General features: G+C 48.3%; 1 long non-coding RNA gene across 2 annotated transcripts; it reads left to right on the top strand.

Annotated features, from left to right (window-relative positions):
- Nucleotides 1-25,966: 25,966 nt before the first annotated feature.
- LOC127487457 (uncharacterized) lies at nucleotides 25,967-69,912 on the top strand. Of its 2 annotated transcripts, none has more exons than XR_007914283.2 (3): nucleotides 25,967-26,066; nucleotides 54,239-54,379; nucleotides 69,676-69,912. It is a non-coding gene; the product is annotated as an uncharacterized lncRNA (long non-coding RNA). The 2 variants fall into 2 exon arrangements; XR_007914284.2 differs by lacking the exon at nucleotides 25,967-26,066 and adding an exon at nucleotides 47,857-48,738.
- The last annotated feature ends 1,573 nt before the right edge of the window (nucleotides 69,913-71,485 follow it).

The raw sequence follows: 71,485 nt of genomic DNA, 5'->3' as shown, positions 1-71,485 counted from the left end.
TTCTGGGTCTTTCCACATGGGTGCAGGGGCCCAAGGACTTGGGCCATCTTCTACTGCTTTCCCAGGCCATAGCAGGGAGCTGGATCAGAAGTGGAGCAGGTGGGACTTGAACAGGCACCCATATGGGATGCCAGCACTGCAGGCAGTGGTTTTACCCGCTACGCCATAGCGCTGGCCCCATCATTCTTGCTTTTATAGTGAGAACATTTAAGATCTACATGTATTAAATTTCAAGCACACAACACAGTATTGTTAACTGTGGCCACCGTGCCATAGAATGCATCCATCATATAATGAGTATCAACACTTTGGTGAGGTTTGGGTATATTCTTGAAACCATTGCATGCAAAGGCATGGAGTAGCAGAAAATTGAGTTTTGAGAGCAAACTAGTATTTCCTGACAATTTGCCTCCCAGCAGAGACAGGTACCCTGGTGCTTCATCTTGCTTATTCAGCCAGTGAACAGCGCTGCCTGCCCACTGTGTGCGGCACGGGTGGTAGAACAGAAACAGACCTGATCCCAGGTTGCCTGCTATTTTGAATGCAGTTGGAATTCATCTATGGAATTACATCCTCTCCTGGATGGAGACATGGTTCTATGAAACAAAGACCCTCGTGAAGGCCTGGAGAAATTTGAATGTTCTTACTTATACTTTGAAAAGACAGGAAACTAAACAATAGGACATTTTATTTTTAATGAGTGAATTTTTATAAGCTCCACATTGTAAGTGCAATTCTCGTTTGCCATGTCAGCATCAGGGAAGACATCCGTCCTTTCTCTGGCCCCGGCAGATAACACAGATCCTCCTCCTCCAGGGAGCGGAAACCAACTCCCAGACTGATGCAACTTTGAAATACCCCACGGCTCTCCGGGCCCGTACTCCTCCCTGGGGCCCTGCCCATTGAGGTCAGTCTCCAGCAATTTCTGAACCAGGACCAGGTGCCACATGCCGAACACAGGCCCCTGCTCTGTTCCTACGAGGTGCCCACAGGGAGCGGGAGGAAGAGCTAGAGCAGTGCTGACAGCTGTCTCGAGAAGGGTTAGAATACAGTCCTCCATGCAAGGGTTTCAGAGAGACGGCACAAGCCAGCTGCAGCCAGAGGTAACTTCACCACCGGCTACAGGGAGGCAGGCAGGTGCCCATTATTTCAGAGTGCGTTTAGAGCAGAGAGAAGCACAGGATGTCCACTGCATTCCACCAACACTGCAAGCATTTATCACTGCCCAAGGGTTACACCCAGTTTTTAAGGTTCAATCTAAATCTTTCAACATTTGAGATACTCTGCAGGTATTTCTACGGATGTAAATCCACAGACACAGAGAAGTTTAGAGCAGAAGGGAAGTTGGAGGTTAGTTCATCTGCTAGTTAACAGTTTTGCGTTTCACAGACTAATAAAATTTCCTCCAAAAAGGTTCTGGGAGACTTCTATGGAGTTGCTGACTTTTTATCTACTCAAATAAAGTCTTCAAAACTCTTATCCACCACCACAGCCGTGATACAATTCACGTCTAAAGCGAACTATAACAAAATAGAACTTAGCGGTGTTTTAATAGAAATTAATTAGCTTTCGGGGAGCTCATTACATCGTTGCTGTTTTGTTCTTTCTGTGCTAACCTATGAATAATGAAAACCTCTCTGCAGCCCAGCACCAGCTCTTGCACCAGGATTTAGAAGCAGTGATTAAAGTCATGCCCTCTCCCTGCTTTATTAGTGAGGACCCTGAGCTGAAGTGATCAAAGGCGCTGCGCAATCAAAGGTTCCACAAACGCACAGCTGGGGGACCTGTCTGGGACCAAGGCGTCAGAATCTGCAAGCCACACACCTGCTCTCTGCCCTGATTCTATGAGTCCCTCCAGGGGTCCACAGGGCCCCCTGCTCTGTTGATCTGCTGGGCAATAGACTGTGGTGAATGAAGAGGGAGAGTGGATGAGGGGCAGAAAGAGAAACGGGAAACCACGTGCTGCGGTCTGGACTTGGCCATGGACTCTTCCTCGTGTCTGGTACTCCCTGACTTTCCAGCATCCTCAGTGGGTGTGGCACCCTCCTTCTTGCAGGCACAGGGAAATGTTTTGTGCATGACTAATTCTTATCCCATCCCTCCCTCTGCCTCCCTTCTCTTCCTTCAAGACTGTGCTTCCATGGTTGTGGCCATGACTGCTTATACTTTCAGTGAATTGAATATAACTTCAAAATTATCCCAGCCCTTGGCACCAGCAAATGGTACAGTGGGTTAAGCTGCTGCCTAAGCTGCTAGCATCCCATATGAGCACCCGTTCAAGTCCCAGCTGCTTCCCTTCCAATCCAGCTCCCCGTTAGTGCACCTGGGAGGGCAGTGGAGGATGGCCCAAGTGCTTGGAACCCTGCATCCACAAGGGAGACCTGGATGGAGTTCCAGGCTCCTGGCTTTGGCCTGGCCCAGTCCCAGGCATTGCGGCCATGTGTGGAGTGAACCAATGGGTGGAAGAACTATATGTATATTTCTCCCCCTCTTTCTCTCTCTGTCACTCTTCCTTTCAAATAATAAAATAAATAAACCTTAACAAAATTATTACCCTAGTCTATTCAAGGTTTCATTGCGACATCAAGGTTTTAATCTAAAATAAAATAAAGATTCTCTTGTAAACAGTTCTAGTAAAATATCACACTTGAGAATTTTAGGTTGTTTTTAATTAATTAATTAATTTGAAAGGCAGAGTTTACAGAGAGAGACAGAGAGAGAACTTCCATCCACTGATTCACTCCCCAAATGGCCACAACAGCTGGAGCTGGACCATCTGAAGCCAGGAGCCAGGAGCCAGGAGCTTCATCCAGATCTCTCACGTGGGTGGCAGGGGCCCAAGCACTTGGGCCATCCTCTACTGCTTTCTCATGTGCGTTAGTTAGCAGGGAGCTGGATCAGAAGTGGAGCAGCCAAGTCTCAAACCAGCATGCATGTAGGATGCCGGCATCCCAGGTAGCTGCACCCCATTACCAACTGGACAATTTAGTTTTAAGCAATAGTCTCTGACTTTGTTTTGTTTGAACAGAAAAGGGCCATATTTAAAAATGTCAAATAAACATCCCATGAGCCTGCGATCTGGGACTAAGCTCCTGCACTGAGCCCCAACAGAGCAGACTAAAAGTCAAATGGAAGTCGCCTGTGCTAACGCCTCACGTCCCGAAACTAGGTTGTCACCGGACCTCCCAGGAGATCAGGAGAGAACAGGCGCGTTGTCCAGGGCAGCATAGGTGTTCAGCCATTTGGGATGCCAGGTGTCTCGTCCTGTGGACTGTGTGCGTTTGAGCCCCACAGCTTTCTGGGAACAGGCACAGGGAGGCAGCAGGTGAAGGCTCAGGTGGCTGCGTTCCTGCCACCCACTTGGGAGACTCGGCTCGAGCTCCTGGCTTCTGCCTGGCTCAGCCCCAGCTATTGTGGGCAACTGGGGCGTGAACCAGTGGGCAGAAGAACTGTCCGCCTCTGTGTGTGTGTGTGTGTGTGTGTCCCTGTGTGTCTCTCTGACTTTCAAATAAAAGGAAAATAAATAAATAAAAATCTTAAAGTGTTTCAATTGGCCCCAAAATGAAGTTCCCTCTGTCTTACTCCTTATGCAAAACAAAGTAACCAAATGTTACTATCAGTAATTTTTCTAGCGTCTATCGGCCTGCCCCTGCCCTACAAGGAAAGCAACTTTGAAATGCCCATTCTTTGCTTCTGCTTCTTTCAGCCTTTCTGTGCCTGTAACCCCAAGTTCATTGGAACACTTTTTCTATTTTATGGAATGAGGTGTTGTCTTTTTCTGTAATTGGAAATAAAGCCAATTAAGATCTGTAAGCTAAGTTGTCATAATTTTATCTGTTGACAAAAGGACATTGGAGAATTGACAGTGCCTCCAGAAGAGCCGGAGAAGCAGGTTTGGAGACTGTGTCACTAAGAACACCTGCCAAGGTCACACCTCAAAACCTCTGGGCCGGGGTTTGCGCTGCAAAGGAGTCTGGGAAGGCAAGTCTCTGACACGTGCATCCTCCACTGTGCCGGGCAAGCTCTGCCTCCACGAGGTGGGCTATCCCGAAATGGAGATGTGCAGATGCTGGGTAGCCAGAAAGACTCACAGAAATAATAATAACTTCCTTCCAAATTAACTTCTCTGAAAGTTGCAGAGGCAAAACAATTGTTGATGAGAGTGAGTGAGCGAGAGCGAGAGCACTCCTATCCTTCGGTTCACTCCCAAAACGTGCACCACGACTAGGACTAGGCCCAGTCAAAGCCAGGAGCCGTGAACTCAATCCAAGCCTCATGTGGGTGGTAGGGGCCCAATTACTTGAAATGTAACTGCTGCTTCCCAGGTAGCACCTTGCTCCAGAGAATCCTATCCTGACAGTGACCCCATACCTGCTGATGACTGTCTCATGGTAATCCTTCCACACTTGCTGGAACTCCCCTTGTCTCAGTAGAGCGAGTTGAATGCAGAGACCCAGCAGGCCTGCTGAGCTTTGACGGGGAACCTGGCACCCACAGGCCAAGCAGGGCTGTGCCAGGCAGGCTGTCCCAGGGTGGGGCGTGTCCCCGGCTTAACAACTTTCCTGGAGCATTCTCTCTCTGTGACTTCATGGCAGCACACAATATCCTTCCTTTTCCTCCCCTTATTTGATGTCCCTTCTGATCCATGGTAAGCAAAGTCCTTGCAAGCAGAGAATACGAAGCTGGCCAACAGCGTGCATGTCGGGTTTCTGAGCAGGACCCCTAGCCGGGAGGAATTCAGTCTGAGCCTCTGCTAAGGCAGGAAATGCCAGCAGAAGTGGACGCTGGATCAGACTCCCAAACCTTTCCACTAAAATACTCTTGGAGGCTGAAAGTGAGAGAATAAAGCACCCCAAAGAGGGGGGGTGGGGTGTAACCAGAAGGAAGGCTGCCGTTTCTTTGACGTCAAGTTCATCTTTGAAATTCAAGCCGATTTTCGTGGTGCACCCACTTCTGTGCCTGCACACAAAGCTGTTCAGGGCACCTGGGTGGTTTCCACTTTGCAGCCTGAACAATGCTATGTAAAGTCCTTAGCCGTTTCTGCCCTGGTAGTGGGTGCTCTACATACCCTCGGAAAACTTTTTGTTTAAGGAAATCTACTGGGCAGGGTCTTTGGGTGACGAGTGTGTGAAGGTAGCTCATGCCCATTGTTTTTAGAAAGACCCTGGCTCGCCTGCGGGCAGCCGTCAGTACCAGCTGAGCTGCACCCCTGCACTTGGAGGAAACATTTTGCTTTTCTTTCCCAAGTGCAGATTTGGCCTGAGGAGCAAATGATGTGGCTCTTGGGAAGCGTTTGTGTGTCCTTAGCCGGAGCTCGCCCACAGGGCATTGGCTGCCACGGCTGGCCTCTGCCCGAGGATCTGGTTTCTTTCTCACCTCACCCTGCAGCGAGATGGTGACAAGCACCAGCCCAGAGATGGCATTGTGCAACCTGGACTGTTTTTGTTTTTTGATTGTGATGAAATACATGCGACGTAAGCCATCCTTTTATCTGTTTTTAAAAAATGTATTAATATAAAGGAACAGATGTCACATCTTTCATAAGATGTCACATTTTCACAATTCTAAGAAGTTAACCATAGTTGCCTCCCTTAAGCGTATGGTTCTATGGCATTGAGTACATCCACATGCTGTATACCCATGACCATGATCTCTCTCCAGGGTGTCTGCATCCTCACCACTGAAATATTCTCTCATTAAACACTTACTCCCCATCCTCCACTCCCGCATTCTGCTTCCTGTCTCGTGGCTCTGACAGTTCTGAGAAAGGGATCATACAGTACTTGTCCTCTTGGACTGAGTCTTGGTGGTCCCCAGCCTGACTGGGCTGCATTTTATGAAATGCATTGTCCATGACCCCATGACTGGTACTGGCTGGTGGTGGCCAGTCCCTGTAGATAGGGGTGGAGGATTTCCTGTGAACAAATGCATGCTTTCACCATTAGTCATGGAAAGGAGTTCAGTCCCGGAGTAGGAGGAGAGGGGACTGAGCCAGGAAACACAGGAGTTTTCTATCTGGGACTTAGCTGGCCTTCGTTCCAAGGTCTGGAGCTGCCTGGTGGTTCTCACTGGTGGAGCACAGGGTGGTAGTGTGGGGCTCTGCACCCATGGGAGGCAGCCTGCTGAGGGCAGCACGGTGTCTGTGAGGACAGCTAAGCCCTCTTTGACAGACAGCTGTTACTTCCGTGAGATCTTTTAGCTAGCCCCAAGTCTTAGCAATGCCTGGTGTACTATCAGTCACCATGTCATTTGAGCTGTGGGACATGAGCGAGAATGTCTCTTCCATGAGGCTGAGTGTGGAAGCCAATGGTGGTCGTGAGCCAAGGATGTGGGGCCCTGTGCGATCGATTTGTCACAAAGGTGTAGAGATCAGAGTCTCCTTCATAGGAAGTAGACAGAAGAAAGTGAAAGCAGACTGAGATGTGCCAGGGTTTGGTGCACAACACCCTTAGGAATTCTTAGAAACCCCAACAAGCAGCCTGGTGTGTTTGTGACACCATAATATTGATCTTACAAGAAAATTATTGGTAGAGGCCATTGTGGTACCATGGGTTAAGTAGCTGCTTGGGACACACACATCCTATATATCTGGCAGAGTGCCTGAGTTTGAGTTCCACCTCTGCTTCCAATCCAGTTTTTGCTACTGTGGACTCTGGGAGGCAAAAGATGGTCACTCAAGCAGTTGTGTCCCTGCCACCCATGTGGGTGACCCGGATAGAGTTCTTGGCTCCTGGCTTCCATCTGGCCTGTTGCAAACACTTGGGGAGTCAACCAGCACATGGAAGGTCTCTATCTGTATCTCTCTGTCTCTCTGCTTTTCAAATAAAAGTAAATACACTTTAAAAAAAGGAGAGAGAGAGAGAGAGAGAGAGAGAGAGAATGAATTATTGGGGTAAGCATTTGACCTAGCAGTTAAGATGCTCTTTGGGACACCTGCATCCAATATTGGAGTCCCTGGATTCAGGTCCTGGCTCTGCTTTCCATTCCAACTTCCAATTAATGCACACCCTGGAAGGCAGCAGGTGATGGTTCCAGTGGTTAAGTCCTTGACACTCCTGAGTGACGCCGAGACTGAATTAGCAGCTCCCAGCCCCAGCCAATGCAGACATTTGGAGAGTGAACCAGAGGATGAGAGCATTTTTCTCTCTGCCTCTAAAATTTCTAAGAATTTTTGAAAAAGGAGAACTGTAATTTACTTTTGAGACAGAGGTTTGTGAGACTAGAGCCACTGAATTAAGCACGTTTGACTCAATGTAATAACCTTGGAGAGTGTTTTTCATTCACTGATGATGGCACTCAAGGAAGACTGGCCACGCAGCCTCACACTCATCCCGGCCCAGTGCACTCCCCCTGGAGAGACAGAATCCCCAAATACAATTTGATCTTGTGCTCAAAACGTGAGAGCTAGATTTCAAAGCATGCCGCATTTTTCATTTTTAGGTAGCTCAGGTGAGAGCAGATATCTTGGGGGCTGATTGAACGCTGTGCCTAAGCCACCTCCAGTGGTAAGTCAGGGGCCCCACGGAAGGAGACACAGGGATTGAAGCCTGTAGTAATGATAAAAGCAACAGCAGAGAATAGAGCCATGAAGACTGGGTTTTAGCACCTATAAAATTAGATGGGTTTGAAGACAGAGTGCTCCCAGGGAATTTATAGCCTGAAGACTTCCCAGCACAGTTATCCAGAGATGTCCAATCATAAGCTGTGAAACCACAAAGATCACACTTAATAGTAGTCTGTTTCCTATTACCCTTTATTATCCCGACCATGTTCCCAGCTATTGTCTCCTTCCTCCCCTTCCCCTTTCCCCATGGGACAGGTTGACATAAATGATGATTCCTCTTTTATGGGTGAAGAATTAAAGCTCAGAGAGATTATATGATGTGCCCAGGGCTCTACAATAAATGTGGCTGTGGCAAGGTGAGAGTCAGCCGTCCTCCAAGGTTAAGCTGCTGTTGATCACTCTAGACACCAAGCCTCTCCCCACCTGCTTGTCTGTGTCCCCATCGTTAACAACCAGGAAGTCGTCGGAAAGCCGGCCCGGGTCTGCAGGTGGGCCTGTGCCCAGCTCCCACTAACGGGTCTTTAGAGCATGTCCTTGACCTCCTCCCAGATGTCTTGGTCCTTTAGCCCAGGATGATCCCCTGGGAGACTTCAGCCACACACCTAGAATCAGCAGCACGCCACAGGGCAGGTAATTACACATCTTCTGAAATTACTGCTCCCTGCTGAGCAATTACAGGGTGAGCTTTCTGAGGAGTAGGTGTCCAGCTGCATCCCACACGTCTCTGGTATCCCTCGCAGCTTCTAGAAGCCAGAGAGGCCAAGCCAGGTAGCCCAGCCAAAACAAGCTGCTGGGTGAGGTGGAGGAGTCTGCGGTAGGCAAGTGCCGGGCGAGCCCAGCTGCCTTGGAAGGCCCTGCTGCCTGTTCAAGCCCCACCTGTCCTCATTCTCTGCATCACTGTCTGCACAGTCGTTACTGTGAGCCCTGTGCTGTTTCTTTATTGGTTCACATGACTAGGATACTTGTTCCCACCAGAGTACGAAAACTCTAGGAGGTCAAGGCCCTTCTTGCTCCTCCAGATGCTAGGACGTACAGCAGGTGCTCAATAAATGCTTGTTGAATGAATGGTTGAATGAATGAATGAATGAATGAAGGTCTAAACCAGTGCTGCACTGAGTGAGGTCATAGCCTGTGTGCATCAGAATCACTTAAAAGCACAGGGTCTTGGGCTTCATCACAGTGCCATCATTTTCTTTTAAAGATTTTATTTATTTATTTGAGAGGTAGAGTTACAGACAGTGAGAGGGAGAGACAGAGAGAAAGGTCTTCCTTCTGTTGATTCACTCCCCAAATGGCCGCAACGGCCGGAGCTATGCCAATCCGAAGTCCGGAGCCAGGCGCTTCTTTCTGGTCTCCCATGTGGTGCAGGGGCCCAAGGACTTGGGCCATCTTCTACTGCTTTCCCAGGTCAGTGGCTCATGCTCCTCTTTGAGCTGCCACGGGGTTCCACAGTGTCACAAAGCACTCTGCATTGCAGCCATTTTGCTTTCTTGTGGTCTCTTCTCCTAGAATGGAGATTCTTTAAGGCTGGGGATTGTGTCTTGATCAAATTTGTGTCCTGGAACACAGCACAGAAGCTGTCACTCAGTAGGCCCTGAATTCATGAGAAGGAGAAGTATTTCCTGATTGACATGTTGGTTTTGTCTCCCCCGCTAGACTGGTAGCTCCTCAAAGTCAAGGGTGGTGTCTTTCTGTCTCATGAATCTCAGTTCCCTTGAGGGTCGCGATGTTTGTGCTGTCCATGGCTTCTTCCTCCACCAGTCTTTTAAAGGAAGGAGCCTACATTTGCCTGGTAAGTTGTCATGGCCAGTGTCACAACTGTGGTGTGAGACAAAATTGCCCCTCCAATCACAGCTGATTCGGCCAGGGATTGGTACCTGAGCCAGAGGCACACACGTGAGGAGACAGACCCAAGGAGGCCTAGCTACTCCCTTGAGCAGTTCTCGGCTTCTCGTGGTGTAATAGCTTCTTGTCATGATACTGAGCTGTCATAGAAGGCAGACTACTTCTGAAGAATAGGGGTTTGTTGAGCTTACACTTGTGGAGGTTCAGGAGCATGGAGCTGCTGCTGGCTCAGCTCCGGGGAGAGGCCTCCTGGCTGTGTCGCACCATGGCAGGTGGCAATGCGGGAGCACATGTGGAAGCCAGGATCACATCGCAAACAGGAAGCCAGAAAGAGACGCTGGATGGGGCTGGGCCCCGGCTTTTATGGTAGTCCTCTCAGTGAGAGCTACTTTAATCCCTTCCCAGACCAGGGCCTCCAATGACCCAAGGTCTTCCCACCAGGCCCTGTCTCTCAAAGCTTCACACCATGTCCACACCACAACACTGAGGACCAAGCCTACAACATGTGGACCCTTGGAGGGACAAACCGCATCCAAACCATAGACCCTGGGAAGGTGGCAAATGAGCATGAAAAGATGATCACTTTTGGGTGATCCAAACGATGGGTGGACAAAGATCACGCAGACCACTTGAGCTGAATTTTCATTTGCAAATGGTGCTGAACTAATAAAACACATTAGCAGCCAATGTTTGCCATGCACTTACTATGTGTACTTTGCTAAGTACCTTATATTCTTGATAATGTATTCTCACACTTCTCATTTTTCAGAAGGGCTGATGTTCAGAGAGGTTTAAAATCAAGTTCATACCCAAGATGGGGCCAGGGCCTTGAGCATCTGCTACACTGCAGCTCTGTGAAGTTGGTTGCATGTGCCCTGCTTGGAAATCCTACAACCTGCAGCAACTGTGTAGCTTGCCCCAGAGTCCTGAAGGTCTTGGCCTTCTTTTCCCAAAGGGGATTATGACCACTAAATCTGCCCTTCCCTCAAACAGCCTGCCCTATGGGAAGGCCAGGCAGGTACCCACCTGGTCTTAGCTTAGGGCCACTGGAAGGGCCTATATGCTAAACGTTTCTCCACTGCTTGCCACAATCGCCTGCTTCACCGTAGAGATTTCGTTGCTTTGAGTTTAGGATGTGGGAGGAGGAAGCACGGCACTTGGGGGTCACCTTAAGCAGGGTCCAGCCTCACACCCACTCCTTCTCCTCCATCCCCTCTTTTTTTTTTTTTTTTAATTTTTGACAGGCAGAGTGGATAGTGAGAGAGAGAGAGACAGAGAGAAAGGTCTTCCTTTTGCCGTTGGTTCACCCTCCAATGGCCGCCGCGGCCGGCGCGCTGCGGCCAGCGCACTGCGCTGATCCGATGGCAGGAGCCAGGAGCCAGGTGCTTTTCCTGGTCTCCCATGCGGGTGCAGGGCCCAAGCACTTGGGCCATCCTCCACTGCCTTCCCGGGCCATAGCAGAGAGCTGGCCTGGAAGAGGGGCAACCGGGACAGAATCTGGCGCCCTGACGGGGACTAGAACCCGGTGTGCCGGCGCCGCAAGGCAGAGGATTAGCCTATTGAGCCACGGCGCCGGCCCATCCCCTCTTCAAAGAAGGAACTTCTCTTTCTTCCCCATTCCACAGCCCATTTCCTCACTCCTGACACTTTGACTAGAGAAAATAGTTTACTGCTGTGTAGTATAATTTAATGTGTGTCATAATCTAATCCAGAATCCCAGCAATGTGTGAAAACTGTCTCTAACAGCAGAGATCCTTCCGTTTTTCCTTAAAAACAAAAGATTTATTTATTTGAAAGGCGGAGTTGCAGAGAGAGAGAGAGAGAGATCTTCCATCCACTGGTTCACTTCCCAAATGACTGCAATGGCTGGGTCTGGACCAGGTCGAAGCCAGGAGCCAGACTTCTTCCAGGTCTCCCATGTGAATGAAGGAGCCCAATCACTTGGGCCATCTTCCATTACTTTCCAAGGCTATTAGCAGGGAGCTGATCAGAAGTGGAGTAGCCAGGACTCAAACTGGTGCCCATATGGGATGACGGCACAGCAGGCTGTGGCTCTAACCGACTGCTCCACAGCACCGGCCCAGAGGTCCTTCCATTTCTGGTACAACATCACAAAAATGAAAAGGGCACTCATTTCAGCGATCTGTTAACTGCAAACATTCTTAGCAGGGATAGTGCATTAGAAATGTATAGTTCAACTGGGGCCAGTGCTGTGGTGTAGCAGGTAAAGACGCCATCTACAGTGCCAGCATCCCATATGAGCGCTAGTTTGAGTCCCGGCTGTTCCACTTCCGATCCAGCTCTCTGCTATGGCCTGGGAAAGCAGTAGAAGATGGCCCAGGTCCTTGGGCTCCTGCACCCACGTGGGAGACCCAGAAGAAGCTCCTGGCTTCAGATCGGCACAACTCTGGCTGTTGCAGCCATTTAGGGAATGAACCAGTGGATGGAAGACCTCTCTCTCTCTCTCTGCCTCTCTGTGTAACTCTGACTTTCAAATAAATAAATAAATCTTTTTAAAAATGTATAATTCAAGTATAAATGCGTTCACAGGTCCCTTTCCAGATGGCCATTAGCTAAGAGTCTGAGTTCAGAGTGAGGCAGGGATAAGAGGCATGCTTGGAAGGTAATATATGAAGAAAGCTCCACTTTAGGCACAACACAGCATAATTGTAAGACAGTAATCGAGTCTTAACCTGACCTTGTAAGGACTGAGGAGAACCAGGGTGGAAGAATAGGAAGTTTGGCGGGGAGTAGGCTGGGGAAGCTGGCTGGGTGGGGACAATGAAAGGGGAGGTGGGGGCAATTTAGGGCCAGAACCAGGGCCAGCTGCCTGGAGGGCCCTGCTATGGAGCTCCACCGAGAGCCTGTGGCTTCCCTTTCCACCACCCTCCTGTCTTCATTCTGTGAGAGTAAGGATAGATGGGCAGCGAGAGGGGAAGGAAGCAAATAAGACTAGCAACACCCACAGTAGCAAAACAAGCTTTAACTTACAAATTGCCTACAAGTGATCTCACAAGTGTTTCCGAGCAGATGTAAATCCTGGTAGAGCTGTTGACAGACCACATGCAAATCAGACACAGATACAGCTGGGGTTCATCTCTGTGTCACTACACCCTGAACAATACTTGGGGAAATCCTAGCGGGACTTGTGTCTGTAGTTCAACATTGATGCCAGCTGGGGCGAAATGGAACTGAACCAAGAGCTCTGGAAACTGACAACTGAAATAGACTTCCTCCCTTCCTCCCTCCTCTCCCTCCATTTCCTTTTTCAATTTTTTATTTTGAAATAATTCTAAACCCATGGAAAGGTTGTGCAAAGAACTCTTGCCTGCCCTTTAGTTACTAATGTCTAACATTTTCCTACATTTATCTTAAAATGTTCCCTTTTCATGGCTATTTTTCTGAGCTGTTTGAGAGTAGTAGTAAAGAGAGCCTACTTCTCTCCACACACACACACACACATACATACATATATATATATTCTACTATATGTATAGCCTATATATACTATATAATATATGGTGTATACTATTATATATACTAAACATGTATTATGTGCTATATATAGCTCATATATGTAGTCTTCTTTCTCTCTATATATATCCTATTTTTAAATATAGCTTACTATATATAGCCTATATATAATATATACTATAATATACTATAGTATATATATATACACTATATATAGCCTACTCTGTAAGTGTGTGTACATATATATGTGTATATCCTACTACTCTCTATCTATTACCCCTTGATCTTCTGTGTATTTCTAAAGAAATGGCAAGGATGCAGAGAAACCGGAACTTTTCACACACTGTTGGTGGAAATATAAATATTACAATCACTTTGGAAAATAGTTCCACATTCCTTAAAAAGTTAAACATATGCCTGCCCTATGATCCAGGCATTTGTCAAGAAATGAAAGCTTTATGTCCGTAGAAAATCTTGGATACTCTCGGCAACTCTGTTTTCTCCTGTTTAGCAGTAAACGTGCTAGCCAAGGTTAATGAAGAGAATACACCTGAGGAGGAGGCAGGCATCTCAGGAACGAGCCGAGAGCCCTGTTTGCATTCAGACTGGAGTCTTCATGGACGTGGGGATGGGCTCTCTGTTTTTCCTCCCTCCTCCCTTTGTGGGATATTGTTGGATGGAGGGTTTTCTGGATATGGAATTCCTGAAATCCCTCCCAGAACTTTATAATGGACCTACTAGCCCAAGTGAGGTAGGATGGGGAGGATTCCCCTAAGCTGCCCCAGGGAGAGGGCTGAAGCCTGCCTAACTAGGCTGTGAACAAGGGCAAGATTTCTGATGTGTAAATGCTGGTCTGCTCCAAGTCTTCTACGCTTCTCTCAAAAATTCTCATTTTTCTTTAACCCTTCTCACACACATAGACTAAATATCTACCTACCTACCTACCTTAACAGTCCCCCCTCAAGAAAAGTAACCCATAATCTTCAGGGGTAACATGGGCAGAGTTCCATCTTTTGTATTTCTTTGAGCTGGCATATGGGTATAGAGCGGGTTATGGGTATTCTTCTCTTGCTATGTCCTATGATGTTTGAGGGTGGCCTTGGAAAAGACTGTCCTGCAGGGTGCAGAGGGCTGATCATGTCATCTGATGGGACAGGCTGAAAGCCCTGTCTCACAACCATCTGGGGCTGGACAGCTTTTACTCTATTAGAGTCAAAGTGAACACGTGTGTTAAAGACACATAGTATGAAAAGAAGCAGTTAAGAGTATGAGAGCTATAGGGCCAAGGACAGGCAACAACCAGGATTTCCACAGCCTGGGCCAGAAATTCCACCTTGTTGGGCTTAGTCCTGGAGTTGTCTAGCCTCATCCGAGATACAGTGAATGTGGTTTTGTCCCTGTCTCGTTTGACGAGAACATTCTTGGAGCACGGCATAGATGCTGCCTCGGGCAGCAGTCAGCACGTCTCACTGCCTCTCGTTTTGAAGGACTCGGTTTAGCAGCCCTAGCATGGGGGTCCTCATCACAGCAGCTTTTCTCTGGATGGAGGCTGCTTTGTTTTCTTTCCCAAAGCAAAGTTCCCTGCCCTGGCTTGCCCTTGAGAGCCCGATTTAGGAGTTGTGCTGCTTCCCCATACCTAGGGATTCGAAACCTGCAATATCCTATCAGTCTGATAATCAGTATTACAGAAAAATATTGATTATCCCTTTTTAAAGGTCTGGGGATCAAACCATACATAGGCAGATAATGCCAACTCCTGTTTGACTCAGTTCTCCCAAACCATCAAGGCTCAATGACAACAGAAAAACACAAGAGACCCTTTCACAAGACTCAAAAAATTCTTGTTAGGTCAGTTACAAAAACACAGAAAAGCCTTAATTTAAAGCATTAGCATGTGACGTCAGCATGTGAACACATTACTTGTGACAGTTAAATTCACCATGGAACAAATCAGGTAATCCTGTTATCTGGACTTCTGCAGTACAGGAGCTAACTTTAAAATAATCTTTCTAATCTCATCCAACATTCGACTTCCGCACACCTTCTGCAATATACTTATTCCTTTAGTTCCTCCTTCTATCATAAACATTTTTTTCTTAATCTTCCTCACAAGAAGCTTACAGCTTCATCAACAACTTTCTTTCCTACCTGATTCCTTCAATTAACTTCTTGGAACAGCCCTCTAATACCTCTAAATTGCGAGAAAAGCATCTTTTAAAAGAACATACAGAATTTTACTTTAAATTAGGTTTTGAATTTGGGGGGAATTATGTAGGAAACAGGTAAATGGTTTTTACACAATTATACTTTACCAAAGTGTTATCAACCCTAGAAATACCAGGAAAATTTTCAAACCTCAAGGACAAAATGTTTAAGTATAGAACCAGCAACATTTTGTTAAAAGACACAGCTCCATGAATGTAATTTGTAGGTATTTTCTGAGAATCACAACTGTGGATGACAAAAGATTTCAAATGTCCCATTGTCATAATTACTTGGCAATTTGTGGCATTTTAGAAAGTACAGCAGGATTTCACAGACTGTTCTATCCTTTCTGGTCAGGAGCTACCGTGGAGATGGTGGTGTGATCCATAGCTGTATGAGTTTAACAAGGCCTTTGTTGGCCCCAACCATAGAACAGAAGGATCTGAAATAGGTGGACAGAGAAATTTTCATGATTGAGCAACCGTTTGGGTCAGAGGGACCATGAGGCCCACTCTTGCTAGCCTGGGAAAAATACTTAAGAGGGAGTTGGAGCACATTACCCTGCAGTGGTGGTGGTGGGTGGTAGAAATAGCTGTCTAAGAGAAAGCATCTGAAGACCAGTCCTTGCCAGTGCTTTTTAAAATGGTGGGAAGGGAAGTTGGGGAAATGAGGCGCCTGGTATCCTTCAGGTGGGACGGCTGCCTGAGCCCAGGCGTGGGGCCTCCGCTGCAGAACAGATGCGACATTCTCCCCGCCTCCTGTCACTTGAGATGGAAGAGAGAGGGCAGTGAACACAGCCTGGGCAGGGCAGGCAAGACAGGGAGGGCCATGAGGGCTTCAGTAGAGAGTTTGGAAGAGAGTAAGTTGCCCTCAGTCTCTGCAAGACACTCCCCCTCCATGAGTGTGGCAAGGAGACTTCGGCTGAGAGACAGAGCAGGGAAAGGCCAAGGTGGTTAGGGTCACAGATAGTGGGCAAGCCCCTGTCTCCAGGAAACAGTGGCAGAGAGACTTTGGGTGTCACCAGACAAGGCAGGAGAAAGGACAGAAGGAGGCTAGACATGGAGCATTCCTCAGGATGAGGTTGCTCAGGGCTTAACCACTGATCTCACTCTCTCCTGTCTGGCTTGCCAAATGTGTTAGCGGAGGAAGCCGATCAGAGCTCCTTGTCTTCATTCAAGAAAGAATTCAGACGTGAGACAGAGAGTAGCAGTAGGCATGCTGGCCAAGTGTAATGAAGAGAATGCACCTGACAGACCAGTGGGGTATCTCAGGAAAGAACTACGAGTCACAACAACTTTATTTGTTACAGCCCCAGACTGGAAACTGAAATGTCCACCAAAAGGTGAATGTATAAACACACTGCGATACAGCCATCCAATGGAGTACTTCTCAGCCACAAAAGGGAATGAACTATTGATACTTGTACCACCACAGGTGAATCCCAAAACAGTAGAGTGAAAGAGGTTGTCCAAAAAAAGTAAATTTATTGTATTTATCCATTTATTTGAAGTTCTAGGAAAGCTAATATAAAGTGATTGGAGACCAGTGGTTGCTGGTGGTAAGACATGGGTAGAAGAAAGGATCACAAATGTGTAGGAGAAAATTCTTGGGGGTGATGGGTATGTCTATTACCTTGATTTTCAATATGGTTGTACTGAGATATGGAGATATAAATATATATTGTATAACTCCAAAACTTATTATACACTGCCCACAGTTCATGGTATATTGATTGAATCTAAGTACCTTTTAAAAAAAAGCCTGTTATGATGCACATGACAGTAGTTTGTATGCTCACAATAGTGTGCACTCCTTGACTTGACCGCTGTACTTCCTGCCTGCTACAAAACCTTTTCTCAACCCTGCCAACCCCATTAAACAGGCATCCTCATTGTATTCTCTCCTGTACCTACAACCTCTGGAAAAGCTATGCTCCCTGGTTAATCCACTCAGACTTAACCCCTTGCTAAATCAGCTTACAGATCACCAGCGATTTCCTCACCGTCAAACCCTCAGCCCCGATCCTCCTCAGAGTCCCTGAGGCATGTGCAATTGCTGGAATGGTTGTTGGGTTCAAGTTTTATTCACAGATTTGTATTGTGTCTCATCCTATGCTCTGAGTCTAGTGTCAGCACACAAGATTAGCAATAGATTACCCTCTATAAAGTGGGAGATTTAATTGTTTTTAGTACAAATCTTTATTATGACAAGCTCCTCACACTTGACTCTGACATGTGTGTGTTTCGCTATTTAAGAACAACACCAAAGTTTTATGAATGTAGTCACTTGGCTGACAGATCTGAATGGCAGTATTGTGAGGCCCAGATATGAGAATGAGTCACACAGCCGAGGGGTGGTGCCGAGCGGCTGCCCAGCTCCCACATCTTCACAACACTTGGCAAGGATTCCTCCTCCACTTTTCATAGGGCAAGTTGTGCTCTGTGGTACTCTGTACAACTCGGGAAATGCTGGAAGCTCCCAAGATGCATTTCAAGTAGGGTTTGCTGCTCTTAACGTCGGTGGGAGCTTGCCCCTTTCAGTACAGTATGCAGCATAGCCAAGCACTGTGACTGTTCTACATCAAGGCTCTCCCCAGTCCCTGTGGTCTTTTCTCCCTACTGACTTGCTCTGTTGGAGGTGCAGGTTCACATTCCTTTCACCTGGAGAGGGGAGGTGTCCCTGGCTCCTCATCTGAACCTACAGGGCTTTGCACTTTTGCACTGAGCAACAGGTCTTGTGCTGGAAACCTGCTGGTTTCCTGTTGTGATTATATGTTGGAACTTACAGAGAAGGACTCTGGATATTATAGAGTGCATGGCTCTGCTCTTGGGAGCCATGATGGCTCCAACCTTACCCCTCAACTCAGATAGCAGAGCCTCTGCCGTGAATTCAAGACCAGATAGAGGCACAAGGACATCCTCTTAGATTCTTTATTTTTATAAAGATTTATTTATTTATTTATTTGAAAGGCAGAGTTAGAGAGAGAGAAAGAGAGAAAGAGAGACAGAGAGACAAAGATCTTCCATCTGCTGGTTCTCTCCCCAGGCTGCAATGGCCAGAGTTGGGCCAGGCCAAAGCCAGGAGCCAGGAGCTTCTTCCAGGTCTCCTAGGCAGGTACAGGGGCCCAAGCATTTGGGCCATGTTCCACTGCTTCTCCAGGCCATGAGCAGGGAGCTGGATTGGAAGTGGAGTAGCCGGGACATGAACCAGTGCCCATATGGGATGCCAGAACTGCAGGCGGCAGCTTTACCTGCTCCACCACAGCACCAGCCCCTTATTAGACTTCCATACTAGAGGATGGACTTGTTGGTGAGGAGGAGGGAAGAAAACAAGCTGGAAGTCTAAGCCAGGTCCTCTGACATGGGACACAGGCATCTTAACTGTTAACTAAGGCTGTCCCCTTTACATCTTGTAAAGTTTTGAATTGGATTCAGTTTACATCCCACCTAAACTGAACTTTAGTTTTCCTGCATCAGGGCTCTGTATTGTGTTATTTCTGTGTTCTTTCTTTTGCTAAGCAACTACCTTTAGTGGCCTAACTGTGGGCAAGCCTGTAAGCCCTGGATCTCGGGTGTCACACCCACACAGTGCAGGCAGCATGAAAGGGTACAATGGACAGGCAAAGGTGTACACCTGCCATTAATTTGCTATGTGATTTGGATTTGTGGATACTTTTAGTGCAAAGGACATTATCTTTGGCTCTCTCCTGGGAATAAACCTCCAGCATGCCACAATCCTCCCACCTTAGGTCTTCATTTCTTCTCTGTCACATCAAGAGCCAGAAATGGACAGTTTCGAAGGTTTCCTCAGCTGTCTCATCACCTCCTGAACGGTGTCTTTTGCACATACACTGGGCGAGCTCCCACAAACACACAGGTGCACAGACGCAACACTCACTCCTTCACTGCCCCCTGAACGAGCGAGGCCAGGCAGGTGTGTGGAGAAGCAGCGTCCGTGTTCCCCATCGTGAGCTTTCGGGTCCTACCTGCTGGAATCCTCACAGGTGTGTTCCAGAATCGGCTCCAGCCCCGATGGCAGCACCTCCTGGGAAGGCCTGGCAGGGCTTCCTGTGGCGTTGGGCCGCATATTATCAACAGAAACATGCAGACCCCTCCCCCCATTAGGACTCCAGCATGATTCCTATCGTGAGCATGCATCTAATCTCCCCTCTCCTGAAATCCCTCTAAAAGATTTCTAATGGTGTGGGAGGAACAGGAGAGGAGAAAACCACACACACTCCTGGCGGCTGGAACGTGAGTGCATACGGATGTGGCAGGCGTCTGGAAGCTGGGTCTTCAATGAGCAGCGTGGAAAGCTGCTGTGTGCCACAGAGTGCCGACATGGCTGTGAATTAGTAGCATTGAGTGCCTCTTGGAGTGGGGACCAAGGGAGAGGTCCATGTGAGGATTTGTTGAAAGCTTTGTTGCTGCTGTTGTTTGTTGCAAGCTTTTTTTTTCCCCAAAAGAAACCTTTAATTTAAGGAATACAAATTTCATGCATTTCATAAATACAACTTTAGGAATATAGTGATTCTTCCCACCATACCCGGCCTCCCTTCCTCCCTCCTCCTCCCTCTCCCATTCCCAGTCCCCTTCTCCACTAAGATCCATTTTTGATTAACTTTATACACAGAAGACCAACTCTATACTAAGAGTTCAACAATTTGTTGCAAGCTTCTAAGAAGCAATTTGAAAAGCAGACCAGGGTGCCCAGTAGGACAGGGGCTCTTTCCCCACACTCACAGAATATTAGAAGAGTGTTCTTCCTATAGAGAAAACAGAGTCTCTGGATTGGGAGACAGTAGGTAGACGGGAGTGGGCACTGCATTGGAGACAGGGAGATGAAATAAATACACCCATAGGAGATTGTGAGACCCATGCCCCCACCCCAGTCCTCCTCAGCTCCCAGAACACTGGCAGCCCAGCCAGCCCATTGCTGTACACGCAGGAGACTGGGGATCTAACCTGCCCAAGAAAAGAGTCTCAAAGACACTGCTTGTAAGTTTTGTAATGAAACAGGGCAGCCTGAGTACCCTAAGCCCCAGCCAAATATTCAGTTGGCATTCACTGAGGAGCAGGTAATTGAGGATTACCAGATGTGGGAAAACCTTAATGAGAATGATCTAGACCAAGGTGCACCAACACGAACAAAACAGAGCTATTCAAAGAAAAGAAGATAAAAAAATTAAATTTTTAAAAACTTAAAAAAAAACCCTGTTGGTGATATTAAGCAGAGCTTCTTGACTCACTTGCAAATAGAAGGGGGCAACACGGGGCTGGCACTGTGGCATAGTGGGTAAAGCTGCTGCCTGTGGCACTGGCATCCCATATGGGCTCTAGTTCAAGTCCTGGCTGCTCCACCTCTGATTCAGCTCCTGGCTGATGCACCTGAGAAAGCAGCAGAGGATGGCCCAAGTGCTTGGGTCCCTGCACCCACGTGGGAGACTGGGATGAAGCTCCTGGCTCCTGGCTTCAGCTTGGTCCAGCTCCAGCCATTGCAACCATCTGGGGAGTGAACCAGCAGATAGAAGACCTCTCTCTTTCTGTATCTCCCCCCACCTCTCTGTCTGTAACTTTGCCTTTCAAGTAAATAAATAAATCTTTAAGAAAAAGAAATTGGACAGCTTTCCAGAACTGAATGATGTAAATTTCCAGATGGATACAACTCAAGGCGTGCCATTATGAAACCTCAGAACCCTTGAAATAAAGAAAGGCTTTTAGAAGATTAAGGGCTACAAAGGACCAGACTAGGATGTCATCAGGCTTCTCAGCTCCAATACTGGAGGCTACGGGACAAGGCCCTCAGGACCTTGAGGGAAACAACTCCTAGCTTAGAATTCTATACGCAATCAAAATATCAAGTCTGAGGATGAAATCGAGGCATTTTTGAAGGATGATGCTTTAAATATTTATTTATGTTGACTTAAAAGGCAGAGAGATGAGACAGAGATCCTCCGTCTGCTGGCTCGCTCCCCAAATGCCTGCAACAGCTAGGCTGTTCAGCCCAAAGCCAGGAGCCCAGAACTCAACCTGGGACTCCCACATAGGTGACAGGGTCCCAAATATTTTAGCCAGCACCTGATGCCTCCCAGCATGTGTGTTACCAGTCCTGGAATCAGAAGTAGAGCCAGAACTCAAGTGCTCTGAGCATCATTTTTTTTTTTTTTTTTTTGACAGGCAGAGTGCACAGTGAGAGAGAGAGAGAGACAGAGAGAAAGGTCTTCCTTTGCCGTTGGTTCACCCTCCAATGGCCGCCGCGGCCAGTGTGCTGCAGCTGGCACACCGTGCTGATCTGATGGCAGGAGCCAGGTGCTTCTGGTCTCCCATGGGGTGCAGGGCCCAAGCACCTGGGCCATCCTCCACTGCACTCCCTGGCCACAGCAGAGAGCTGGCCTGGAAGAGGGGCAACCGGGACAGAATCCGTTGCCCCGACCGGGACTAGAACCCGGTGTGCCGACACTGCTAGGCGGAGGATTAGCCTAGTGAGCCACAGCGCCAGCCCCGTGAGCATCAACTTAACCGCTGCCCAAAATGCCTGCTCTCCAAAGGCGAGATTTTAAAGACTGCATTTTCCATGTGCCTTTATCATGAAGCTACTGAAGGATGTGCTTCACCAAGGTAAGGGACTTGCTAAGCAAGAAGATGTAGGATACAGCAAATAGGAGATCCAGCACCAGAGAGATGCGGAAGTGACCCCCAAGTGCTGTGGGTGGCTGCATCCAGATTCTTGTCTCCAACCTCAGCATTTGAGGACAATGTAGGCGAGCATCTGCAAGGAAGCAAGATTTAATTACATGCAAAGAAAAAGCATAGGCCGGTGCCACAGCTCACTAGGCTAATCCTCCGCCTGCGGCACCGGCACCCGGGGTTCTTGTCCCGGTCAGGGCGCCGGATTCTGTCCCGGTTGCCCCTCTTCCAGGCCAGCTGTCTGCTGTGGCCTGGGAGTGCAGTGGAGGATGGCCCAGGTCCTTGGGCCCTGCACCCGCATGGGAGACCAGGAGAAGCACCTGGCTCCTGGCTTCAGATCGGTGCAGCACACCGGCCATAGTGGCCATTTCGGGGGTGAACCAACAGAAGGAAAATCTCTGTCTCTCTCTCTCTCTCACTGTCTATAACTCTGTCTCTCTCTCTCTCACTGTCTAACTCTGCCTGGCAAAAAAAAAAAAAAAAAAAAAAAGGAGGAAGCATAGACTTGGGAAGGAGTGCAAGCTGCTGCTCCGTAGCTTTGGGGCATCCTTTTCTATGACTGAGGGGCAGGGACATAGTGTCTGGGAGGGCGGGCTTAAGTGAATATTGAAAGGGGGTGGAGTTTGGGGTGGGACTTGAGTACCCTGCCTGTTTTTGGACATCTCAGAAGGGTCATGGCGTCATGAGGGAAGCGTCTATGTGTCAGCCTTGGTAATTTTATTAGAATAAAACTTTGAATTCCCTAAAGGCCATGAAGGGATGCAGCTGCCTGCCACCTGGGGTGTTTTTAGCCTGCACCCGTTGCAAGCCACGAAACCACAGAATCTGTGGTTTTCTGGTGCTGGAAGCAGGGTTGGGGGAGTGATGGGGAGAAGCCACAGAGAGGTGCTGGGGAGCTTAGTTCCTCCTTGTTAGCCACGCCCCCTGCCCACATCACAGGAAGATGGTGAAAGAAATCCCAGGAAGAACATTCTGCACAGCTGGTGAGAGAAAATAGTCCAAATGCAGCATGACAGAGACTCGGGAGAGGCTTCAGGTGACCAAATGGGTTTGCTGAGTGAGGCTCGGAATGTCTTGAGAGGTTATGTGATTGAACGAGTCTGTGTTTGGATCAGTGATCAGCGTGGTATCACCATACAGGTAATACTAATAGTAAAATTATTATGCAGGGAAACAAAGCGTTGTTCAGCATTGGAGGCCATCATAGCTTCCTTCATGGCTTAGTTCAGAGTGGCGTCTACACAGTCCTACGTAGTCATAGTGATACACACACCAAGTAAATGTCCAGCAACAATTAGTGTATCATCATATCGGAAAGATAGCAGGGTAGGAAGAGTGCGTGTGGTTCGTGGCAGCTAGGGAGAAGAGAGAGCCAGATTCTTACCTTACCAAGTGGAATGTCAATCGGCGATGCCTAAAAATGAGGAATCAAGGGAAGCAATGGGGGTATCCTATTTGGGTTGTTGAAGTCATCATCAAAAGCGTCAGCTGAGACTTGACAGTGGCTCTGGAGAGGAGGCAGTGAGGGAACTCCTGCTGTCTTGACAACCACTGTGGAAGTAATTGACTTCAAAATTCATGCTTGTGTTACTATAACAAAAATTAAATATAAATACACAGCAAAAAGTCTACATGGTACGCCGATGAATTGGTAAACAAAACTAAATAATGAATATTTTATAGCATGGGATTCTAACCAGCACCTTTTGAACGACTTTGAGCTTCAAGCCAGCAAGCGCAGATTTTAAATTGTAAGCAAATCTCAGCTGTGAAAAGCAAAAGGCGGAAGCGGAAAGCAGCTCATTCCCAGCTGGGCGAAGGCACGAGCCAGATACAGGGATCCGTCCTGATTTGTGATCAGACGCTGGTTGTAACCCGCAGCTTCGCTGTGACGTGGTTGCATGCTGCGAGAACACAGTTTGCCTTGCAACGTTGCTTATCTGGAGACTGAAAAGTACTATGAAAAGATAATTAAGGCCGGCGCCTCGGCTCACTAGGCTAATCCTCCGCCTTGCAGCGCCGGCACACCAGGTTCTAGTCCTGGTCGGGGCACCGGATTCTGTCCCAGTTGCCCCTCTTCCAGGCCAGCTCTCTGCTGTGGCCCGGGAGTGCAGTGGAGGATGGCCCAAGTGCTTGGGCCCTGCACCCCATGGGAGACCAGGAGAAGCACCTGGCTACTGCCTTCGGATCAGTGCAGCGCGCCGGCTGGGGCGGCCATAGGAGGGTGAAACAACGGCAAAGGAAGACCTTTCTCTCTGTCTCTCTCTCTCACTGTCCACTCTGCCTGTCCAAAAAAAAAAAAAAAAAAAAAAAAAGATAATTAAATGATTAAATGAATATCCAAAGATGAGCTGCTTTAGAAAACAACAACAACAACACTGTATTCACAGCCTCAGCGTTTAAACAAGCCAAAAGGAATATAAAGAGCATAATGCACGTGAGAGTGAGGAGTTGCCAAACTCAGTATGGTTCACCAGTCCCCACTGATTTTGGTTCAAGAGTATATAGATTCTAACCTCATATGCTTGCCGGTATACCCAGGTGAGAAAACATTTAGTAGATGTTGAGTGAATCAATAAACCTGCTAAAGAGACTCCTGGGAGTGGAATGAGGTGGAGAACAAGCATTGCATTCCCAAACTCCCAATGAGTCCCTAGAATCTGTTGTTAAATGAAGCCTGTGCACCTGTGAGACCTAATGGAAAACATTTCCAAGGAAACAAGAAATGAATTCCAGTAACGCAATTAATTTCTAAGCCGCCCCCAAAACCTGCATTCTGGCTTCAAGCTGCCTTTCCCATCGCTTGTTCAGACTTTAATTCCATGGTATAATCATTTCAGTCCTGACAGCTACCCAGGTGGTTAATAAACCAAACATCATCAAAGCTTCTCATTTGTATTGCTAACATCTGAGGTTTAAATGTAAAGATAATCCTTTACAGATCACACAATCTTGGAGAATTTTCCCACCTATACGTGGTGTCACTATATAAAGTTTTAAGCTGTGAAAAGCCAAACGAGTAATTATCCAGAAGTAATCATAGTAGTTTCTCACAATAAAAGCGAGGTGTTCTGTGTATGAGTGACAATCCATTGTTTTAGTTTCTTTTTAGAAAGCAGGTGTTTAGCCTAGTGGACGCCTGTGTCTACAGTGCAGTACCGGGATCCCGTACCTGGCTGTGGCTCCTGACTCCAGCTGCGTGCCAGCGCGTAACCTGGGAGGCAGCAGGTGGTGGCTCATGGAACTGAGTCCCTGCCACCCATGTGGGAGCCCCGGACTGAGTTCCCCATCACCACCTTTGGCCTGGCCCAGCCCTGGCTTTTGTGGGCATTCGAGGAGTAGACCCGCAGATGGGAGCTCTCTTTGTCTCTCAATGAATGTTTTTATTTTCAAATTTATGTATGACATAATACACTATGTTGGGTGTACAGTTCTTTGAGTAGTAACACATGTGTAGACTTCTCAGCAGAACAAGGCTGGTGCCCCAAACTCCCTCATGCAGCACCCCTGGAATCCCTGGAAACACTGCTCTGGTCTCTGTCCCCATAGGTTCACCTTTTCCAGAATGTCATGTGAATGAACTCATCCAGAATTAGCTTGTGTGCCTAGCTTCTTTCCCTTTGCATCATATATGTGAGATCCATTCACGTTATTGTGTGTGTCATATGAAGAGCACCTCACAAAGTCTGTGGAAGATGGAGTTAAAAAGTAATCTTATTTTGGTGCCAAAACAATCTGAAACCCATGCATAAAAGGGAGTCTTCAAAACTTTACCGAAAATGCAACTATTACAAAACCGTGCATGGATTTCAAAGAACTTTTACACCAAAGGAGACTTGTCTTTGAATTCCATTTTCCACAAACTCTTTGATGTACCCTCTTGTATGTGTGTGTATGCATGTGTGTTTGATTATGTGCATGTACATCTATGCCACATGTCATTTATGATATATATAAAATGTTACTTTTTGAAGTAATTAGAGTGACAGAAAGTTGCAAAGATAGTAGCAAGTGGTCCCTTGCACCCTGCAGCCCGTTCCCTCCAACGGTTGTGTCTTACATAATAGTGTGACATCAAAAGCAGGATGTTGACCTTGCTGTCATGGTTGCCACTGGAGCACACATAAAGATTCACAGAATCCTAGCTTCAACGGTTCAATAGAGAAAGATTCCGTGACCACAGGATCTGCTTGGCATGCCCCTGACAGTCACCCCCACCTCCTCCCCTCCAGTCCTAACACCTGACAGCACTGAACTTGATCTCCGCAGTCCAGTCCGTTTCAGAATGTTATGTAAGTGGAATCGCACAGTACGTGACCTTTGAGACGCATTGTTCTCACCTGGGGCGATGCCCTTGAGAAGGTGTTGTGTGTACCCACGGCTCATTCCTCAGCGGGGTGCGTCCTGCTGTAGGCTCCAAGCCGGCTTTCACACTCCCCTGCGTGGACATGCTGGTGGTTTCCCACGTGTGGCAGTCACGAATGGGGCGCTAATGTTTATATACAGGTTTTTCGGTGGAGGTGAAGTTTTCATTTCTCTTGGGCAACACCTGGGAGAGGGCTGGCTGCGTCATAAGTAAATATTTATCTCTGAAAGAAGCTGTGGAGCTCTGTTCCAAAGCGGCTGCACCTCTTGTTCCCCTTCAGCAGTGGTGAGCAGTTTTTGGTTTTTTTTTTTTTTTTTGACAGGCAGAGTGGACAGTGAGAGAGAGAGAGACAGAGAGAAAGGTCTTCTTTTGCCGTTGGTTCACCCTCCAATGGCCGCCGCGGCTGGCGCGCTGCGGCCGGCACACCGCGCTGATCCGGTGGCAGGAGCCAGGAGCCAGGTGCTTTTCCTGGTCTCCCATGGGGTGCAGGGCCCAAGCACCTGGGCCATCCTCCACTGCACTCCCTGGCCACAGCAGAGAGCTGGCCTGGAAGAGGGGCAACCGGGACAGAATCCGGCGCCCCAACTTGGACTAGAACCCAGTGTGCCGGCACTGCAAGACGGAGGATTAGCCTAGTGAGCCGCGGCACCGGCCGTGAGCAGTGCTTTGTAAGGTCAGTGTTTCTGTTTCAAGGCGTGGTGATAGGTGTGAAGCTGTAGCTTACTGTTTTAACTTGCGTTTATCCTGATGGATTTGAAAGAAGAAACAAGAAAATGCTACTGGAAGAGGCATTGTTTTGATGTCTCTGCTTCGCATTTGCGTTATCAATAACCAACACATCGAAAAGAGGCTGCAAAGGGTCAGCGGGCCCCACCGCTGCTACAGGAGTCTGGCAACAGCTCATCTAGGTGGTGGTGCGCTCGTGCCTGACAGTTAAGTTAAAAGCAGGTCTTCATCTCTCTTCATGCAGAATGAACATCCCGGAAGCATCGTGTGAATATAATTTTCAGCGCTTAAATTTAATTTCAGGAGCACGGGATGCTTGATGTTTTGAGGAATTTCTGGAGGCATTCATTTGTTAAAAAAAAAAAAAAAAGGAATCCACAGGGTTTAGTGGGAAGAGCGCTGGAGTAGGAACTGGAAGTGCGGTTCTGGATGTGGTTCTGCCCGCGGTGAGCTGGGCGACCTCGAGCTGGGCTCTCTGCCCGCTCAAGGCTTGTGTTTCCTCCGATGGAAAACCAAAGTCTGGACTGCCTTCGGCCGCATTTCCTGGAGTTCAGCCACAGAGTCGTGGATCTACAGGACTGGGCGGCATGGAAGAAGAGAAGCGATCTGTTTAAAGTAGCCTGGGGAATGTTGAGTTGAAGTTCAAGAGGGGATATTTCCCAGAGCCCTTACTTTGCTAACCTATATTATTAATCCCCATGGAAGGGGTTATCATAGCTAGTGTTTTCCAGATTCATTTGTCCACAGAGCTCTTTTTTAAAAAAATTATTATTTATTTGAAAGTCAGTTCCAGATAGAGAGGAAGAGAGGGAGAATGAGAGGGAGAGAGAAAGAGAGATCTTCCTTCCATTGGTTCACTCTCCAGATGGCAGCAACAGCCAGGGTTGGGCCAGGCTGAAGCCAGGAATCTGAAGCTTCATCCGGGTCTCCTATGTGGGTGCCAGGAGCCCAAATACTTGGATGGTCTTCTGTTGCCTTCCCCAGGCCGTTAGCAGAGAGCTGGATTGGAAGTGGAGCTGCCAGGACACAAACTGGCGCCCGCATGGGATGTCAGCAATGCATGTGGCAGCTTTACCGGCTATGCCACAGAGCCAGCCCTATAGAACACTTTGTCACTGATGAATACATGGGGCCTGGATTATTCTTCCCAGTCTTACTTCCAGCATTGCTGGAAGCATTTTTTTTTTTTTTGACAGGCAGAGTTAGACAGTGAGAGAGAGAGAGAGAGAGAGAGAGAGAGAGAGAAAGGTCTTCCTTCTGTTGGTTCACCCCCCAAATGGCTGCTGCAGCCGGCGTACTGCGCCAATCTGAAGCCAGGAGCCAGGTGCTTCTCCTGGTCTCCCGTGCAGGTGCAGGGCCCAAGGACTTGGGCCATCCTCCACTGCCTTCCAAGGCCACAGCAGAGAACTGGACTGGAAGAGGAGCAACCACGGCAGAATCCAGCACCCCAATCGGGACAAGAACCCCGGGTGCCAGTGCTGCAGGTGGAGGATTTAGCCTAGTGAGCTGCGGTGCCGGCCAACTGGAAGTATTTTTAATATCCCTTCCCCACATAACTTTTACCTCTTTGCAGTCTTTTTGTAATAAGCTCCAACATTTCCTTGTTTGGAAAGTATGTATTTCGTACATCAAATATTGGGCAAGCTGACTTTCATAGAGGCATGTATCTGTAGCCAAAATAGTGACAAGCTTGCTTCCAGGCCTCAGTATTTGTGATCAGGCTGGTGTAAACCCATGGAGGGGATTAGCCAGGTCTCAGGAACGTGGTGGGGCAGGGAGAGCTGTGAGGAATGGGGACCCCGGGAGAGGAGCCGGACACAGAAGGTGGCAGTCAGAGCATAAGCGAGGACCGAGGTCCGCAGGAGGAATGAGTGATCCGAAGGTCACAGGCGCTGTCCTGCTGAGCAATCAGGAAGCACACGGCAGATGAATGCAAGTTCTAAGGGCCACATGCCAGATGAGGAATCAGGAACTAAAAACTTTGTAAAAACTAAAGGGTACGCTGGTAATTCCCCCAAGAAGCAGATACCAGACACCACTAACAAAGATCCCTTAATGCTGGAGTAATCCTCTCACTCAGCTACGAGGCCTCCACTTCCTGCTGGGCCAGCAGCCAATCCCTGGGCAAGGCTCCCAGGCCTGCAGGTCGGGGCTAGTAGGCATGAGGTTGCTGTAGGAGCTGTGCTCAGGCACGGGGACAGAGGCGAGAGCTGTCGTGGGTCAGCACCAGGTGGGAACAGTCTCCTCTTGGCCTTGCTGCTACTTCCTCCTCTTCCCGAGTACTGATTGCAAGGGTGTCCTCCCTCCTGGAGTTTTTGCTCTGCTCGTCCAACCTAAAGAGTACGGAATGAAGAGACTGGTTCACTAGAGATGAAACATTGCAGGCAGCCGATGCACTGGAGAGAGAGAGTGGATCAAATGTCAAGAGCTCTAGAATCAGCCCTTAGGGCATTTGGATCTGGCTGAAAAGCCCATAAGAGCATTTCAGGTGTGGAAAGCCAAGATACTGTGGCAAAAAATGACCTACATGAAAGATCTCTGTGAGTGAGATCCCGGTGGGAAGAAGGGGCCATCAAAGAAGGAGGTCCCTTTCTCTGAAGGGAGGAGAGAACTTCCACTTTGATTATGGCCTTGTCTAAATGAGATCGGAGTTGGTGAACTCAAGAGGCTTCCATAGCCTTGGCAGCTCATGACAAGAGCCTCAAGTGATTACTGACATCATAAATAAGAGTGTCAATTGTTAAATCAACATCAGGAGTCACTGTGCACCTGCTCCCCATGTGGGATCTCTGTCCTTAATATGTTGTACCATGAGAATTAACAGTAAAAATAGTCTTCAAACAGTACTTTATAGTTTGTGTGGCTGTGTGGGTGCAATCTGTTGAAATATTTACTTTAGTATATACTAAGTTGATCTTCTGTATATAAAGATAATTAAAAATGAGTCTTAATGAAGAATGGGAAGGGAAAGGGAGTAGAAGGTGCGATGGTTTGGGGATGGGAGGGCAGTATAGGGGAAAGAACCACTATAATCCAAAAGCTGTACCTATGAAATTTATATTTACTAAATAAAACCTTTCTAAAAAAAAGTGTCAAGAGGTCAGGGCTGGCATTTTTATATAGCTAGTTAAGCTGTTGCCTCCAATGCTGGCATCCCATATGGATGCTGGTTCAAGACTCGGCTGCTTCACTTCCTATCCAGCTCCCTGCTAATCTCCTGGGAAAGTAGCAGAGGATGGCTCAAGTGTTTGGGCCCCTGAACCTGTGTGGGAGACCTGGATGAAGCTCCTGGCTTTGGCTGGGCCCAGGCCTGGCCATTGAAGCCATTTGGGGGAATAAAGTAGTAGATGGAAGACCTCTCTCTCTTTCTCTCTTTGTAACTCTGCCTTTCAGAAAATTAAATAAATCTTTTTTTAAAAAAATTATTTATGTTTATTTTTGAAAGAGTTACACAGCGAGAGAAAGACAGGCAGAAAGAGAGAGAGGTCTTCCATCCACTGGTTCAGTCCCTAATTGGCCACAATAGCCAGAGCTGCGCTGATCTGAAGCCAGGAGCCAGGAGCCAGGAGCTTCCCCCAGGTCTTCCCATGTGGGTGCAGAAGCCCAAGCACTTGGGCCACCTTCTACTGCTTTCCCAGGCCATAGCAGAGAGCGGGATCGGAAGTGGAGCAGCCAGGACTTGAACCGGTGCCCATATGGGATGCTGGCACTTCAGGCAGCAGCTCAATCCACTATACCACAGCGCTGGCCCCCAAATAAATCTTTAAAAAAAAAAAAAAAGAGCCAAGAGGTCAAGTTCAACTCTTCGACCTCAGCTGTAAATTTTGGGTTCTTTTTTTGTTATTTTATTTCCTTAAAAATTAAAACAAAAAATTTAATTAAAATATAATAATTACACATATTCATGGAGTACAGTGTGATATTTCAGCACAAGTAAAAACATGCTGTGATTGAATCAGGTGATTAGCAGATCAGTTCCTTATCCTCAAATCAAAAATGTCTTGCAGCTCACAAGCACCAGGATTCTAGTCCCTTCTTCTGGGTTTGGGATGGGATAACCAGACTCCATCCTGAATGAGACAACAGGACGCCTCCCCTCTTCCCCAGTTCAAGGCCGCTGCTGCCTTTCCCTGCCCTTGCCCACATCTGGGAACTTGCACAGTGCAAGGCTTGCAGCCTCCTCCTTGAGTCTGGCAGAGCTGCCAGCGCTCACCAGGGAAGAACCTGGGCAGAGGCAGAGGCAGAGCCGGGGCCAGGCCTGGGGCAGCAGTCTGAGGCCAAGCAGCTCCAAGCTCTGGAGGCAGGGCAGACCAGGCGGCACCGTCAAGAAACCTAGAAATAAGGGTAGAGAGAGTGAACTGAATATGAATAATGGAGAGAGAGAGAGAGAGAGAGAGAGAGAGAAGAAAGAAAAGAGCGGGGAAAAAAGAAAAATAGAGAAAAGAAGGACCTGGGAGCCAGGCAAGGCAGCAGACACAAACAGAAAGGTCCGAGTGAAGTGGTATAAATGCAGACTCCTCGCCCTGCGAAAAGAAAAACTGAGCAAATGAAATGTGAGAGAGATTCTCTGAGCAGAGGACAGCGTGTCAGCCCAGCCGAGCACAGGCGGCAGAAGGGAGGCGCACCTGCAGCTTGGTGGCTGGCAAGGAGCCTTTGCTCTCACTTAAAGAGGATCTGATCAGTTGGCAGCCTGTGATTGGCTGACGCTGGGCTGTTGTGATTGGCTTAGACGCTGCTAGTTGATACAAGACAGACAGGTTTGGTGTTTGCTGATGTCCCACGTTAGAAGGGGAGTCACTGTAAGGAGATTCTCCAACCACTGGGAGGAGGAGAGGGTATTTTGAAATGAAGCTTATACCCAGCCAGAGCAGGTACAGGTCCCATTAACTAGAGGGGTGAACCAGGCTCGTGTTCAGGGTAAGGTCTGAGGAGAACTTATGCGTGGGTAAATTCCAGCCTCCCTGGTTGTGGCAGGGAGTCTGGTTTGAGATGAGACACCACTCTCTTAGCTCTCCTCTCACAGGAGCTGAGCTCTTCCCAGAGCCCTCAGAACCAGCAGAGGCCCCAGGGAAGCACATCAACACGTGGTCAGGGGCCAGCATTGTGGTATGATGGCTTAAGCTGCAGCCTGCAGTGCCGGCATCCCAGATGGCTCTGGTTCAAATCCTGGCTGCTCCACTTCCAATCCAGCTCCCTGTTGATGCACCTTGGAAGGCAGCAAAGGATGTCCCAAATGCTTGGGCCCCTGCACTCACATGGGAGACCAGGAGGAAGCTCCTGGTTCCTGGCTTCAACCAGGCCCAGCCCTGGCTGTTGTGGCCATTTAGGGGGTGAACCAGCAGAAGGAAGACCTTCCTCTATGTATCTTTCCTTCTCTCTCTCTGTAATTCTGCCTTTCAGATAAAGAAAATAAATCTTAAAACAAACACACGGCCCAAGCCCCAAGCTGCAGAATTGGCCTCACTTTGGAAGGCATGGAAGGCAGAGACTCCTTGGGCATCAGAGAAGGGTCTCGAAGCCCCATGAACCTGAGGGCAGAGAGAAGGGTAGAACTGTGGGTAGAGATTCCTCTAGGAGAGGCCAAAGTTCCTTGAAAATGCTGTACTGAATGAGCCAATTTTGGGGTTACTCTAACAAAATCCTAGAAGCAGATTAACTTTATAAGGAAATGAGGTGTCTTTGGGCTCACAGTTCTGGAGAGGTAAACTCCAAGGATCTCATGTAGTGATGGCAGAGGCTTGAGGCTGCACAGAGTATTACATGGCAAGAGACAGGAAGCATCTCTCTCTCTCTCTCTCTCTCTCTCTCTCTCTCTCCTCCCCCCCCCCCATGAAGCTAACAGGCTTCAATCAGCGGGATCCACCCTAGAGACCTAGTGTAATCGAATCACTTCCCTAAGGCCTGACATCTCAGCACCATGATTAGATTACAATTCCACCTGTTAGTGCCATGAGCATAAGGCTCTGGGAACTGAACTCCAGCATGAGCTCCGGCGGACAGATGTCCAAACCGTAGCATGATGACATCACCCGAAGTCAGCAGTCTGTGGTGGCTGATGCTGCATTCGAGGTTTGTCTTTCTCCTCTGGGATGTGAACACTTTTGAATGTTCCTCAATCAATTTCCAACCTGGCATTTCTTTTTCCTTTTTTACTAGTGAGAGAGAGAGAGATTGATTCCCATTCATTGGTTTACTCCCTAAATGCCGGCAATGGCTGGGGCTAGGGCTGGGGCTGGGGCCAGGCCCACAGCCCGGAGTTGGGAACAGAATGGGTGGCAAGAACCAACGACTTGAACCACTTCCTCTGCCTCCCAGAGTGCATGAGCAGGAAGCTGGGGTCCGGAGTCTGAGCCAGAAGTCAAACTCAGGTATTCTGAGGGCTCTAAACTGCTAAGCTAAATGACTGCTCGTAACCTGGCATTTTTAGTAATTAATTCCATTTACAATCAGGCAGCATTTACACCTAAATTAGGGTCCTTGCCTTAATTTAAGCTTACACAATTTTGGTTTATTTTATAAAGTCCCAGTTGGGGCTATTTGATTGCTCCTCCTCAGCCTTTTCCACATGGCAGCATGGAAGTCAAACCCACGAGAGATAGAAGTAGAGGGAGAATTTTGCCTAGAAGTGGAGAGGAAGGCAAACTCATGTTTTCTCCCAGTGACTAAGGCAAAGGCCATGGCATCCCTCGTTTCGTGGGCTCAGGGTCATCGAGAGCTCAGGAGGCCCGTCTGGTTCTAGCCACTGCCAGGGGCATAAATCGAGGTTCTGCCCAGCTCCCAGGTAGCTCCCTTATACAGAGCCCTTCCAGGTTCAAGGAGTTCCCGGGAGGCTGGGACAGGCCCAGTGCAGCCCCCAGCCCTGTGCCCTCATGGGCCACACCGACTTCCTGGTGAAGCCCGCCAGCCAGAGCCTGCCTGGTCTCCAGGGGCTTCTTCCGGGAGGGTACCACTTCAGGCACAGGTTCTAGCATCCTGGGAAAGTGCCTGCTGCAGCTCCGATCACCCACCATGCAAATCAGCGTTCCGAGAAGCCCTGTCTTCAAGACGGATGAGAGCTGGCTCTATTTTAAGACTCTGAGATGTGTCATTTAGTCAAAAGAATATGACACAGATGACTCTTCTCTGGCAACATGATTAAGAACCAGCAGTCAGGGAGACATTTTCAGCTCTTGAGAGATTAATGGATATCGAAGCTAAAAAATAGACATAACTTCCCCATCATCTCGTTGGTGACAGCTTGTGGGCAGACATGACTGCTTTCTGCCACCTCTGTGGACAGATCCCCACCTGTGCGTGAAGCAGGAGCGTGTCTAAGTGCTTCTCCAAGGAGAGTGTGGCACCTCCCTAAGGTACCAGTGACTGGCTCACCTGCCCAGAGCCACGTGTGTTTACTGTTTGCATTTGGTGGCTGATTTTTGTGTGAGCAGAAGAGGGTGGCTGAGTTTTTCATTTCAGCAGCCCCATTTGATCAGGAGTCAGCAAATTTCTTTGGTAAAGAACCAGAAAGTAAATATTTTAGGCCTTGTATACCAAATCATCTTTGTAGATACCACTCAACTTTGCTGTGATAGTGTATGGGAAAGCAGCCCCAGACAATATACAGACAAATGGGCTTGGCTGTGGTTACAATAAAACTTTATTTTAAAAAGGAGGCAGCAGTCTAGATGTAGCCCAAGGCTATAGTTTTCCCCTGGTGTGCTCCTGGAGTCCAAGAGATGAAAAAATCCACCACCCCCCTTTTTGAGCAATGCCTATAAGTATGTGCTTATTCATTCATGTATTCATTCAATAAATACTTATTGCCAGTATTGCCAGGCTCTGTTACATGAGTTTGGAACAACAGAGAAAAAAATACATAAGGATCCCCACCTCATGGAACTTACAATGTGACAGTTATATGTGCAAGGAACAACAAGGAGACCAAGGGCATGAGGGAGAGTGACAAGGAACTGTCGGGTCACATGTGACACAGAAGGTTGAGCCACCGCCTGCAGTGCCAGCATCCTGTATCAGAGCGCCGGTTGGTGTCTCCGCTTCTCCACGCCCGTTCCTGCTCCCTGTTAATGCTCTTGGGAAGGCAGCAGAGGAAAGCCCAAGTGCTCGGGCCTCTGCTCCTAAGGTGGGAGCCCTGGATGGAGTTCCAGGCCCCTGGCTTCCTCCTGACCCAGCCCTGGCAGTTGTGGCCATTTGGGAGTGAACCAGTGGATGGATAATTTCTCTCTCTCTTTCTCTCTCTCTCTCTCTTTCCAGGGATACAAAGGAATATCTCATATGACAAATATCAGTACATCAGGAGGACAATAAACAACCTGAGTATGTTGCAATCTAACGAGAGTTCCAAAATGCAGGGAGCAAAAATTGATGCAACTGAAAGGGCAAATAAGCAAATCCTCAATCATAGCCAGGCATTTCAACATCGTTCTTAATAACATTAGAACAAATAGATGGAAAATCAGTAAGGACGTAGCAGACTTGAACAATGCTATCGACTAACTTGTCTGTCTTTCTTTCTTTCTTTCTTTTTTTTTTTTTTTTTTTTTGACAGACAGAGTGGATAGTGAGAGAGAGAGACAGAGAGAAAGGCCTTCCTTTGCCGTTGGTTCACCCTCCAATGGCCGCAACGGCCGGCGCACTGTGGCCGGCGCACCGCACTGATCTGAAGGCAGGAGCCAGGTACTTCTCCTGGTCTCCCATGGGGTGCAGGGCCCAAGCACTTGGGCCATCCTCCACTGCACTCCCTGGCCACAGCAGAGAGCTGGCTTGGAAGAGGGGCAACCGGGAAAGAATCCGGTGCCCCGACCAGGACTAGAACCCGGTGTGCCGGCGCCGCTAGGCGGAGGATTAGCCTGTTGGGCCGCGGCACCAGCCAACTAACTTGTCTTAATTGACATTCAGAGAACATCGCCCAAATAACAGCAGAAAATAATCCTTTCCATAGTACCTTTAATATTCATTAAGCACACTTAATATGCATTAAGTATGCTGGGCCATACACAAGTCTCTATAAATTTAAAAGAATTGAAATTATACAATTTCTCCAAACAAATATATGGATGCAAATTAGAAATTAGTAATAAAAGTTAGATAGGAAATCCCTAAATACTTGAAAATAAAATAATTCACTCCCAAATAATCCAAGTGCCCAAGGAAGAGTCACAATATCATTTTTAAACAATTTGAATGTTACCTAAAAGCACTACATGCTGCTGGCATTGTGGTGCAGCATGTTAAGCCACCACCTGCAATGGCCGCACCCGTACAGGCACTAGTTCAAGTCCTAGCTGCTCCACTTCTGATCCAGCTTCCTGCTAAAGCACCTGCAAAAGTAATGGAAGATGGCCCAAGTGCCTAGGCCCCTCCCTGCAGTCATGTGGGAGAACCACATGGAATTCCAGGCTCCTGGCAAATAAACCAAAATTATAGGTTAGAGAATATACAAAAATTTTCAATGGAAAAATGATAGAAAAAAAATCAGTGAAACAAGAAACTGGTTCTAGATTAAAAAAAAAAAAAAAAAAAAGGCATGCACCACCAGAGGATGTGGGTTCAGAAGCCATGCATGGGTGGTGGTATTAGTATGAATAGGTGGAAGTTCTTTTCTGGATGCCTGAATATTGAAAGTGAAATAGGGGGGCCAGCGCTGTGGCATAGTGGGTAAAGCCATGGCCTTCAGTGCTGGTAATATGGGCGCTGGTTCAAGTCCTGGCTGCTCCACTTCTGATCCAGCTCTCTCCTATGGCCTGGGAAAGCAGTAGAAGATGGCTCAAGTCTTTGGGCCCCTGCGCCCATGTGGGAGACCTGGTAGAAGCTCCTGGCTCCTGGTTTCAGATCGGCACAGCTCCGGCCATTGCAGCCATTTGGGGAGTGAACCAGTGGATGGAAGATTTCTCTCTCTCTCTCTCTCTCTCTCTCTCTCTGCTTCTCTGCCTCTACCTCTTTGTAACTCTGCCTTTCAAATAAATAAATCTTTAAGGGAAAAAAAAGTGACCCAGAAAGCAAGATGAACAACTCAAAGTGGACCTAGGAGAGGAGGCACCGGGAGGTGGAGGGAAAGGGGTCTCTAGGATCATGGAAGAGAAAGCCATCTCAGGTCATGTCACAGCCTGGTAGCAACGAGGCTCCCTTGATGTCAAGACTATGGTCACATCTACTATTTAATTGTGTTTAATAGCACCCTTGTGAATTATGGGTAGAGCAGGTGTTACCCCATTTTACAGATGAAGAAACCAAAGCACCAACAAGCTAAACGGCTGGCCCAAGGTCATGACATGTGCTGGTGGCAAGTTCAGGTCCAGAGTCCGGCTGCAGGCTCAGTACGTGGCCAGCTCCTGGCAGGCATCTCTCGTTAGGAGGAGAGGTCAGAGAATTGGGGAAATCTTCATTTGCCTTTAGGCAGTTGGTAATTCCTCCTCCAATGCTTGATAATTATATATTTTTAAAAAAGATTTATTTATTTATTTGAAAGGCAGAGTTACAGAGAGGCAGAGGCAGAGAGAGAGAAGTCTTCCATCCACTGCTTCACTCCCCAGATGGCTGCAACGGCTGGAGCTTCTTCCAGGTCTTCTGCATGGGTGCAGGGGCCCATGCACTTGGGCCATCTTCCACTGCTTTCCCAGGCCATAGCAGAGAACTGGATTGGAAGTGGAGCAGCCAGGACTTGAACCGGCACCCATATGGGATGCCGGCACTGCAGGTGGTGGCTTTACCTGCTACGCCACAGCATTAGCCCTGATAATTATATTTTAAAGCTGTTTTTTAAGTGGAACTTCTAAATAAAATTCAGACCGCTACTTCAAATTTCTTAAGACTTCCTCCTGGAATGAAGATTTTTCATTTTGCTAATTTGAGAGACTGTGAGGTTTATCATTGGATATGTGATGTGCAGAGACAGGTCAAGCTTGGTTGTGTTATTGTATAACTCTGTGACTTTGATAACTACACCTGCCATTGATAAACTTCAAACAGTATATCTCACTATGAAAGGAGCCAAGAGCCGCCATAAAAAAGGCCTTAATAAAACAGTCCTGGGAAATGGGGAGTAAACTAAGTTCACAGAGAAAGCAGATAGCTACTACCCAGAGATAAGGGCTACTACCCAGAGATAAGGGCGACAGAACATCCTGGTATGCACATAAGCCCCCTCCCCTGTGCTTGTTAAAGCTTAACAAAGAAACCGCGAGGCACGTAGGGCACGTAGCCACCCCTTTCTGCTCTTCAAGGACCCCCTCCCCTTGTCCAAGCTTAGACACGCAGGGCACGTAGTCCCCCGTTTCTCCTCCTCCTCGACGACCTCCTCCCCTTGTAGTTGCCCAATAAACTTACGCCACCCTATAGTATGTTAATTTTGTGGTTTTGCCCTTTAAAAACTGTGTAAAATGATTGTTCGGGGCTCCTCTCGCTTGCTTGCTGCTTGCAGCAGTAGAGGGCCCATTTGCGCAAATGAAATAAAATTACCTCCTGTTCTATTGCATCATCTGGTCTGGAGTCTGTGTTTCTGGGGTCGTCACAAGAGGACACCACTTTTGGGGTCCTACAACTAGAATCCTGGGGAAACCCGTTTTTCATTTGTTTGCTTAAAAAACAAAAGTTAAGTGAGCCGCGGTGCCGGCCTCCATCATTCTTAATAGCAGCTGAAAGTACAAAATAAAAATTATGTTCATATTTACTTTTAGAAGCAATGTTTTATCAGTTGCTGGATCTAATTTGTAATGATTCACAAGGATGGATAGGTATTTAAAAAGTAACAAAAACAAATGATTTACATCCTTAGGAAGGAATTGACAAAATAGGAAATGGATCTTATTGTTGATTAATTCAACTAATACCTGTTGACTTCCTCCTAGGTACTAGGGACTGTTCTGGGCATTGAAGGTAGAAGAGTCAATCAAAAATTCTTTCTCTGATGGTCTTGTATGAGAGTAGGTCAATGTTAAGTGAACAACTAAGTAAAAATTGATGATAAGTGCAAAAAAAAAAATGTAAAGAAGATAAGAATGATTTTGGTGTAAGGCCCAGTACTATGTGATGCCTTTACCTCTGGTGAAATTAAGATGAGCTTGAATGACCAAACTGCATGTTCTCCACCCCACTCTGCTGCCATGGTTAAGGCCTCCCAGCCCCACAACCCCCCTCATCCGGGAGGCCAGGTGCAGTGCCTGCTGGTGCCTGAGGAGTGCCCTTCAGTTAAAAAGGCCAATCGCATCCTCCTCTAGATACCAGGGGCCACCCCATCCTCCTGTCATTCCCTTAGTCCCTGGTTCTTCACTCTGTTCTGAGTGCAACCCACATGAGACGTGTGGTGTTCTCCCCAACACTGTGAGTTATGTGACTAAGAAATTGCTGCCAAGTTCACCCACCAATGTCACCTGTTATTTGTTCAGCTATCCCCATGGCCCCAGGGCGAAGCCATCAAAACAGAGAGGAAGCACAGAGTTTCTGTTAAGGATGAAAACATTCTGGAAGGGGAAGGAAGTGATGTTTATACAACACTGCTCGTGTGCTTAATGCCACTGATTTGCAGTTGGACATGGTTCGAATGGTAAAAATTTTGTTCCATGGATTTTGCCACAATAAAAATATCCTTAAAAAGGCAGTGATGAAGGGTGAGAGTAGACTTTTGAATTGCATGGCAAGGGGAGACTTTCGGCAGTGCCGTTTGCACACTCATCTGAAGAGGGAGCAGGACATTTGGGTATCTGTGGCGAGTAAGTTCCAGATGAAGGCAAGAGCAGGGGGAAGACCGAAGCCACGAGTGTCGCTGGAACAGCAAGGAGGACTGCGAAGGCACAGGCCTGGGGGAGAGGAGGTTTGCTCAGAGAAGTCACAGGGGGCCAGAATGTGTCCCTGGAAAGCCCACTGCGCCTTGGTGAGTAACGACTTTGGCTTTGCTGGGCTGAGGCCTGAGCACAGATGTGGCCTGGTCCGACTCTGGTACTCACAGATGGCTCAGGCTGCTGTGTTGGGTGTAGACTGTAGAGGGCAAGAGTGTATGTGGCTCCAGTTAGAGGCTTTCACAAAGTCCCGGTGAGGGTGGATGCTGCTGCACAGTTTAAAGAAATGACAAGATTTGCTGCCAACCTGGATATTTGAAATGAGAGGAAGAGCAAAGAGGCTGAGTTGCCCTTGGTAGAAGCAGGACGGCAACAAGGGGAGCAGTCGGTAGAGGAGAACAGGACTTCTGCTGCATTCCAGTTGCTAGAGGTGGGTCACGGAGTCCAGCCACAGTCAGGGGGAAGGGAATTAAGTTCCACCTCTTCAAGGGAAAGTTAGCAATAAAGTTAGAGACCCATGTTTTTAAACCACTGCAACATAGGAAATAACATAATCAAAAACAGATTAGTAGTTTTCATAATAAACTTGAGAATGAGATACCACTAATGCTCTGCTGAGACCACCTGACCACAGGTGGAGTGAACACATTAACCACAGAGACAAGTTGGGGGTTAACACTGTGTGCACCATTACTCCTCCAACGGGCAACATTGGAAAGATATGCATAAAAGGAGAGCTGTAAAAGTGGCCTGAAAGTGTTTGTGTGTGTTCCTGCCAGACACATGTTGTGGTAAAGAAACCACTTTAAGATCACATGTGAGTTTGGAACTCTCTAGAACAGTCCATAGTATCTCTGAGTCCATGATGAGAGAGATGAAGCACTGTGGCAGGAAGCCTCCTACGACAAACTCAACATGGACTGAAAGTTGGATTTCAAGTTCTTCTGTATCTCCAATTCTTTTTCATGTTTTACTTTCTGATTTGTGTCTTCAGGTAGCTACTGCTTAGAATTAAAAAAAAAAAAAGTGTGGTTGATATACAGAGCATTCAAAGGAAGATGGAATAGAAGAAAAATCCCTATTTTCTATGGGGACAGAATTATGTTATCTCCAAGGCTAGAGAGTAGATCAACATCTCCAACCGTAACACTGACCAAGACTACCGCCACCATTTATTGATGATAAGCCATGGGCCAGGCTATCCTATTTGCCTTAAAACGTGTATGGGCAGTTACAACCGAATACCATAAAGCGGGTGTCTTACAAGCAGCAACAATTCCTCTCTCACAGTTCTGGAGGATGGGAAATGCAAGGTGCAGGCGCTGGAGGCCTCAGTGTCTGGTGGCAGCCCACTTCCTGGTGCACAGTGGCACTCTCCAGCTGTGTCCCCACACAGTGAAAGAGCCAAAAGGTCTCTGAGGGCCTCTTTGAGGAAGGCACCAACCCCGAGGCCTCTGCTCCCATGACCCAGTTGCCTCCCAAGGGCACCACCTCCCAACATCACTGAATGGGGGACCGGGATTTCAACATAGGAATTTTGATGGGGTCACAGCCTGCTCTATACTGTTCTGCGCTATTCTTTTAGTCTGTGTATTGTACATGCAAAACTAACTTTATTCTTCATGTCATTACTATAGGGCGAATAGTCACATCGCTTTACATTAGGGAATCTGAAGCTTTGAGGACCGAAGTGATTTGCCTAAGATCGCATAACCAATAGTAGCATATTACCGTGAAAAAAAAAAAATGCTGGGATGGAAATGCAGAGGCCCTGGCTCGGGTCTAGCTCTGCCAGTAATGCAGTATCAGTTGGTCTAATTTAATTCAGTTCCCAGATCCAGTCCAGTTCTAAAATTCTAAGTATTTGTTTGCCCAGGTGCCAATCATGAGGCAGGGCTGAAGTAGGATGTGGCATGTCTCAAGTGGACTACTAACTTGATGTCTCGTCAAATACATGTTCTCCAAGGGGCTTCTCAACACTGCTGGTGACTCCTGGACACTGCCTGCCTGGGAGAAGGAGGGAGGAAAACCAGGCTGGGGCCAGTGTCAGCCTCCCCTGCTCACACCCAGACGCCTTAGCTCACCGAGCCCACCCTCAGGGACAGGCATGTCAGCAGCACCCTTGGGTGGCCTTCCTTCCCCCAGCCGATCTGTCACAGAAACTGTGACGATCACAGACCATCCAAGGAGTCTAAGCAATACTTGTCACCAATCCTGTTACATTCTACAGTGTTTTAGCACCGTGGGGTTCAAGAAAAAACTTTCAAAAATTATTCATTTTCACTTCTATTTGAAAGGCAGAGAGAGATAGGGAGAGGGAGAGGCAGAGAGAGAGGGAGAGATGGAGAGAGATCTTTTATCCTTTGGATCACTTCCTGAAATGTCCATAAAAGCCAGGCTGACCAAGACCTCAATCTGGTCTCCTGCATGAGTGACAAGGACCCAGATACTTGAGCCATCACCTATTTCCTCCCACGGTGCACGGTAACAGGAAGCTAGATCAGAAACGGAGACGCTGGGACTCAACCTAGGCACTCTGATGTAGGATGCAAGTGGCACCAGCAGCAACTTAGTTGCTGTACCAAAAGCCCGCCCCAGGAAACAGGTTGTACACATTGGCCCCCCTCCTACCACCTTTTGAGGAAATTCCATAAACTGGGTTTCACAACGGTAGATGGTGTTCCCTACTCATTAGTGATGCAGTCAGCACGTGTGTGAGAAGTGTGACCTCACTAAGATCTACAGTCGGCCGTAAAGCAGTGCTCCCCAGGGTACAGTCTGTGGATCGCAGCATCGGAGCCAGCAGCACCCCAGACCCCCGGAATCAGCAGTTCTAGGGAGGGAGTGATACTTATGTCCCCCGACTGGAGATCTTGTAAGGGATCAGACATGAGATGACATGAGCTCTCTGTCCTTGAGGAGATAAAACTTGGCCACCCTGTAGCTGCGGACAGATCCTCAATCAGTAATGGTATTGATTATGGAAAGTGTGCTTTTGCATTTCAAGTTTGTTAATTGACATAACATTGTATATGTTTATCTTGTACAACATTGTGTTTTGAAGTATATGTAAGCAGTTTTTAGAGTTTTCCTTTATTGAATAAATGGTTTCTTTAAGGTTTATCTTATTTCTTTGAAAGGTAGAATTACACAGAGAGAGAACCATTGCTGGTTCATTCTCCAAATGGCTGCAATGGTTGGGGCTGAGCCAGGCCAAAGCCAGAAGCCAGGCGCTTCATTCAGGTCTCTCACATGAGTGCAGGGGCCCAAGCACTTGGGCCATCCTCCACTGCTTTCCCAGGCCATTAGCAGGGAGCTGGATCTGAGGTGGAGCAGCCGGGAGTTGAACAGGGGCCCATAAGGGATGCCAGCGCTGCAGGCAACAACTTAACTCACAGTGCCACCACCCCGACCCCTATGTTTAGTTTTGAAGTAGTTTCCTAACCTTAGAAGGAATAGTGAGGGATGTCAGAGTTCTCACTGACACTAACTCATTGAGAATAGGATTCCTGCTAAGGAGACAGGAAATTTAACGAACTTGTGATGACAGAGATACTGGGCCTGACCGCACAACTGATTAAATCTCCTCTTCCGCCTCACGGGGTGGCCAAGAGGGTGAAGAGGAAAGATGTGATTCTCACTGAGGTCACAGAAGACGTTAGAACGACAGGCACCTGTAAAATACAAAGACCGCTTCCTGCAACTGGCAACTCGCTTCTCTCTGTTACATAGAAAATGCCACGCCCTCCCGGTCAGGACAATGTTGCAAACAAGGGGCAATAGTTAACTCGGCTGAGCACTTGGAGATCGGAAAAGGACACGTCACGCACGCATCTCTCCTTGAGTACCTCACAGCATCTGGCGGTGGCGGTGGCGTCCCCGCGGGTGGTGAGCCTTGCAGGGTGGCAGCCCGGAGGCGCGGAGCCTCGGCTCGGGCGCGCCCCTCGCCTGCTGGTGCTCGGGCTGCTCGCTGCCCTCTGCCAGCCTCTGGACGACGGCTGTGCTCCTGGGCCTGGGCTTGGGCGCCTGGTCAGCGGGTGCTGGTTACGGCCTTGTGCCTTTGCCCCTGGGAACTGGCAAGGCTCATGCCTCACCCAATGATCAATCACATCCACGCCTAAAGGAGTTTGTCAGTACACTCAGTAGCTAACCAAAACATCCAGACAGGTGGAGGCGGCCACCACGGGAGAAGGAGCAAGCGCTTCCCTTGGTTTTGGAGCAAGACGCTGGCATGTTTATATTGCTCTCAGCCCTGACCTTATAAATACTGTCTCATTTACCCCACAACGAAAGCGATGCTAGAGAGATGCCAGGGGAAAGCCCTGAAATGGTGATTTGCCCAAGTCCACACCCCTGATGGCTGCAGAGCGGAAGCTGGAGCTCAGGTTATGAGTCAAAGTGACCGTTTCGCCTCACTTCACCTGCCAGATAAGACATCCATGAGGACGTTGCATAGTAACAGAATTTAATTACCATTTTTAATTTAATTTTTTGCTTTCTAGTCAAAGGACAGAAATAGGATTCTTTTGACTTGGGGGGGTACATCCAAATAGGCTGGTTGTATTCATATTATTGTGTTGGTCTTGCTGTTTTTTAATAAAGAAAATGGTTTGCCTAAGATCTTCCAGACCGTGTCATAGATTGCCCAGACTCAAGCTGATTTATCCGATTGTTTTCTCTGTGCACTTGGCACATCAGCCTGGGCGCTGTGCTCTGAGTCCAGTGTCTAAAGTACATGCAACCTGGTTTATTTACTGCTGGAGGAAGTCTGCACCTGCTCCCTGTTTGACACACATAATAAATAAACCAGAAGTACTGCTAATCCTGATGAACCCATCTCTGTGTTTAAGGTTTTTTTAGATTCCGATTTATGTATTCAGAGACTGGTAGGTTGAAAACCTATGAGAATCACAGCCATCCTATTCGTTTGAAGGCATTAAGTTGTAGAAGCAACTTTTGGAGATTTTTTTTTTAACCTAGGAAATTTGATTAAGACGTTCCTTAAAATGATCTGAGTCCATTTTCTGTTGCAATAACAAAATACTTCGACTGGGTGATTTGTAAGGAAAGAAGCTCGTTTTGGTTCCCAGTTCTGAAGGCTGAGATTTCCAGAGTGTGTGCCACCGTCTCCTCGGCTTCGGGGGAAGGCCTGGTGCTGCTTCAACTCCTGAGGAAAGAGAAAGGCAGGTGCCCGTGGAAGCAAGGGGCAGGCTTGCTGTATAACAGGCTCTCCCCGTAACCAAGCCAGTCCTAATCCCTCCACGAGGGCAAACACCTCAAGACCCAAATGCCTGGGAGGCTGGGGTGGATGGGGTGGATAGACCATACCCAAGCCACAGCAGAACACCCTTCAAGATGTTCTACATTATGTACAGAACGCACGGAAGGTTACAGAAGGCTTTTAAAGCAGCCCTGTGAAGTCAGTGTTGTGATTCCTGTCTTAATGATGTGTCTGAAGTTCGTCTGAGAATATCTTGCAATAAGGGAGGACCAGGGCTCTAATTCTTTTCTCAATCTTCTTATCACAATGAAATAGATTTTCCTAGAAGTACCATGATGGGGTAAGAACAGGCATAAAAGTGCATGCCCTGACACTTCTCTGTTTTGTTTTTTGTTGTTGTTGTTGTTCTTTCTGAGACTCTATTTCACTTAGGGCTAATACCCAGAATGTGAGGCGGACCACTCTGAGGCCTTCAAGAGAGAGAAAGAGATAAAGGTTCTAGTTACTGTTGTTGAAGAATGAGCCAAATAAAATAGTCCTCTGGCCAAGGTGGGTTTTTGGGCAAGTCAGATACAAGATGTGAGATAGTTTGGGTTCTTGAAAAAGCTCAGAAATGGAGCCAGTGCTGTGGCATAGTGGGTAGGGCCACCACCTGCAATGCCAGCATCCCATATGGGCACTGATTTGAGTCCCCACTGACCCAGCTCACTGCTGATATGCTTGGGAAGGCAGCAGAGGATGGCCCAAGTCCTAGGACCCCTGCACCCATCTGGGAGACCCAAACGAAGCTCCTAGCTCCTGGCTTCAGATCAGCCCAGCCCCAGCCCGTCGAGGCCATTTAGGGAGTGAACCAGCAGATGGAAGATTCTCTCTCTCTCTCCCCCTCTCCCTCTCCCCACCATCTCTCCCTCTTTCTCTGTCTCTCCCTCTCTCTGTGTCTCTGCCCTTCAAATAAATAAATAAATCTTAACAAAAAGAAAAGAAAAAGTACAGAAATGGCAAGCACTTCTAGGGTGGGTGGGGTATACAGGTTTACCATCTCTCTATATTCTGCCTCTGGGGTCTGGCTTAGTTTCTGAGGGAGAAATGGCATTTTTAGGTATTTATTTGAGAGGCAGAGAAGTGGGGGGAGCTCCCACCCACCGGCTCACTCCCCAGATACCCACAAGACTGGGACTGAGGCTAGGTTGAAGCCAGGGGCTGGGAAGTCAGTTCAGACTCCCATGAGGGTGGGCAGGGATCCAGCTGCTTGAGCCATCACCTGCTGCCTCCCAGGGTGCACGTCAGCAGGAAGCTGGGTCAGGAGCAGAGCCAGGAACTGAACCCAGCTACTCTAACATGGAACACAGATGTCTTAACTGCCTGTCCCAGGAGGGCTGGGAATTAACCTGATTGACCTGAGCACTGCTGAAATCCTGTGAGTTTATGTAAAACAATTGGAGCAAACAGCACAAATGCAAACCAGCTGCATTTTCATGGTAAAAGCTGGGAATATTTCACCGAGGTCTACTGGTTGCCATGGTAACCTGACAACCCTTAGGACAGTGCTCCAGATAGAGAGGAAGAGAGCAGGGCCAAGCTCTGTAGGATTACTGCTGTCTGTGCTTAGGTTTTCCTTGACAGGCTTCATATCTAAAAAGTCCCTAAGCCATGTTCATCCTGGGCAGAAGGAAATGCAGGCATCCAGCATTTGGATGAATCCAAAGAAAGATAAATGCACAGACTCACTGTTCTTGTCCAGTTAATGAGCTGAATCCCTGCAAAGTAGGATTGTTTTAAATCGTGGGGAATGATGGCTTTACCAAATGTACCAGAACTTACCTGTCCACACGATAGCCATCCTTCATGGAAGCAGGCTGGGGTAGGGGAGGCACAGTTATTGCTGGAACTGTAAGTGATAGGTAAGGTGCTCCTACTTGGAAAGTCTAGTATTAGATCACTGGGCAATAAATCTGATTAGCTTTTGGGGGTCATTCTCCAACTTTATTTCCTTTTAACTAAAAATAAAACTGTATGTATATGTATGTGTGTGTACCTATCCCTGGGCCCAGAACCCACTAGTAGTCCCCCAGTGTGGGATGAAGGTCCAGTGATCCCTCCACCTCCATCACTGAATTTTCCAGATCAAGTCTCCCTTAAAGGAGAAACAGCACCAGTGGCAAGTGCAAAGGATAATCAGCAGAGTCTGGGAGGGCATCTTAGAAAGCTGTAAGGGGCCGGCGCCACGGCTCACTAGGCTAATCCTCCACCTTGCGGCACCGGCACACCGGGTTCTAGTCCCGGTCGGGGCACCAGATTCTGTCCAGGTTGCCCCTCTTCCAGGCCAGCTCTCTGCTGTGGCCCGGGAGTGCAGTGGAGGATGGCCCAAGTGCTTGGGCCCTGCACCCCATGGGAGACCAGGAGAAGTACCTGGCTCCTGCCTTCGGATCAGAGCGGTGTGCCAGCCACAGCGCGCCGGCCGCGGCTGCCATTGGAGGGTGAACCAACGGCAAAGGAAGACCTTTCTCTCTGTCTCTCTCTCTCACTGTCCACTCTGCCTGTCCAAAAAAAAAAAAAAAAAAAAAAAAAAGAAAAAGAAAAGAAAAGAAAGCTGTAAGGAATGGCGGCATTGGAGCAGTTGTTACAGTATCCCAGTGGGAGCATGTTGAAGGGGACAATATTCACTCGGTGTTGTGGTTCTAAATCAGATCCACTTTTCTCGTGAGAAGAATATGTCCCCTCCCCTTGAACGTAGGCAGGCTTGGTGGCCAGCACTGTGGCGTAGTGGTGAAAATTACCACCTGCAGTGCCAGCAACCCATACGGGTGCCAGTCGAGACCCAGCTGCTCCACTTCTGATCCAGCTCTCTGTTGTGGCCTGGGAAAGCAGTAAAAGATGTCCCAAGTCCCTGGGCTCCTGCACCCACTGGGAGACCTGGAAGAAGCTCCTGGCTCCTGGCTTTGGTCTGGCCCAGCCCTGGCCATTGTGGCCAATTGGGGAGTGAATCAGTGGATGGAAGATCCTCTCTCTGCCTCTCTTTCTCTCTCTTTGTAACTCTGACTTTCAAATAAATAAATAAATCTTAAAAAAAAAAGGAAAGATAGTAGGCAGGCTTGGGGCCAGCATTGTGGTATAGTGGATTAAGCCTCTGCCTGTGATGCTGGCATTCCATATGGGTGTCAGTTTGTGTCTGGCTGCTCCAATTCCAATCCAGCTCCCTGCTAATGCACCTGAGAAAACAGTGGAAGATGGCCCAAGTGCTTGGGCCCCTGTACCCATGTGGAAGACTTGGAAGAGACTTCTGGCTCCTGGCTTTGGTCTGGCCCAGCCCTGGCCATTGTGGCTATTTGGGGAGTGAACCAGTAGGTAGAAGACCTTTTCCTTTCTCTCTCCCCCACCCCAACCCTTTCTCTCTCAACTCTGCATTTCAAATAGCATGATTCAGCCAAATGATAAACTCAAACTTTAGATCCCATGGCCTTAGTGGCTTCTGCTTGGGCTGCCCTTGGTGAGACATTTGGTGTTTCTTGGCCTTTGTTCCCTCCTTGGTTACAGAGGATTCTACACCAGGTGACCTCAAAGGAATTCGTGATTCCATGGTTTCAGGCGTGAACAAGGTCCAGGAACTGCTACCCCCACACCCATATTCACAACGGCATCATTCACCATATCCAAAATATAGAAACAACCTGAATGCCCATCCACAGATGGATGGATAAGCACATATTTATTTCAGCCTTAGAAAGGAATTGGGGGCTGACATATGCCTCAACCTAAATATCCCTTCAATGCATTATCCTGAGTGAAAGAAGCCAGGCACACAAGACAAATCTCGTATGCTTATAGAAGGTACTACAGTTAGGAAAACCAGTGGAGACAGGAAGTTCAGTAGAGGTTACCAGGTGAGAAGAGGGGTGTGGGGGTGGTTGTTTAAGGAGTGCAGAGTTTCTCTTTGAGATGGTGAAAATATTCTGGAGAGAGATGGAGGTGGGGGTGTAGCATTTTTTGTATTAATGCCACTGAACTGCACCCTTAAAAATGGTTAAAGTGGTAAAATTTTTATTTGTATTTTGCTCTTATAAAAAAATCTAAAGTCTATTCCAATAAGCTTTGACTTGAGTCCAGGCTGCTCGTCACCAGAAGTGCGAGGCTGGGCGGCCTTGGTCACCTTCCCATGCTCACCTGGAATGCTCTGGAAACGTCCTCAGCCCTCTCAGTGGTCATCACACACAGCATGGCACTCACCACATCTGCAGATTGCTCCAGGCACTCAAGGAGTAGCTGAAGGGGGCTTTTGTGATCATGTAGTCCAAGCCCTGCGTTGCAAAAGAAGAAAGATACGATTCCAGGAGCCATCTGCCATGGGAACACAAGCAAACGGAGGAGGTTTTTTATTTTTTATTTTTTTAAGATTTTCTTTATTTACTTGAGAGGTAGAGTTACAGACAGAGAGAGAGGTCTTGCATCCCCTGGCTCACTCCCCAAATGGCCACAATGGCCAGAGCTGGGCTGATCAGAAGCCAGGAGCCAGGAGCTTTTTTGAGGTCTCTCATGCAGGTGCGGGGGCCCAAGTGCTCGGGCCATCTTCCACTGCTTTCCCAGGCCATAGCAGAGAGCTGGATTGGAAGTAGAGCCACCAGGACACAACCCGGCACCCACATGGGATGCCGGCACTGCAGGCAGAGGCTTAGCCTACTGCACCACAGCACAGGCCCCCTTTTATTTTTTATGTTTTAAAACTTATTTATTTCAAAGAGTGACAGAGAGGGAGGGAGGTGGGAGATAGGTGAGAGAGAGAGAGAGAGAGAGAGAGAGAGAGAAAGAGAGAAATCTTCTATCTGCTTGTTCACTCCTCAAATGGCCTCAAAGGCTGGGGCTGGGCCAGACAGAGACCAGGAGCCAGGAAGTCCAGCCAGATCTCCCACATGGGTGGCAGGGACCCAAACACTTGTACCATCTTCCTCTGCCCCCGAGGCGCATTAGCAGGGAGCTGGGTCAGAAGAGGAGCCAGCTGGGCCTGGAACTGCACTCTACAACACTGGTGCCTCCAGTTACACTGTAAAGCTTAGCTAAAACCAATTCTGACATTTTCTTCTCTAGTGCAATATTTCACTTTTCTCTGTCAATCTGATTTCAAGTCCCTTGGCACTTTTGTGTATCTCTGGGACAAAGAATTTATAGAACCCAGAACGAGTCTCTAGTGTGGTTCTTTTCAAACTGATGTGAGCTGGTCAAGAAGTTGCAGTGATTTTACCTTTCCTGTTCAGTGTTCCTCAGTTAGTACCATATAAAATGCCACATGTTTGTTTACCTGTACAAGTTGTGGACTTTTTTTTTCTGAAAAGGTTACCAAAGTGCCAATTATAATACAATGGTGTATAGCGGGGTTTTTGTTTGTTTGTTATAAGCAATGGCTACCCTGGCAGGTGGTAAGTGACACTTGCCAGATGCATGTTTTAAAGGGTTGGCAAGATGTTAGACTAAGCTAGGAGACATGATGCAAACAGGCCAGGTGGAGAACAGGTGCATGAGATAACAACAGTTTATGCCAAGTTTGAATCCATTAGACCTCCTAGTTCCATTAGAACTAGGTTTGAATCCATTAGAGCCTCCATAGTTCTATCGGTATGAATTTGACTTCACTATCTAACCTTAGACAAATGTTTAAAACACACACACACACACACACACAAATTGCTGTGCCATGGTTTCCTCATTTGTGCAATGGGGTAGTTTTATTGTTAAATAATTATTAGGCACGGGGCCGGTGCCGTGGCTCACTTGGCTAATCTTCCGCCTTTCAAATAAACCGGGTTCTAGTCCCGGTCGGGGCACCGGATTCTGTCCCGGTTGCTCCTCTTCCAGTCCAGCTCTCTGCTGTGGCCTGGGAGTGCAGTGGAGGATGGCCCAAGTGCTTGGGCCCTGCACCCCATGGGAGACCAGGAGGAAGCACCCGGCTCCTGGCTTCGGATCGGTGTAGCTCCTGCCGTAGCGCGAATTTGGGGGGTGAACCACGGAAGGAAGACCTTTCTCTCTGTCTCTCTCTCTCACTGTCTAACTCTATCTGTCCAATAAATTAAAAAATAATATAACAATTATTACGCACATGAACAAACCATACTCTTGGTGATAAGAGCCAACATCTCACTCTTAAATTTTCAGATAGTGTGTGATTATTAGCTTTTGAAAGCCAATGGTTATCAGCTTTTGTGGAATTAGTTTGCAGCTAAGGTTTCATGGTGGTGGAGGGGGTGTACAGTTGGGCAGGTCTTTGCCATCTGTCTTGGGGATGTCCGAGAATGGTTGTAAAAATCTGCCTGTGGGAAAGATGTTCGTACATTTGACTAGAAAATGTGATCCATGACATTTAGTGCCCTGATGGTATAAGCCCAGGATGCCTGAAATGAAGACAGATGTTTAGAGTCCAGCAAACTCTTTCTCCTTGATTCTGCTTAGTTGTCATATGCTTTTTGAATGAAGTGCTTCCTCACTTGCAAGCTTATGTACATACATGTATACACACACACTCACATCATCCTCTGCAACTAATGATGAGGCAGAAACATAGTAGGAAGCAATTTTGTTTAAAAATCAAGGAGACAACTACTTCTTAAAAATTAAATGCCCGTATCTAAGTATCAACTTATAGTCTCTTTTTCTACTCAATTAGTGAATTTGAGTTTTTGAAGTTTTTCCTTAGACCATCTGAAGTTTAGATTTAGATGACTTGCCCATCAGCCCTTCCTGTAAGATTTTTTTAAAACATAAAAGTATTTGTTTCTGTTATGCTACCACAATCCGATGTATATAGCATTCAAATCTGCTGTGAAATTCAGCATTTATTAATAGCTGCGACTGCTCATCTTCCTTTGGCATATTGTCTGGTGTCCTGCAGCAGTGGTTCAGGCAACCCTGTGGCAGCTAGAGCAGGCACAGTGACAGCTCAGGGCCCTGGGACCATGTCAGTGGGCACAGCCTGTTGTCTGTGTGTCTCTCCTGGCAGCCCAGAGGCAGCAAGACCTGTAACTTACCTGTGCCCCGGCCTCCTTACCTTTGATTTGTAAAAAACATGACAGGGAAAGCACGGCACCAAAACCGCTGATTGACCTCCATGGTTTTCATAGTAAGTTTTACTAAGTTGCTTTTATAAAGGAAAATAGTACCGAGACAGTTGGCTAATTCTGCAAATTCCATAGTGTTTCTCCAACGTGGACTTTTATTTCACAAGTTTCCGATGTCTGAAGTAAAGTATAAGGGTTTTTTTTTTTTTTTTTTTTTTGGTACCAATATAGTTTCAAATGTTGTTTAACTGCTTGAAATTTATATAACATTTTGAACTGCAAAGATGAAAAACGTGTTTTCACAGGATCTTTATTGTGAACTAAATTAAGCCTTCTTGTTGGGACCTCTTTGTGATGCCTTGGGGACAACTGTATGCAAAAAGTGTGCTTAAATATGTAAGTGCCTTTTTAAAAAGGGTGACTTCCAGCAAGTGCATGATGGCAAACAGCACAAAGCATGTAGGTGCTACCCTTGGCACCAGCTAGTTAGGTCCTATTTCTCTGATCTGGACATTTCAACAAACAGGCCATCTCTTAGGAACCAGGCAAAGCTCTCATTGACAAGGAGGACAAAGTTGTTAGAAAAAGCGAAGCCTGGGCGGCTGTTTTGCAGGGTGTATAAGATGCCTACCTCCCGTATCAGAGCGCCTGGGTTCAAGGCCCAGCTGTACTCCTGATTCCAGTTTCCCACTAATGTACACCCTGGGAGGCAGCAGATGATGGCTTCAGCAGGTAGGCCCCTGCCACCCTTGGGGGAGACTTGGATTTAGTTACTGGCTCCTGGCTTCAGCTTGATCCAGCTCAGGGTGTTACAGGCATTTAGGAGACTGAGCAGACAATTAGATATTATTCCATACTACTACTACTACTACTACTACTACTAAGGTATGAAGCTATGAAGTGGCATAGAGGAAACTTAAATGCCCATTACAAAGTGGAAGAAGCCAGCCTGAAAAGGCTACAGACTGTATGATTCCAACTATACAACATTCTGGTAAAGGCAAAACTAAGGAAACAGTGTCCAATATCAGAGTACTTGGGGTCAAGGCCTCTCTCTGCTTCCATTCCAGCTCCCTGCTAGTGTGCCGGGGAGGCAGCAGGTGATGGCCTGTGTGTTCCTGCCACCCCTGTGTGAGACCCAGATGGAATTCCTGGCCCCCGATTCCTGAGTCGGGCCTGGCCTAGCGCTCACTATTATTGCAGGCATTTGGGAAGTGGGACCAGAGGCTGGAAGGTCTCTCTTGTCACTGTACCTTTCAAATAAATTAATTTATAAATCTTAGGAGGGCAGAAAAGTGGGGTTGCCAGGGGTCAGCAAGGAGGGATGGCTGAGTAGACAGAACACAGAGGATTTTTAGGGCAGTAAAACTACTCCATTCAATACTCTCATGGCTTGGAAGAAACGTGCCTCTGCGGTCGGGGCCCTGGGAATGGGGGAGACTGTGCATATATCATAGAAATCAGTGCATAGCATGGATGGTACATTTCTGTACCTTCGACTCAGTTTTTCTCTGAGCCTAAAACTGCTCGAAAAAATAAAGTCTTCTTTTAATAATTAAAAAAATCCCACACTGATCTGAGCCTCCTACTCTAGGCAGCCACTACCAACTCATTAGAGTTGGCACAAAAGATGGAATCTATTTGGCATTCCTGTTGCAATGTGTTGTATTGTGATATGGTGGAAGGGGCACTGAACTTGAAATCCAATGACCTAAATTTAAATCGACTGCCACGACCTCAGGCAAGCCATTCAGTTTCTCTCTGTCCTTCAGTTTTTTTTTTTCTTCTGTAAATAAGGCAATTGGAGGAGAGAAATCCGAAAATGCTTCCCAGCTTGTATGATTCTGTTCTTCTTTAATTATGTAGTATTTTTGTTTGGAGTTTGAAAAATCAGGAAATGACCTTAATAGTTGCAAGTTATCATGCATCGATTGCTGCTAATGCTTTTCTGTGCATATATAAAATTAGCCTTGCTAGGCGGGTTGTCTTGTAGTGGGAGCTGTGTGGCCTTGTCCAGATCGTCATTCCAGAGGGAAGCACTTGTCCCATGAGCTGCTGGGCATGCTGCCTGCCCACAGCCCTCACAGGTCTGTTCCTCTCTGGGAATTGCTCTTGACTGAAGAAAGCTACTTGGCCTGGGACACACACACACACACACACACCCCCACCCCGCCCCAGGAGCAGCCTGCATCCAGTAACTGAGGCACCCTCCCCCAGGGCAGCTCTGGGAGGGTCTATTCATTTCAGAGCTCCTCATGGGATTGGCCAAGGCTTTTGATGAAATAAATTGCATCCCAGCTTCTCCCTGTGTCCAAACTTGCTTCTTTACCTTCCCATATAGGAGCTGATCCTGAGAGCAACCCCCAATAAAAATCCTGTGTGCAGATGTCCATCGGTTTCCCAGGTAACCCAGCTTCCTTCACTCCTTTAACCCTCCTGCGGACCTTATGAGCAGACGAATGGACCAAGCGGCTTGTGGATGGTAGGTTTTCAGGGTCATCTGACTACATGTTAGAGACAGGATATAAACCCAGACATCCTGACTCCAGAATCCTTGCTCCAAATGCCTATAATATTCTGCCTCTTTGCACTTTCATTCATTGCAGATTGCATTCAAGTTTATATTTAAAAATCGTCGGTTTTAAGCACATGTATGATTGCTAGACAGTGCATATGTTTTCATGTTAATCTACAAAAGTGAAGGCAAGTATAGACTCGGTAAATGCTTTCAGAGTGAGTCCTCCCAAAGTGAGGAGCATGAGAAACAACCCAGCAGTCTGAAATGCAGCCCTTTGCAGATTCTTATAAATGCAGCCACGTAGGGGAAGGTGTTTGGCCCAGAAGTTAAGATGTTCCCATCCCATCCTGGAGTGCCTGAGTTCCAGTCTCAGCTCTCAGTTCCTGATTCCAGCTCGCTGCTATTGCAGACCCCAGAGGCAGCAGGTGACGGATCAAGCCATTGACGCTGTGCCACCCACGTGGGAGACACAGATGAGTTCTAGGCTCCTGGGATCAGCTGGCCCAGACCTGGCTGCTGTGAACCAGCAAATGTGACAGTAATCTATCTCTCTCTCTCTCTCTCTCTCTCCTCTTTCTCTCTCTCACCCTCCCCACCTTTCTGTAACTTTGCCTTTCAAATAAATAATATATAAATCTTTAAAAACTATTTTGAACTCTTTTCTTATTCCCACAGCCTGTTCAGTTTTCGCCTGTATCACTAGGTGGCTTCAAGTGGCTCTTTCTTCCATGATATCTTGTTGTGGAGATATTGGCTTAATAGTTATCTAATCCCCAGACCAAAGGTCTCAGGCTGGAGGTCACTGGAACAAATTCAGTCTGAAAACAAAATTGATTTCAGCTCACATGTTGTTGCCATATTTTAGACTTGAATTCGCTGACAATAAAAATTCGGATTCTCAACTTTGTCCAACACATAGGGAGGTCCGGCCTCGTGCCCACATTGCAATAACTGCCTGGTGCACAGTAGCAGCTGCTCCATATACTGGGTGCGGGAGCTAGAGTTTGCCAGGCTACACAGTCCCCTAACCCACCGCTCATTGAAGCCCAAGTGTCAATTGCTTTATTATCTACACTTGCAAATCTGTTCAGCTCCCTTAAAGTGCCTGCTCCAACCCCCAAGTCTAAATATATCATCTCTTGTTTTCAGAAACATCAGATAAATAGCCTGACCAGTGGACCCAAAGGCACATGTTTTTAGGAGTCGTAGTAACCCCAGAGCTCTTAACTTGTCTAGGTTGATTAGGGAACTAGGTTCTGTGAGCCAGGAAGACTAATATGCTATTTGTAAGTTTTAACACTCAGCTCTGAGACATCCTCAAATATACTTGGATATGCTGGTCTTTCTGATAGGTGGTCCCTAAAGCATGTATCACACCAATGCTCCGTTTCCTCCTTCCCTTCGTCTCTGGTCGTATATAACACCCTTATCTTACACCTGGAGTGGTGTGTCACTGGCCTTTTTGGTTCATCTCTCTCCTCTCCAGTCAGTATGCTTTGCTGCAACCCAAGTTAATCTGCCCACGACACAAGTATGTCCTGTCTCCTCCGCTGACACACCCCTAGTGACCCCTGCTTCCCAAGGTGAAGTCCAGGCTTGTAGCAGAGACCTCCCTCATCTAACCCTAAACCACTGCTCCACCCCCATTCTCTGCCATGTGCACCAGGGCCTGTCCCAGTGACACAGCCTGTGCACCATCCTGGCCCTGCAGTGAGCTCCCTATGATCTTCAGTTCTCTGGATTTCAAAGACCAATGCATTTTATTTTTAAATGTGGGAAATGTCTGTTGTTTTTATTAGGGCAGGTAAGAGAGAACACAGGTTATAACAAAGCCATCTATTTTCACCCAGATTTCAGAAGAGGAAGAAAAGCAGCACCACTCCCAATGTAGAAAGGACATCACCTAAAAGCAAGTTTCTTTAAGTTGGATAAATTTAGTTTCTTGAATAACTTACTACCTTGTCTTTGTGCTTTGTTTTTTTTTTTTTTTCTCATTTCCCTCAGTAAAAATGGAATCACCAGCATCTGTCTTGAGATTGATTTAAAATTTTTTTCTTTTTCTTTATTTGAAAGGCGGAGGGCTAGAGGGAAAGAAGGAGATCTTCCATCTGCTGGTTTACTCCTCAAATGGCCTCAAAGGCCATGGCTGGTCCAGGTCAAAACCAGGAGCCAGGAGATCTGTCTGGGTCTCCCATATGGGTGGCTGGGGTCCAAACACTTGGGCCATCTGCTCCTTTCCCAGGTGCACTAGCAAGGAGCTGGACTGGAAGAAGAGCAGATGGAACTCCAAGGATGCTGACATTGCAGGAGGTAGCATAGCTCACTGTCTACACCACCCGCCCCCTGGGCTGGCTTTGGAGACCCACCAACCTCATCCTTTCTTTCTAGAAAATTCCCATGCACTTTTTAAAAAATATTGATTTAGTTAGTTGAAAGGCAGAGAGACAGACAAGGACAGAGAGGGATCTTCCATCTGCTGGTTCACTTCCCAAATGCAGCAACAGCCAGGATTGGGTCAGGCTGAAGCCAGGAGTTTGGAACTCCATCTGGGTCACCCATGTGGTTGGCAGGGGCCTAAGCACTTGGATCATCTTCTGCTGCTTTCCCAGGCACATTAGCAGGCAGCTAGAGCAGGAGGGGAGCAGCCAGGCTTCTAGCTAGTACTCTGATCTGAGATGCCCGTGTTGTAGGCAGTACCTTAACCTACTTTGCCACAAGGCCAGCCCCCATCCACTCTTCATGATCAAATTTGAGTGCAATTTTCCCAGTGGAGTCTTTTTGACTCTGTAAGGCACATGGAACCCCTGTCCTCTTGCTGATGACCCTGTTACAGCAATACACTCAGGGCTTTCTAATGGGAGCTTCCTGGGCATACATTGGTGGGGGGGGGGGGAGGTTATGCCACAGCCCTCCAGCCGTCCTGTAAACAGGCTCTCTTATCCCACATTCCCATTCCCCGTAGCAGCCTTTAGTCACTCAATCTCTTTTTAAAAAAACTCCTTTGGCCTTTCTGGGCACACTCCTGCTTGCTCTTTACTAAAAACTGTGGGAAGAGAGAATTCAGTCCAACCTGTATCTGTCTTCAGCCCCAATGACAGAATACTGAGCCTCAGGTAGCCAACATGACACTTGCCCACCTACCAAGAGACTCTGAGGTACTCAGGGTAGAAAGAAACCCCATTGGGTGCCTTCCACTCACACTCACACTCACACACACTATCCATGTCTGCTTAATAAAGCAATGAATGAATGAAGTCCCATAGGCAGTAATGATGCAGTTCGCGAGATGCCACCGTGTGCTTCTGGGGGACACCCTGGCACCTTCCCCTGCTGATACTTTTCCTGTTGCTGTCATCATAGTCTGAACCTTCTCTTGTGTAAGGAATAAAACATTTTTTTTTTTTTTGACAGGCGGAGTGGACAGTGAGAGAGAGAGACAGAGAGAGAAAGGTCTTCCTTTGCCGTTGGTTCACCCTCCAATGGCCGCCGCTGCAGCCGGCGCACCGCGCTGATCCTGGCAGGAGCCAGGAGCCAGGTGCTTTTCCTGGTCTCCCATGGGGTGCAGGGCCCAAGCACCTGGGCCATCCTCCACTGCACTCCCTGGCCACAGCAGAGGGCTGGCCTGGAAGAGGGGCAACCGGGACAGAATCCGGCGCCCCAACCGGGACTAGAACCCGGTGTGCCGGCGCCGCAAGGTGGAGGATTAGCCTATTGAGCCACGGCGCCGGCTCAGGAATAAAACATTTTTAAGACACCCAGGCAAGGGCCGGTGCGGTGGCGTAGCTGGTAAAGCCGCTACCTGCAGTGTCAGCATCCCATATCAATGTCGGTTCTAGTCCTGGCTGCTCTTCTTCCAGTCCAACTCTCTGCTGTGGCCTAGGAAAGCAATAGAAGATGTATCAAGTCCTTGGGCCCCTGATCCATGTGGGAGACCCAGAAGAAGCTCCTGGCTCCTGGCTTTGGATCAGTGTAGTTCCAGCCATTGCAGCCAATTGAGGAGTAAACCAGCAGATGGAAGACCTCTCTCTCTCTCTCTCTCTCTCTGCCTCTCCTTCTCTCTGTGTGTAACTCTGACTTTCAAGTAAATAAATAAATCTTAAAAAAAAAAGGCATCCAGGCAACCTCTCTGTGATACCTGCATCCGGCAGCCCAGCCGCTGGGGGAGTCCTGTTGCCGAAACAAGACTGTGTCATGCCCTTTCTTAAGCACAGGTAAAAGGCAGGGGGTCTTTTTGTTCCCTCTCTATTTATAAGACTGAGACAGAGACACAGCCCATCTTCGTGGTTCACTTTCCAAATGCCTGCAATTGGCTGGGGCTGGGCCAAGCCAAAGTCAGAAGCCAGCAACTTGCTCCAGGTCTCCCGGGTGGATGACACAGAGCCAACCACGTGAATTATCACCTGCTGCCTCCCAAAGTGCACATTAACAGGAAGCTGGAATTGGGAGCAGAGTCGAGACTTGAACCCAGGCATTTTATTGTGGGTCATGGCTGTCCTAAAATCCAGTCTTAGTCGCTAGGCCACACGCCCACCCCAGTCAGGTATCTTTAATGGTGGAAGAGAATGGACACTGATTTGCTTGGCTGAAGGGCTTATAGCAGCTGCATCTGTGGCTTGTTCCTGTGACCTGTTTGGCCAACTCCCATGGCGTTTCTGGTTTGAAGGCCAGGGAGAAGCGAGCAGGTGGCTTTGGGCCCTTTGTTGATGTTGGCCTAGGGGCCTGAAGGATTGCACATCTATACAATAACTGTACTCTGGAGTTCCTAGAAACTGCCTTCTGCTTGGGGATGGCACCTTGTGCCAACTGCACACACCAGGAAAGCTACAGCTGGGCTACTGGGCAATGAGATTCCAGGAAAATCAGACCCTTTGTGTTCTTTCCTGTCTTGCAACATATGGGCAATGTTGGGAACCTGGGAGCTCCCTCACTAAACCTGCTCTTTGTCTGGGACAGGCTGCCTAAGCCATTCCTAATCTGTGGTAAGCCAGAAGGGAGCAGAGTGAGCATGTCGTATGTTAAGGCTCCTAGTCCCTTGAGTGTTCCTTGGGTGTCTTACTACATATCGGGAATGTTTTAGGATGCTTCCAGAAGCTAGTCTATCCTCTAGGGGCTTGCTTTGAGCAATGAGCCTTCTTCTCTGTAAGAAATCCTTGGGCTGTTTGCTCAAAGCACACAGGAGCAGAAACATCACAGCACACTCTCAAAGACATGGTATGATAAGTGGATGATGGAACCACGAAGGACAATCGGTCCTTGACTGAGATGGTGGAGGTCGTGTTCCGGCAACAGTGATTTGGGGTGACGGAAACAGTGAGAAGGAGACAGAGACCTTTCTCCTATCTGGATGTGATTAGATCATTGCCTTATTGCTGCTATTATTGCAGTTTTGTTTGTTTGGATGGGTGAAAAGGCAGGGCAGGTACAGAACGGGGGGCTTTTAGCTTTTCATCAAGCATCCGCTGGCTCACAAAGTGGCCACTCAATGGAGCAGCATCAGGGCCAGTGGATGCCAGCATCTCACACTGGAGCAGTGGTTCAGGTCCCGGTTGCTCCATTTCCAGTCCAGCTCCCTGCTAATGCACCTGAGAAAGCAGTGGAGGACAGCCCAAGTGCTTGGGCCCCTGCACCTGTGTGAGAGGCCAGGAAGCTGGAGATCCTGGCTCCCGGCCTGGCCCAGCCCTGGATGTTGCAGTCGTTTGGAAGAACCAGCCAATGGAAGGCCCTCTCCTCTCCTCTCCTCTCCTCTCCTCTCCTCTCCTCTCCCCTCCCCTCCCCTCCCCTCCCCTCCCCTCCCCTCCCCTCGTCTCCCCTTCCTCCCTCCATCTTTCCCTGTTACTCTGATGAAAAAAAATTATTATTTAAAAGGCAAAATCATATACACAGGATGTGTTGGGGGAATAGACGGGGAGAAAAGGAGAGAGAGATCTCCCAGAGACTCAGAGTCCAGGGCCCAGCCCACTGCAAGTGTGGCTCTTTCAACCTGGGCTGGGGGTAGTCTCTGGGGACCTTGTGTTGACTCCCTGCAGCTGTCAGAGGCCACCAAGCCTGACAGATATCTGCACGTGTCAGAATCCGAGCGCTGGACAGGAACCAAGCACCTTCCCCCGGACGGAGCTTTTGGTAAATGGGGAGTGGGGGTGGGGGCTCGTTAGCTGCTCCAGGGCCCCTGAAGCCCCATGCACCTGGATTGTGAGTGTCTGTGCCTGGCGGCCCATCTGGCTCAACTTTGGCCCAACCAAAACCCTGAGGCTGAACTGTGTGTGTTTACGGGACAGAAGAAACGGTCAGTGCCCTCCCGCCATTTGTAAAGAGAGATTCTGGAGACTGGAGACCAAGCGTGGTGGTGGTGGGGGGAGGGGGGGTGAGAAGGTGGACCTTAAAGGGAAGCCCAGGCTGGTGCCACAGCTCAGTGAGCTAATCCTCCACCTGCGGTGCCGGCACCCCAGGTTCTAGTCCTGGTCGGGGCGCCGGATTCTGTCTTGGTCGCTCCTCTTCCTGTCCAGCTCTCTGCTGTGGCCAGGGAGTACAGTGGAGGATGGCCCAAGTGCTTGGGCCCTGCACCCCATGGGAGACCAGGAGAAGCACCTGGCTCCTGCCTTCGGATCAGCGCGCTGCGCCGGCCACAGCGGCCATTAGAGGGTGAACCAACGGTAAAGGAAGACCTTTCTCTCTCTCTCTCTCTCTCACTGTCCACTCTGCCTGTCAAAGAAAAAAAAAATAATAATAATTAAAAAAAGGCGGGGGGGGCCGGCGCCGCGGCTCACTAGGCTAATCCTCCGCCTAGCGGCGCCGGCACACCGGGTTCTAGTCCCGGTCGGGGCGCCGGATTCTGTCCCGGTTGCCCCTCTTCCAGGCCAGCCCTCTGCTGTGGCCAGGGAGTGCAGTGGAGGATGGCCCAGGTGCTTGGGCCCTGCACCCCATGGGAGACCAGGAAAAGCACCTGGCTCCTGGCTCCTGCCATCGGATCAGCGCGCTGCGCCGGCCGCAGCGCGCCGGCCGCGGCGGCCATTGGAGGGTGAACCAACGGCAAAGGAAGACCTTTCTCTCTGTCTCTCTCTCTCACTGTCCACTCTGCCTGTCAAAAAATAAAAAAAATAAAAAAAAAATATGTAAAAAAAAAAAAAAAAAAAAAAGGCGGGGGGGAAGCTCAGACCTGCTGTGATGCCAGCAGGCAAGAGATCATTAGAAACCAGAGCCTGCTGGGCCTCAGGATGGGACACGCTGGCCCTGGGAGCGGAGCGGTTGCTTGCTAGCGGAGCAATTCCTCCAGGTTGAGTTCCACTCTCCTTTTTCCAGGAGATGTGTTTGCTTTGGTTGGTGACTAGTAGGAAGCCCAGCGGGTAGCAGCCTGCCAGCCAGAACAATGAAAACGCCCCGACCGCCCTGCACAGGTACCCTGGCTCCTCCGAGAGCTGGGTTTCTTCCTCCTCCCCGAGGCCTTTGGGCCTGGGAGCAGCAGTGAGCACCCCGGGGCCCTGGGCTGACCCAGAGACCTCAGGAAGAAGAGAGAGGGCCCTAAGGGAAGAAGAACCCAGGGTAGCCAGTGGGAAGCAGAGAGTGGGGGTTGACTTATGAGGAAGCAGAAGCAGTGCTGGGGTGGCAGGGGTGTGGCTACACACGGAGGGTGGCGCAGCCAGGTGGGGAGGGATGGGAAATGTTGCTGGGTGCCTCGCATGGGAGACCGAGTCTTTAGGTAGAAGCTTTAGGTATTCACCCTCTTATACTGTAATTCTTTCTGTCTTAGCTTTTTAAAAATTATGGTAAAATATGCATAAGATTGCCATCTTAACCACTTTCAAGTGTGCAGGTGTGGGGCAGTAAGCAGGGTCACCATGTTACCCAGCCATTGCCACTAGCCATTTCTAGAACGTTCTCACCATTGCAGACTGAAACTCTGTACCTATTGAGCAATACTTCTTGTTTTCCCTCCTCCCCGCAGCCCCTGGTGACCTCTGCTCTACTCACATCCCCGTGAATTTGTTGACTCTCAGTGTATTATGTAGATGGAAAGGACGCTGTTTGTCCTTTCGTATTTGGCCTCTTGCACTTAGCGTGTGTGTAAGGTTTATCCCTCTTGTAGCAAATTTCAGGATTTCATTCCTTGGAAAGGCTGAATCATATTCCCTGTGCGTAGATACCGCGTTTCATTTATTCGTTCATCTATTGGTGGCTGCTTGAGTTGCGTCTGCCTTTTGGTTATGGTAAATAATACTGCTGTGGACTCCAGTGGGAGCGGCAGGATTTCCCGTTACCGCTGCCGGCACCCCACAGACTGATGTGCCGCTCCTGTGAAGACCGGAAGTGTTGGTGGCAGAGGGAGAGGCGGCCTGTCCCTGTGCCCACCTGCACCTCCACTGGGCTCTGGTGGGTGGGGACCACAGCTCGGAGTGCCACCACTCGTAACAGGGGCAGGAGTGGAATCCCAGGACGGTGGAGGACCGGCCAGGGAGGGCGGCTATGGGGGAGGAGCAGTAGCCACCTTGAACTTCCCTCTCCATGCAAGGAGAGACTGTTGCGGCCCAGGGAGGCGACAGAGACGGGACCCAACCTACAAGGCTGTGGTGACTCCACTTAGGGCACCGCGGGGAAGGGTAGGGGAGCTCCGAGCCAAACGTGTCCAGTGCTTGTTTTGGCGGACGGAGTTTTGGTGATATTTACTTTCATATCGGATAATAACAGCAAGTTGATTACCGAGATTTAAAAAAATAACAAAATATTCTGTTTCCATGCTTGTACTCAAAGATAGAACCTTGTCGCCACTCCAGGTCTGCTCTGCCTTCCTTAATTCTCTCCAGAGGAAAGGTTTTTGCATCGGAATCATCACAAATTTTGTTAGTCTTTTTAAACGTTAACCTGAAAGACTGCGAATCCATGGCAGGACTGATCGTCTGTGTGTAGCGCTGTCAGGAAACTAAAAATGAAGTGGAGAAATGTTTAGACCATCAGAAATATTCAATGCCAGCACCATACATAAAAATCTAAGATCCCAAACCGAATTTCTGTCACTCTCAATAGAAATACTGGGTAGGTTGGAGGAGCAGGTGGCCAGCTGCTTCTCGGCGGGTCTCTGCGGGTTGGAGACCAGTGCTCCGGAAGGGGCAGAAGCAGGTGCTGCCACCTCACGCACCTGCCCAGCAGGAAGCTTCCATGGGTGAACCAGGAAGAGCGTGCGGTGGTGACCGCATTATTGCTCTGCCAGTGCCAACACTTCTTAGAAGGAAAGGGGAGTGTCTCAGTCCATTTTCTGTTGCTCTAACAGAACATGTCAGACTGGGTGATTTATAAAGGAAAGAGATTTATTTTCGTTCACAGTTCTGGAGGGTGGGAAGTTCAGGTTTGGGCTGTTGCATCTGATAAAGGCCTGGAGCTGTGTCAGTTCCTGGCAGAAAATGGAAGGGCAACAGGCAAGTAGGAAAGAGAGAAAACCAGGAGGGGTAATCTTGCTCTATCACAACTCGTCCTGGAGCAGCAAAGGCATCCATCCATTCTCGAGGGTCCCACCCCAACGACCCAAACACCTCCCACTGGGCTCCACTTCCCAAGAGCCAGAAGCTCCATCCGGGTCGCTCATGTGAGTGGCAGGGGGCCAAGGACTTGAGCCATCTTCTGTTGTTTTCCCAGACTGAATAGCAGGGAGCTGGACTGGAAGTGGAGAAGCTGAGACTCGAACTAGTTCTGTAATATGGGATGCTGGCATTGTAGATGCAGTCTTAACTCACTAGCCACAACACCAGCCTGGAGTCTTGATTCTAACACATGACCTTTGGAGGGACATATTCAAACCATTAAAGGGAGCTATTAGTAATTGTACCAGAACCAAATACACAAATCAGGATATGTGTTTCCCCTAATAAAAGGTGTGTGGGATAATGAGGTCGCCATCGTTACCCAGCAGCAGTGCGAAGCAACATTCTTTAGCCTCAGGTCAAACACGTATCCCTGTGCCGCCACTGGTGTGCAGTCTGAAAGCGAAGCCAGACTCAGCAGTTCCCCAGGGGAGCAGAGCAGAGTACTAGGCACATGCTCCCTTAGGGTGTGCCCAAAGGGTTAGCCACTGGCACGACTCCCCCTGCTGCTGTATTTAAGACTGGAAACTAGAGGGATCAATAATATGAGATGATTGGGGAAGTCCTCATCCATTCATATTAGCTTTTACCAATAATGTCCTCAAATGTTTTTCGTGAGAGGGACAAAAACCACATGATATAATGCTAAATTTAAAAAAAATGGTATAAAGGGCAGGTGTGGGTTCCAGAATCCCTCAAAGATACCAAAATCTGAGGACTCACAAGTCCTTATATGAACTGACCTAGTGTTTACACATAACCTACACAATCCTGTATCCCTAGGGGAGGCATGGTGGTGTGGGGAGCAATCCGGACTAGACTAAGTTACTCGAATTAGGACTTATTCTATGCATCTGCTCTCCCACAATATGGCGCTGGGAGAGAAGTAAACAGCTTCCGCACAGCTGCCTCCAGTTCAACCAATTAACTGTAGGACTTGCTCCTGATTGGAGAGCAGCGTACTCGGCGTGTGGGCAGCCGAGTTGGGATTGGCGGAGGAGGACTATAAAGGAGGAGAGAGACGGCATGCACCAGGAACATCTATGGGGAACATCTGAGGGAACCCGTGCAGCCCCCGAGAGAGCCGGCCGGCGGTGTGCCGCTCCCCTGCGGAAGTGGGGAATGCGGCCAGGGGGAACTGCCCTTCCACGGAGGTGGAAGGGATAGTAGCCAACCCGGGAAGAACCAGCAGCAAACCCGGGGAGGGCCGAGCAGACGAAAGAACAGCGCAGGGTCCTGTGTCGTTCCTCCACGAAGAGGGGGAGCGACATGGTGGTGCAACAGGCTAAGCTGCCACCTGAGCTCTGGAATCCCGCATCAGTGCACTGCGTCAAGTCCTGGCTGCTCTGCTTTCAAGCCAGCTCCCTGATACTGTGCCTGGGAAGATGGTAGAAGGTGGCCCACATCCTTGGGCCCCTGCACCCACAGGGGCGATGCAGATGGCCTTCCAGGGCCCAGCTTTGGCCTGGCCCAGCCCTGGCTGTTGCAGCCATTTGGGGAGTGAACCAGTGGATGGAAGATCTGGTTTTCTCTCTGTCTCTCCCCCTCTCTGACATTCTGCCTTTCCAAGGAATTAAACAAAATTTTAAAAATAAATAAATCGTCTCTAGATTACTTGTAATGCCTGATAGAAGTGCCGTGTAAACAGATGTTATGCTGCATTGTTTAGAGACTAATGATTGAAAAAATGTCTCTGCATGTTCAATACACACGCAGTATTTTTTCAAATATTTTCAATCTGCAGTTGGTCAAATCAGTCAGAAGATTGACCATATAGAATTTTGAGCTATTGGTCACTTGTAATAAAAATTCCTGCTGTTAAAGAAACTGAGACCCGATATACTTTCATAAAAAGTGGAAATGCAGGGGAAAGAAAGAAAACAGATAAATCCAAAAGTCCACTGAGAATTTCATTGAGGAGTGTGTCACTCTGGAATCCCGGAAATGACTGAGTATACTGGGAGCTCTGGTGAGCTAGGTAGGACCATGATTTGGGAAGAGGTTTGGGGTCTTTGGGCCCAGCAGGGCCACAAATTGTGCAACCCTCAATTTCCTTGCCCCTAAGATGAAGTCAGTGGTTCCCAAGCGAAATTCTGCAGGCTAATGGCAAGACGGTTACCACCAGATGATGCTTCTGCGTGTTGCGGACTGGGATGCACGAGCCAGATCCGGTGACTGCTGGGCTCTGTGATCTTCTCCCCAGTCTATCTTTTAAGTGGAGAAACCTAAATTTGCTTTGCTGATAGAAAGCTGTAGCAGAGAAGTGAAGAAGCCATCTCTGCTTTGCTAGCGCAAAATGAAAAGGAAAAACAAACACGTTTTAACATGATTTGGTGCCGGACATTTTTTTCTTGATAGGATACTAGAGAATTCGTCAAGAGTTGTTAAACAGGGAAGTCAAAGGTTCCATTGCAGAAGCTCACTCAATATTTGCCGATTAATAGATTGATGTGCTAATTCAAGCAGAGAAGGAATTTTGCCTCTTTAAAGTCAGGATCTCTAATTGCCCATTCAGAATAAAAATACACTCTGTTCAGCTCAGCAGCCTAGGCTGTCTGTTCCATTATTCAAACAAACACCAAAAAGAATCTAATGTATCCTTTGGCAACCAGAGATAGAACTCCCACATCCAGCTTCTCTCAGGCAGATGTGGCTGAGGGATATTACACAATCCGTGCCCTGGGTTTGACAAAGCAGGTTTAGGTTCTGAGCCCCCAGTCCCCACCCCCAGAAGGCCAGGCAGAAATCCTTAATCAAGCCCCACCTCCAGGGTGTTTACGGGGGCCTCCCAGGGAAACCGGCAGGATGACTGTGGCTGAGCTTTTCAAAACAGACAGAACCCAAAGTCCTTTCAAACAGGCAGCGATCAGAACTATTGATTCCAAAAGGAGCGATTTCCAGTGGCACGGAAAAGTTGGCCTGTGATCATAACTGGAATACATCTTCTTCTCAGCACATTGACTTTCTATTCAAGCGTATTCAAAATGTATTTTTGTTCAACACATTGAGAGCACTCAGCCTTTAAAAAGTGCCCCACTCCGGTCCCCCCACCCCAAATTACTTGTCTCTACCTCTCTCCATAGGCTCGTGGCCCTTTAAATGTTTTTTTGCCCTGTTAAGGTGCCATCACTTGAATGATGCCCTTGCATTTTAGGTAAATGTGGGTGATTTTAAATAATGACAATGCTAAGGTAGTAAAATATCAATGAATGGGCAACATTTGGAAACAGTACGAATGCCCCCATATCTGTGGGATCCGTCTAGAATGGTGTGGCCAGAGCATAGACCACGTGAAATTTCTACTGCACGTCCCTCGTCTGGTGGCTCCTCCACACTGTCCACTAGGACGTCAGGTGTGCCATTGGGTGACTCTGGAGCAGGGATCTGGCTGACTCACACAATGTTTTCTTAAACAGTCATTGTTTGGGTCAATTAACATCTTCCCATCCCTGTGACTGTGTCACTCACGCTATTATAAAGTAATGGTGCGGAAAACATTCTTTAAGTGGCTATGAAATAATGTGGGAGGTGACAGACAAGAAGGCCGGCTGCAAAATAAAAGGACTAGGGCTAGGACATTTCAACAAGCATCCTTAAAGCAAAAATGTGCTACCGGAAGTCTCCGTTTATGCTCCCTGAGAATATATCCCCTTCCCACTTTGTGATCACATTTGTAGGAAAATTAGACTAAACTTAAGAGAATCTTAACAATGTTCTTCTTCCGGAGGGCTGTTCCCTTTGAAACAGTTTCATGTCAATATAGTGTATATCCCTCCTGGATTGTAATCTCTGTAGAGGAAGCAGAAACCATCTGTTATTTTTGTATTCCGAACTCCAATGGCCTATTAATAACAATGGTGACACTGTGAGAGAGGTTTACTACTTACAAAGTCCTTTTGTCTCAGAGCCCCCTCCCAAGGATCCTGTGGAGTGAGTTTTATTGTTTTCCCTGGGTGACAGAAGACACAGGGATGCAGAGAGAATCCCTGCCTTGCTCACCCTGGGCAGCAGTGAGCGGTGGGTAAGAAAACTGTCCCGCTAACATTTGCCTCTTAGTCTGATACCCTTGTGTCTAGGCACGGCCTGGCATGAAGTCTGAGATCCCCGTGTCTAGGCACGGCCTGGCACGAAGTCTGAGACCCCGTATCTAGGCACGGCCTGGCCTCATGGGGGACAAGAATTTCAGTCCCTGTTCCCTGCTGCTGTCTGTGACTGTGCTGTGCCACCCCTTTCCCCCGGGAATCGGCTAAGGCAACACTTTTGTGCGGGGCTGTCTGGTGACCAAGAAAGGTCCCTCGTTTGCCCTGGTTCAATGCATGGAGCTGTGTCGGGTGGAGATGGCAAAGAGGGGCAGTATAAACCGTAGCAGAGTCACGGCCTTGGGTCCTCATGAGAACAGCGCAAAAATCAGGGGCTGCGTTCTATTTCCTCCCGCCACCCCCGGCAGTCAATTGGCCTGGATTCTTTTCTTCCAACCAGAGTACTGAATTACAGTTCAGGGAGATAAAAGTAGGGCTTGCAAAGCAAAGTTCATTAAAGTCCCTTCCAAAAGACGAATGAGTCGGTGGAGAGAAAACCTGGCTCCCTTTTGCTGTGGTTGGAGGCTTTTATCCCTGAAATCTGAGGGGCATTGACCGGTGATGTGGCCGTGATGCTCATGACTGGCGTTTTTGATTGACATCTGGGACTTGCATATCTCGAGCTCTCTGTGCATGCGGCTTCCCAGCATGCATCAGGAACGCCCACGGCGGGAGGAGGGAAAGACGCAATGCTGATTGTATTATAATAGATGAACAAGGAAGCAGGATCACTGTGCTGGCAAGCTGGGTCACTGTGCATGTCCCGTAAACTGGGCCTTTCTAGCTTGCCTGAGTTCCCTCAAGGTCAGAACACTTTAACTGGGTGGTCCTGGGTGGGCCCAGGGCAAGAACAGGGTCCCTGGTCACTCCCCTGGCGGAGCGCTTTGTGGACCATATTGAATTTTCTGCCTCTCATGACCGCCACAAGTCACAAGGTCTTGGAGCAGCCCTTAACCTCTCTAGCCCTTAATTACCTCTTCTGAAAAATAAGAACAGTCCTTATCCCCACTACCTCAGAAGACTGGTGAACTGCTGGTGTGGATGTCGCTTGTCCCCAAAATGTTTCACGGGCTAGAGGCCCGATCCCCAGTGTAGTGGTGCTGAGAGGTAGTTTAAGAGGTGGGGCTTAGGGAAAGATGATTAGGACCCTGAGATTGATGCTGGCCATGTGGAGTGAGCGACTTCTTTGAAAGAGCAGGTTGAGGGGCTGGCACTGTGGCATCGTAGATTAAGCCTCTGCCTGCGCCCCAGTATTCCATATGGGCACAGGTTTGAGTCCCAGCAGCTCCTCTTCTGATCCAGCTCCTGTTATGGCCTGGGAAAGTGGAAGATGGCCCAGGTGCTTGGGCCTCTGCCCTGTGTAGGAGACTCGGAAGAAGTTCCTGACCCCTGCCTTCAGATTGGCCCAGCTCTGGTCATTGTGGCCATCTGGGGAGTGAACCAGCAGATGGAAGACCTTTCTCACTGTCTCTCCCTCTCTCTGTCTGTGACTTTCTCAAATAAATAAATAAAAATCTTTAAAAAAAAAAAAAAAAAAAGAAGAGAAAATAAAGAGCGGGTTGTTGTAAGGGAGGATGGCCTACATGCTTGACCTCTTTTGCTGTTTCCCTTTCAGCTTCTCTGCTCCTGCAGCCATGGGGGCCTCGCCAGGATGCTGGTGCCATGCTGCTTGGACCCTCCCATCACTAGAGTTGAAGGCAGATAAACCTCTGTAAGTTACCAGCCCTGAGTATTTTCAGCACCACAAAATGAGCTAATGCACAAACCCTGGGGATATTTCCTACCTAATGCATGCCACACGTGGCCAGGACACATCCAAGGACCTACCAGGAGCCTACAGCATGGAAGCCCCCTACCCCTCATGTCCCCCAATGCTCCCTGGTGGGTACACACAGGGCTTGGCTGTTATTGTTAAATAAACTCAGCTATTTGACTTCAGAAAACAAATAATAATATGATGGTGAGGCAGAGAAACTGACATATGTTTTTATAAACAAAACTGCTTATTGTTAGTTTTTACAGAGAGAAAATTATGTCTCCTTTCTGTTCTCTAAACTAAAATTGACAAAAAATTATCCAGGTAGAAGTAAAATCCATTTTTTTTTTTTTTTTGACAGGCAGAGTGGACAGTGAAAGAGAGAGACAGAGAGAAAGGTCTTCCTTTGCCGTTGGTTCACCCTCCAATGGCCACCGCGGCCGGTGCAGCCAGCGCACCGTGCTGATCCGATGGCAGGAGCCAGGTGCTTCTCCTGGTCTCCCATGGGGTGCAGGGCTCACGTACTTGGGCCATCCTCAAAAGCATTGATTTTGGACGTGCCCAGAATGAGCAATTTTGATGTATTCAAAAAGAATGCCCCTTCCTTGTTCCCAGAATGTGCACAAGGATGGCTTTGCCCAACAGGGAGCTTGTCCTTGCGTCTGAGATCAGGGCGTGACTGGGCAGGTAGCACCAGGGAGGAGGAGGCCTGCTCCCACAGGCCTGCTAGCCTGGAAAGAGGGCGGGGCAGGAGGCGAGAACACAACCCCCCCTCCCCGCCCCAGGGCCCAGCAGGCAGCCTGCTCCCTGCCTTCTGCTGTCAGCCCTTCACCTCCCAAGCCGCCTGCTGTGTGCATCTGATTTCACTTGCCCTAGTGGATCTGCGGGCAGTGGTCTGGTGTAGTGGCATTTGCTCTGGGGAAAGAGAGCACCAAGCTTCATCTTGTGATCTTTTAGCTCTGGCTGCCTAGAGTACCATGTTGGAAATGAGTCTCAGAGCAGACGTGGCTCAGGGGCAGAGAGCACAGAGCACCCCTCCCATGCCACTGCTTTCCCTTCTCTTGGACCTAATGTTTTCTGAGGATGGTCTTGGTTGGCAGCCTATGGCACGCAAGCTTTGTGTTTTGTTTTATATGCACCATACTTGTGTATAATGTAAATTTTGTATATTGAAAAAGGTGTCTTCCATCTTACTTGCTGTGTAAATGTAGAGCTTACGGAATCCTCAGATTGCAGACAATCTAGTGCAAATCTAGATTCATCCCTTTCCCTTTAGTACACAGGGTCATTCTGAAGTTGAGGAGAGAAGCTCATGCAGATCCTGTGACTTGTCGGAGCTCACTCCCAGTAGGTAAAAGCCAGGGCAGAACAATTTCTCTGTCCTCTCTAGCCATGGGACGTGACTGGCATGACCACCATGTATCTGTCAGATAGGTCAGACTTGTAAGGATTGGAACCCGGGGCTAGGTGTCCCTGCTTAAGTGGAGAGCACATGGAGAGGCCTTGGCCAAGCACAGGTGCAGTCTGTGGCTGCAGAGGGAAGAGGTATAATCAACAGCAGCTGGAACCTGAGAGGTGGCGGTGAGAGTGGGTGACGTTGGGAGATTGTGCAGGTATGTGGTGTTTGGTACTCAGACCCAGGCATTACATTTTTGGTAACAGAAACTCA

Source organism: Oryctolagus cuniculus, chromosome 2, assembly GCF_964237555.1.
Source record: "Oryctolagus cuniculus chromosome 2, mOryCun1.1, whole genome shotgun sequence".
NCBI lineage: Eukaryota > Metazoa > Chordata > Mammalia > Lagomorpha > Leporidae > Oryctolagus > Oryctolagus cuniculus.
The sequence above is the reverse complement of the archived record's forward strand: the minus strand, read 5'-3'. Positions and strand labels throughout refer to the sequence as shown.